Source organism: Oncorhynchus nerka, linkage group LG16 (assembly GCF_034236695.1).
Source record: "Oncorhynchus nerka isolate Pitt River linkage group LG16, Oner_Uvic_2.0, whole genome shotgun sequence".
NCBI classification, from domain to species: Eukaryota; Metazoa; Chordata; class Actinopteri; order Salmoniformes; family Salmonidae; genus Oncorhynchus; species Oncorhynchus nerka.
In genome coordinates, this window is record NC_088411.1 from 4,138,672 (window position 1) to 4,203,847 (window position 65,176).

Here is a 65,176-nt window from a genome sequence, read left to right on the forward strand (position 1 = left end):
TATGGAGCAAAAAAGTACGTTATTTTCTTTAGGAATGTAGTGAAGTAAATGTTTAAAAAAATATCTATAGTAAAGTAAAGTAGACACACCTACAAAGTTAAGTGTGTATTTTAAAGTATTTTTACACCACTGAATGGATCCCCAACCAACTACGGCATCGAAACCACATGAGCGTTACACACTAGGATGCATCACTAGGGCTGTGATCTGCAGGGCCAGAAAAAATAGGGTGTTAAGCTGATAAGAGAGTAGATCACATGATAGGTGATTTTGTGCTGTCCTGATTTCCTGCATTGTGTCAGAGTGGCTGAGCAAGTTAGAAAGGGCAGGTAGGCATTGGGCTCAGGTGTCAAGGGGTCAGCAGAGAAACGGTTGAATGCATTGAGGGGAAAGGAAAGCTCACTGATGTAACCTGGTCCCAGATCTGTTTGTACTGTATATCCAACTCCTATGGTCGTTGTCATGGCATGGTAGGTATTATAAATGATGTCACAAAAGTATTGCTACCAACAGAACGGGGCATACAGCCATCTCATATATGGCACATGGAAATCATAAGAGGGTGGTTTACGGAGATAGGTGGGATGGGCTGCGAGCAGCTGAGGGGTGGTTTACGGAGATAGGTGGGATGGGCTGCGAGCAGCTGAGGGGTGGTTTTAAAAGCTCATGATCTATAATAGTTATGACTGAACATACTATTTATAATATATACTGGATGTTTTTAAGTGCTATCTATCCAGATGTAATGTATATCAAATAACTACACTGAACAAAAATATGAAACGCAACATGTAAAGTATTGGTCCCATGTTTTATGAGCTGAAATAAATGATCCCAGAAATGTTCCATACAGACAAAAAGCTTATTTCTCTCAAATGTTGTCTACAAATGTGTTTACTTCCCTGTTAGTGAGCATTTCTCCTGCCAAGATAAACATGACCGTTGTGGCATGTCAAGAAGCTGATTAAACAGCATGATCATTACACAGGTGCACCTTGTGCTGGTGACAATAAAATACCACTCTAAAAAATGCAGTTTTGTGTCACAATACTATGCCACAGATGTCTCAAGTTTTGAGGGAGAGTGCAATTGGCATGCTGACTGCAAAAATGTCCACTAAAGCTGTTGCCAGATCATTTAATGTCGTGTGGGCGAGCAGTTTGCTGACATCAACGTTGTGAATAGGGTGCTCCGTGGTGGCGGTGGGGTTATGGTATGGGCAGGCATAAATTACAGACAACGAACACAACTGCATTTTATCAATGGCAATTTGAATGCACAGAGATACCCTGATGAGATCCTGAGGCCCATTGTCATGCCATTTATCCACTGCAATCCCCTCATGTTTCAGCATGAGCAATGCGCAGCCCCATGTCGCAAGGATCTCTACACAATTCCTGGAACCTGAAAATGTCCCAGTTCTTCCATGACCTGCATACTCACCAGACATTGAGCATGTTTCGGATGCTCTACATCGACGTGTCTGACAGCGTTATGCAGTTCTCTCCAATATCCATTGAAGAGGAGTGGGACAACATTCCACAGGCCACAATCAACTCTATGCAAAGGAAACATGTCGCGTTGCATGAGGCAAATGGTGGTCACACCAGATACTGACTGGTTTTCTGATCCACGCCCCTAACTTTTTTTTAAGGTGTCTGTGACCAACAGATGCACATCTGTATTCCCAGTCATGTGAAATCCATAGATTAGGACGTAATTCATTTATTTAAATGGGCAAATGTTCTTATATGAACTGTAACTCAGTAAAATCTTTGAAATTGTTGCATGTTGCGTTTATATTTTTGTTCAGTATGTATTTAGCTATATAACTAGTGTTTAAAAAAAGTGTGATGTATGTGAAATGTGTGTAGAATGCATAAAAATAATACAAATTTAAATAAAGATCTGGTTGGGTGAAGCAAGTGGCCTCCTAAGTGTTCTACACATGTCGTGTCAAGTGAAACAAGAGCAGGAGGAGAAGGCAGAACATCATTACAGAACATCTCCGGTGTGGTGTGTTTACCCTATACAACCCTGATCATATCCATGTGTAGAAAATGGGCAATCTGTGCAAGTTATTATTGCAAAAGCTTCAGTTTACAATAGGCAAATTATAACTTGTGAATGTCTCTTTGTTTAAGTTCCTTGGCATACGTTGCCATTGTGATTTATTGTCATTGCATGCACTGTGCTATGTGCTCATAATGGAAACTTGGACAGGTTTCAAATGAAGGAAATATATTCTCAAATGACCTAGTCTGTGTGCATTGCAGGGCCACTGAGTGACCATTTTGAGTTAAATGAGTTATGTTCATTGGCCAATTACTTTTGGATGATTATTTCCATTCTGCAAGTTGAGCTACTACCCCCCCCCCCCACCCACACACAAAAACACTGGACACAGTGGAAACCATTACCACTCAAATTACAGCTAAGCAAGCTGTCTTGAAATGATAAACATCTTGAGCATGCACCCCTGGCTAAAGGGAAGGGAGAGCAGTGGAAAGACAAAAACACAAAAAGTCCCATTGCTCATACTGCAAGAGAGAGAGAGAGAGAGAGAGAGAACATTCAGTGGTTTGCAGAGCCTCATTGTTAATACACTTGCATCCAATTTACACAATTATCAATGAATGTAACAAAAAGGCTCCTCAAATTGTCCCGTGGTCAAATAAGTAGGCCTATGGTTGAATTTCCCCTCATTTCCTTGTATGGCTGATTTATTCAGAATGATCTGTATTTCTGCCTGGAAGCCTACCCCAGGGCACAAAACAGCCTATTGGTAAATCCAATTACTGTGAGAATGGTTTTCAACTCTGTTCAAATAAAAGCAAGCTTGAAAAATCTGGCATGCTCATAAAGTGTGTACACAGTTGTGTGTGTGTGTGTAGGGAGCATTGTCACTAGGCAGTGTCTCAGGATAATGTAATGGGGACCCGGTAACGGGTCATGCTGAGTTCACATTCTACCACCGTATATTACTGTATATATGTGGGCTTGTTTCATTTCAGTGAGTAAAAGCTGGTCTATGAAGATAGAGGCGAGTCAGGTACGACCTGGTTTTACATATTTAGAATAGAGGGGAAGCTGTTGCGCTAGAACTGGTGGGGAAGCTGTGTTACTTATCTCCAGGACAAACAATTGTATAAGGAAGTCACCTGTTCATTTACTTGTGACTTAAAGTAGCCTATGACAGTCAGAGTGACATGCTATATGTGTAAAATCTTACATTGAAGGTCACTATTGGTGGTTGTGAGGAGCTGTTATTGTCAGGAAATCATAATTTCCACTTCCATTTGCACATACAGCATCACAAAAACAGCGGTCATAGACAAGGCAAGAGACCCATTTTTCAACTCATTGGTCATCCCATTAGTTGAGCCAGTGGTGGTGTAGCTATTGGGGGCTGGGCTCAGTAAGACAGACTCAACCGGCATTTTTCTACAAGCGTTCAGCACAAATTCAGCAGTCGGAACAGTGTGCTAGAGCGCTCACATCAACAACACGCGACATCGCGTTCGTTACAAAGAGGAAGAGACGGAGATGTTAAGCACGAAAACTTTTCCAGCTACAAACGATACATTAAAAGAACAGTTCAAGAGGACAGAACACCCACGCCAAACAATTATTTTATAAAGAGTTTACCAAACGGTCAACCTCATCCTGAATTTATGCAGCGAGGCTTTTCATGGTAAGTTGTTTTTTAATGCTGCAATATGTAACTTTTTGGGCGACTTGACAAAATTCACATTAACGTGATATACAGATCTGTCATTCTCATTGAAAGCAAGTCTAAGAAGCGGTAGATGTGTTCTATGTGCTTTATTTCTATGCTTCATGTTTTTAAGATTCGTTTTTGCTATCTTTCGTTTTTGTACACCACCAGCTCAAAACAGCTGAAAATGCAATATTTTTGTTTATGGAAAATATATTTCACAGTGGTTCAGATGGTACAGTGATTCTCTGCACTATAATTGCTTGTTTGGTCACATTAACTGAAATTAGGCGAACTATTAGCATTTTTGCAATCAGGAAATGGTGCAACGATTTCTGAAAAGGGAATCTGTAATTTATACAACGTTGCAGCCTGTGTTATTATAATATGTTGTGTAAATGTACTTTTATAATAGTTTTTTGTTCACAAGAGACTGAGTGTCCCATATGGGAATAGTAGAAATGTTGAAAGAAGGCAGGCGGTGTAGCCTTTTGACACAGGTGTCGGCTGTCATACTTAACTGTCAATTCCTACATGACTTCTTTCAAAAAATAAGCTTCTCTGATAAACATATCTTTATACTGTCAGGCATGTAACATGCATGTCGTGGCATGTTTAACTGACCTATGTCTTTATCCTGATAAATAATGCAGAGCAAGTTGTCAATAACTGGCTCAGGACGGGAATGCATAATGGCAATATTGAGTCGTTTTCATTTTACCGTCCAAACGCATTGTATGCAGCCGGCAATACATTTGTGGACCGTTCGCTAAACATTCTCTGTTCAGCCTGCATCGGCTTTGATTTCCTCCATAACTTTATTTAAATGGCAAGAAAGTTGAAAAAGACTGGGGAAATATGCATACTTTCCTTATGAAACACCACCATGCTAGAATGGCTAAACGCTAATCCCAAACTGTGTGTATCGCGTTCAGCCAATCAGGTTGAAACTCCAACCCAGGGGTTCCGTTTTATTTTTACGCATGCTGTGCAGCGGTAGGTTAGGGGTGAAAAATCCCCCCCCCCCTCCTGGCCATTAAATGGAGTTAAGGAGATAATGGAAGCCTATGCAGCCTGAATGGAGAATGTTTTAGGTACGTATCGGTCCACGAGGGATATGTATGTATGCGTTTGGACGGTAGAATGAAAACGACTCAATATCGCCGCCGGCCTTTGGGCTAGGTTTACAGGAGACGTTGAATATAGCGATTCGCCTTTATGCCCAGGAAGAAGCCATTCAACTTTTCAAGTTGAATAATGTCAAAATACTGTACAGTGCATTCGGACAGTATTCAGACCCCTTGACTTTTTCCACATTCTGCTACGTTACAGCCTTATTCTAAAATGTATAGTTTGTTTCCATCTTATCAATCTACACACAACCACAATTTGGAATTTATGACCAAAATAGTGTTGGTTAAAGCAACAGGTGGATACTGTTTTTTTAGGCTCGTGTTCGGCTGAGTGCTTGTTTGTGTAATTTGCCCCAAAAAAGCATTTCCTCTTGTCTGTATGTGCAGCCTGTCCTCTGACAGGAATCCTCTGTAAACAAAGACAGAGCACTTTGCTAGCTAGGGAAATGGTGCCTTCAGAAAGTATTCACACCCCTTGACCTTTTCCACGTTTTGTTATTAACAGCCTGCATTTAGATTACGTCACTGATTTACACACGATATCCCATAATGTCGAAGTGGAATTCTATTTTTAGATCCTATTTTTAGTCCGTACGTATTTAACCCCTTTATAGCAAGCCAAAATAACTTCAGGAGTAAACACGTGCTGAACAAGTCAGATAATAAGTTGCATGGACTAACTCTGCAATAATCGTGTTTAACATGATTTTTGAATGACTACCCTGTATCTGTACACCGCACATACAATTATCTGTAAGGTCCCTCAGCTGAGCAGTGAATTTCAAGCACAGATTCAATGACAAAGACTAGGGAGGTTTTTCCAATGCTTCGTAAAGAAGGGCACCAATTGATAGATGGAAAAAAAAAAGTAAAATAAAAGCTGATATTGAATATTTTTGAGCGTATTGAAGTTATTGGACTTTGGATGGTGTATAAATACACCCAGTCACTACAAACATACAGGCGTCCTTCCTAACTCAGTTGCCGGAGAGGAAGGAAACCGCTCAGGGATTTCACTGAGGCCAATGGTGATTATAAACCAGTTACAGAGTTAAATGGCTGTGATAGCAGAACTGAGGATGGATCAACAACATTGTAGTTACTCCACAATGCTAACCTAAATGACAGAGGGTAAAGAAGGAAGGCTGTACAGAATATAAATATATTTATATATATATTGCACAATACAAATGTATTGCCAGCTGCATACTATGCAGATGAAGGTTTGCAAAGCTCTTAGACTTACCCAGAAAGACTCACAGCTGTAATTGTTGCCAAAGGTGATTCTAACATGTATTGACTCTGGGGGTTTAATACTTATCTCATCAAAATATATTAGTGTTTTATTTTCCATTTATACAATAACAAATAATACAAATCTTCCACTTTGCATTCGAGTATTTTATGTAGATCGTTGACAAATCCATTTTAATCCCACTTTGTAACACAACAAAATGTGGAAAAAGTCAAGGGGTGTGACTAGTTTCTGATGGCACTGTATGTTGTTAACGTTTGAATTCAAGTCAAGTGCTTACTTTAGCAAACAGCCTGGGGTTATTTGCATAGCAGACTTCTTTAGAGACATTGTAGGCAGAAACAGTGCCTCCTCCAGGTCTTTACCAGGACTGCAATCTCAGCCTTGGGATGCTTTAGGTGTTGTCAAATTACTACATACAACCTTTTGGACATGCAATGATTCATCTGAAATTGTTCCCTTTGCTACAGTGCGAGACACTGGTCTTGTTTAAAATATTTGACCAGGGACTTTGACTGAGAACTCATTTACAGCAACAAGCTGGAGAATAGTTACTGGGGATGGATGAGCCAATTGGAAGCTGGGGATGATCAGTGGTATGAGTGCCAGATTGGGAATTTAGCCAGGACACCAGGGTTAACACCCCTACAATAAGTACCAGAGGTCGACCGATTAATCGGAATGGCCGATTTAATTAGGGCCTATTTCAAGTTTTCATAACAATCGGAAATCGGTATTTTTGGGCGCCAATTTGCCGATTTTTATTAGTTTATTTTATTTGTATTTTTATACCTTTGTTTAACTAGGCAAGTAAGTTAGGAACACATTCTTACTTTCAATGACAGCCTAGGAACGGTGGGTTAACTGCCTCGTTCAGGGGCAGAACGACAGATTTTCACTGTCAGCTCGGGGATCCAATCTCGCAACCTCACAGTTAACTAGTCCATCGCAATAACGACCCGCCTCTCTCTCGTTGCACTCCACAAGGAAGTTGCCAGCTAGCATTAAACTTATCTTATAAAAAACAATCAATCATAATCACTAGTTAACTACACATGGTTGATGAAATTACTAGATATTATCTAGCATGTCCTGCGTTGCATATAATCTGACTGAGCATACAAGTCTCTAAGTATCTGACTGAGCGGTGGTAGGCAGAAGCAGGCTCATAAACATTCATTCAAACAGCACTTTTGTGCGTTTTGCCAGCAGCTCTTCATTGTGTGTCAAGCATTGCGCTGTTTATGACTTCAAGCCTATCAACTCCCGAGATGAGGCTGGTGTAACCGAAGTGAAATGGCTAGCTAGTTAGCGCGCGCTATTAGCGTTTCATTATTTACTTGAGGCTAAATTGATTTTATTGATGTATTATATTAAGTTAAAATAAGTGTTCATTCAGTATTGTTGTAATTGTCATTATTACAAATAAATAAATAAAAATCGTCCGATTTAATCGGTATCGGCTTTTTGGGTCCTCCAATAATCGGTATCGGCGTTGAAAAATCATAATCGGTCGACCTCTAAGTACTTTGTGATCTTTAGTGACCACAGAGAGTCAGGACACCCGTTTCACTTCCCATCCAATAGAAGGCACCCTACAATGTCCCCAGATCACTGCCCTGGGATCTTTTTTAATTTTTTAGACCGGAGTAAAGAGTGCCTTCTACTGGCCCTCCAACACCACTTTCAGTAGAATCTGGTCTTCCATCCAGGGACCGACCAGGACCAACCCTGTTTATCTTCAGAGGCAAGCCAGCAGTAGGATGCAGGGTGGTATGCTGCTGATGGTGTCCTCCCAGCACCTCCCTTCCCACTCTTGCATTGTATTGCTTAGCACAACAATTTACTGCTGTTGGTGCATTTTCATGGATGTGCACTATTTGTTATACATAAGGAAGCAGAGAGCAGGCTTTAGATGTGCTTCTCTGAGACAATCCTCACGCAAAAGAGGCTGCATCTCTTTTAATGAAACGAAAAATGTAATACCTAATCTGGGCTCGAGGACCAAAGGGAATTTAAGACCGGATCTGAAAGAAATGCTGTCATTTTTCTTCTGTTCAATGATCAAGTTCATTTTTGTAACCTGTTATACTGCACTGTATGTAGCATTGGACTTGTTTGGAATAGGGATCAGCACTTCAAGTAGTGAAAAAGGGTGAGGTAGAGGGCTTTGTCAATATTTCAAAGTAGTGTTCGTCTGTGAGCATTTCGCTGTGTCATGGAGGAATTCCCCTTGTGGGACAGAAGGAGCTTGGGGAATATGAGGAAGAGGGTTTGTGTTGTTTATTTTAACCAGGGCCGTGTCCCCTTTCCTGTTCAGTGGATGAACTGCTTGTGTAAGGGATACATTGTTTTTGCCCTTGAAAGATATTGAAACTGAAGGTCAAGTCCCTCTAGATAGGAATACCAGTAGTATGGGGGATGTTTGTTTGTATAACAGGGAAGGTAAAGTGCCATTGTGTTTCTGTGATTACTGTAGTTCATTTCAAATGGCGCATCTTGTAATGTACTTAGACAGGTACTTTTTCCCCATGTCTTCAGGGTCTGTGGGTTGTCTTATGTTTCTCTCCCACTGCTGAATCCACCTCCTGTTTCTCATTGTCATTTCTGATGTTGCATAGTCTCCTTCCCACTCACTTCACCACAGTATGTTAAACCGTTTAAAACAACAACGACATGGGTGGAAAAGTCTTGTTCTTTGTATATTTGGGTTGGGAGAAGTCTATGAAATGACTCAATCGTTTACGAGTAGAGGGAGGGCTGAGCTGAGCACTAACGACTTTATCAGATTGACGAGATCAGAACTTCAGGGAGGCTCGGCCCCTAACCTGAAGGCTAATAAAAAGTTCTGCTAGTGGCTCGCTTCTGTCTCAACATACTGTTGAGATCTTCAGGTCTATTGTGTGTGTGTGTGTGTGCCTACCACCTATCTACTTCTATCGGTCTGTGTTTGTAAAAGATCTGTCAACAGTACCACCTACCTTTTTAGAATGGATCCTTTCCAATGCTTGATGATAGACCACAGATCAGTCTTAGCCCCAGGCTTTAGTGATGTTCTCAGCACTAAGCTCAGTGAACAGCTGGGCCACACAGGTGTCTGAATGGGATAGACGGACAGGGGACCGTCAAAGGGACAGGGGGAACCCACCAGTTCTCAGTCCCTGGGAAAGGTTGAAGGTCTTCTGAGCCAAAATGTTGGTATAAGATCCAGATAAACTGGAGATTATTTTAATAGAAGGCTCAATACTGTACGTCATGTCTCATCTTCAGAGGCAGGAGTTTTTCCTGGTCTGGTCACGATGTGGTTAGGATAAACTAAGGGCCTTGCAAAAAAAAAAAAAAAGTCTGAGTTGTATAGTGTATCCCAATGAACTACTCCTTCGAGCCGGATCATAAACAGGGTCTCTCTGCCTCATGTTGTAAGCAGCTCTCTCAACCTTTGGTTCTCAGTCATCTCCTTGAGTGTCATAGACAGACAACCGGAGTACAAACCCTGATATCTCCCGACCGTATTCAGTCAGTACTCCACCACTGTAACTACATTAACCTCTTTATCTTGCTCCAAAGCTCTCTCTTTCTTTCTTTTACGTATCACAATATTATTTTGGATGATATTATATAGATACTTTGACTCCAAGTGTCCACTTTTTCCCCCTATGTAGCGTTAGCTAGCGCTTGTCGTTTGTACCTGTGCCAAAACTCTTGTATTTTTCATTTTATAGCATGTTGTCCATCTTATTTTTAAATAGTGAGCCAACATGTGTTCAGCACTTTTATTTCCATGACTGATCAAAGCAAATTTTTTTCATGATCATCTCGTCTCTTTGCAGCAGACATACACTGACTGTACAAAACATTAAGGACACCTGCTCTTTCCTTTACAAAGACTGACCAGGTGAATCCAGGTGAAAGCTTTGTTCCCTTATTGATGTCACTTGATAAATCCACTTCAATCAGTGCAGATGAAGGGAAGGCTACCGGTTAAAGAAAGATTTTTAAGCATTGAGACAATTGAGACATTGATTATGTATGCGTGTCATTCAGAAGATGAATGGACAAGACAAAAGATTTAAGTGCCTTTGAACGGGGTATGGTAGTAGGTGCCAGGCGCACCAGTTTGTGTCAAGAACTGCAGCGCTGCTGTGTTTTTCACGCTCAACAGATACCCATGTGTATCAAGAATGGTCCACCACCCATCTTGACACAGCTGTGGCAATCATTGGAGTCAACATGGCCCAGCATCCCTGTGGAATGCTTTTGACACCTTGTAGAGTCCATGCCCTGTGAATTAAGGCTCAGAGGGCAAAAAAATGTTTTGTATACTCTGTGTATAGTGAGCAATATGTATGGTGTATCAAATCTCAGTAAAATCACAGTATCAAATTGCAATAGCCTACATACAGAATCGTGAGAATTGCAATACATATCGTATCGGTACCTAAGTGTCGTGAGGTCCCTGGAAATTCCCAGCCCTAATTATTACACGGACTGTCAGTCACAAGTCTCATGGTCTTTGGTGATTGAATGTCAGTAAAATACTGTTTTTGTGATGGTTCATTGCAGTACTGTTTTGCGGATAGGGCTGTGTTATTACAGAAGGAAGAATGACATTGACTAGGGGGCTAGGATAGAGCTGGGTGATATGGCCAAAAATCCACGTTGTGATGAATTGATGTGATTCTTTAAACTATCCTTTTCCATCAAATGCTAGTTTGACGGTTATAGCCATCATTTGTCCCATTAACAATTACCCATATTAGCAAACTTATTTAATTTCAAAATTCACATATCTATAGTATAGGCTACATATCGTATTGAACGATATCTGCAAAATGCCTGGGATAAGTGGTCGGTGTCGATATTTTTCAGTTTATCGTCCCGGCTCGAGGCTAGGACCCAGGGCGGTTCGTTGGGGACAGTTAGAGAGTCTAGCACCCTGTCTTTGGGTCTGGGCCTTTCTTCTTATATTTTCAAAATCAAAGTAATGAGGTCTGCAGATTTCAATCAAGGAATGTTCATAGGTTAGCCTTGTGTCTGTTCTGGTTACTGTCAATTCAGATGAATAAAATACTCTGGATACAATTTGTAGAGGTTGAAAAATAACATGGTTAAAATGCAATGTCCTTTCTGAGTGCTTTGTGATTGGCCGCGGTAGTTTGTGTGATGAATACATTCACAGCTGGTGTGGGACGGCCCTCGTGGACTATACTCGAATACTCTTGCTGCTTTTCACTTTCCCCTCCCTAAAGTTTCCTGCAGCCGTCAAGGTATTAGCCAGGCATATATGGAACCGGGACGACCCTTCCCCGAGGTTGTTTGTTTGGTTATTTTTAAATACACTTTCTCATTGCTCTTGCCTGATTAGCCTCCCACTAAGATAGAAAGGCAGATGTGTGTGTATATACACACACGCGCACACACACATGCAGGCACACACGCACAATGAAAAGCAGACACTGGTCAGGTGTAGGTGACCCTTTGATAAGCAGAACATAATAGTAGTTGTCCTGTAGGAAGAAGCTGTTTGAGTGATTGGGTGCGATAGGCGAATTGAAGCAGGACGTGTTGTAGGTGGGAGGCAGAGGGTGATGTACGGGGGGGGGGCGGGGGGGGGGGGCTGTTGGAGCAGAGTGGAGGGCTACGTGGGGGGCAGACGTGTCATAGCGTTGCATAACGGCTTAAGCTGAGGGGAACTGGGTCTGAAGTAATTTGTCTGGAGAGGTGGTCTGCCTTTACTGCTGCCACACACACAGTGGGGTGGCCACCTACAGTGGGCTTTAGTTACTGACTACCTCCCTCTAATCTCTGTTCTTTTCATTCACCAAGGAGGGGAGTCGTACACTTGACTCCACATGACCCTTGATTCACAATGTGCAGTGGTCTCATATTCCATTAAAGGGTAATGTAGGGAGTAGGAAAAAACCTACTCCCTACATTTATAGTTATAGTAGTTATAGTTTTAGCATATGGTCATTTTAGAATGTCTATGGAAGTATCTATGCAATTCCGAACACAGTCCTTGTGTCTGACGATGTTCCCTCCGTACCCTCCAGCCACTCTACTATACATTGGAATTTGGAATGGTGTTTTCCTCTTCGTCTGCGTGTTTTCAGGACAGGGGAAATTACTGAGGTTTTGGTTACAATGAGAAGTGATCTCATAGAATTTTTTTTTTTTGACATCATCATCATCATATGTTTCTTCTTGTACAGACTTCACTCTATTCCCTCATGGATAAGCATACTAGTGTTTTCCTGGGCAGATGCCTGTATAATTTCTGTGCCATTCTGTCCATAAACAAATGCTATCTCTTAGACAGAATGACACATTTACATATTCTTACAGTTCAGCCTTGCTCACACAACCTTGACAGTGGCACCTAGTTTGAACTGGTGGTATTGGAGCTGGTAGAAATGGCCCCTAACTGCCTGTCCATGGTCAGATTTAAAAAAAATCCTCCTCCTATTTAAGGGTAGAATTTTGGACGAGGTAACCTGATCCTAGATTGGTGGTTAGCAAGAACCTCTACCTCGACTGTTTACATTACAATCATGGACCAACTGTTGTTTCATCACTTCCTTATTCCACCTCTGTGGCCATTTCCTTAATTCCACCTAGGGTGTGGTCCCATCACTGCTGAAGCCTTGAGCCCGATCCCAGATCTGTCTGTGCTGTATAGCCAACCAACTCCTTGGCACGCGGCTGTGCAATAACAAACCCTTGTGGGGAGTCTGAATCCAACAAGAAAATGCCATTTAAACACCGGAGGATGCAGAACAGTAAAATGGACACAAACTATTTCATCCAACTGGACATTCATAGCTCACTTTGTCTCTCTAGACGTTTAAGGGTGTTTTAAATGATCCCCTTGATCTTAAAAGGGTTTGTAGCCTATGTCTTAATGTTTAGCCTAGTGTGGAACACAGAACACTGAGATGCAAAGTATGATCTGACTCAGTCTGATCTCAGTCCTGGGGGGATTTTTGGTCAAATTTGGATGATAGATTGCTGGTTGTCCTGCCTGCAGATTATAGGACTTAATCTGTCCTTACTTTTTTCTCTCTTTTGCCGTTCCTTACAATCCCAAACTGTCAATCAACAAAGTCTGTTTTTGAAGGGCACTTTCTTGTCACGCATACCCTCACACAAAAGTATGTTCATCCAATCTTTAACTGAGCAGCGTAAACCCTTGACCTAGAACGGAATGGTTGCATATTTAGATGTGTCCTTTCCCTGCCCTCCGGCCATCCAAATACACCCTGAGCCCCAGCACTGAACAGCAGGCTTTTGGGCAGGGTGCTCTTGGCCAGGCTTTTATCATGGAAGTGTGTGGTAGCTTCAATCAGGGTTCAACCCCCCCCAATGACCAATATCCAACAGCTCGCCATGGGGGTCTGACCTGACCTGACCTGGGCCCGGCAGGATGGAACACTATGGCTGCGTCCCACATCCTGGCATTTTAGTCATTCTCAAATTGGATAGGCCTATATTTCGCATGAAAATGTTCTTCTCTCACATAGACTAAAACAATATTAAATAGGTTGTAGTAATGTATGAGAATCGGGACATTATGGACCTGATGTTTGTGGCAAGAACAGCTGAACCCCTGATAAGAATTAGCTATTGTAAAGTTGTACACTTCTCTTTTTTTATTTCTTTCGCTGTACATCACAACCTCAATATCTTATCAGTTACTGGTCATAAATACTATAACCAGGTGATATGTACATTTATGGCTCAGCCAAGGTTTTGTCCTACTCCCTGTTCTCTCTCCTCTGGGATTTCCTTCCCTAGTGGGTGACTCAAATCGTCTTTTCATTTCTGTCTGAAACTGAAGCTGCAAGTTATGTTTTATGCATGCTTTTGTACCAAGGCAGCCGACGGGGTAGAGTGATAGTGAGAGAGAGAATGAGATGAAGGGCGACGGGGGAGAAAGAGAACAGAGATTATTTGTGGAAACAGACATTTATTCACACTAAAGGCACAATTGAGTGCCATATGCACAGCCAATGACTTTGCAAAGCAGAGAATTGACCTAATACTTCCCCTTTTTAGGGCAGGTTTATAAGTCCTTGCAAACACCCTTAGTATGTGACAAAATCAATCAATATACAGGTTAGATATCCAAGCATACCCTCGGATATGAACCTGTAAACCTCTCCCCTCAATAAGAGATTATAACAGATAAGAGATATCAAATAGCTGGAGATCTCTATATCACTTCACTATCCTACACTACTGTTAGATCTGGGATTCGAACTGGTTCACTAGCCCGCCTCTTCAACCCCAAGGTAGCCTGCTATAAAGGCCTGTCGATATTAATGGGTCAGAGGTTAGTTATCGATTGCTGTCTATGAAGGGTCTTGTTCGGCAGATGAATAAGGAAATGGTAATCTGAGAATGATCTCGCTTTCTCTCTCTGCATGGCGTTTAATCCCACTCTCTTTGGCAGCTGGTGGGGCAATAACGTGGATTACTGCTGCCAATCGATCCAGAGTAGGAGGTAAGAGAGGGCTGTCGCAGCTAAGCAACTAGTGGGCTGTGTGTGGGACAACAATCAACCTCCAGGAGTTACTATGATGTTGTCATATCATCTGATATGTCTTGGAAGCATCTCTCTCGCAAACACTGCATACCAAGGGTATTATCCAACACTGGCATTATATTGCCACAGTGATGTTTATGAAGCCAGTTTTAAAGCCTGGATTGGCTTGAGCTGCATTATGTGTGGGAAGCCACAGTCCTCTTAGCAATTCCATCTGTTTATCAACATATTTACTCTGCCTGGCTGAAGGAAAGAATGTAAATAGGCCTCAAAGCATATTACAATATTCCTCTGCTTGTAATTGAAGAATCGAGAGCTTAGCGAACATCTCTGATCCTGCATATATCCAGAATATATATTAAAGACCCAATGCAGTCAAAATTCAGTTTTCATGTGTTTTATAACATATTGTACAACAGGTGAAACTAACTAACACTGTAAAAGTATGAATACACTTGATCAGTGTTATTTCTTGCTAGTTGAAAATACAATCTACACAGTACCTTCTAATCAGCAGGTTCTGCATGGGTGGAGTTTTGTCTTTGCCTGGTGACATCACCAAGTGGTATTTAAGCAATAAGGCACAAGGGGGTGTGGTATATGTCCTGGATACAGCCCTTAGCCGTGGTATATTGGCCATATACCACAAACCCCAGGGGTGCCTTATTGCTATTATAAACTGGTTACCAACATAATTAGAGCAGTAACAAGAAATGTTTTGTCTTACCCGTGGTATATGGTCTGATATACCACGGCTGTCAGCCAATCAGCATTCAGGGCTTGAACCACCCCGTTTTATAAAAGTTCATATAGACCAATAAAAAAGCGAGTTCCAAACCTCTGCCAATGGCAGATTTCTTTTCAGTTGACATATCCCTCCCCACCCATACCATTCCCAGATAGTACCATTCTTGCTTGAGAAATAGCTTCTTTTTTAAAAAAACATTTTAATGGAAAACTACTACAGTAAGTTACTTCATTGTTACCCAAAAATGGTTTGATATTGAGATCAAAATGGCTGCAGTGCATTGGGCCTTGAACCAGTTACCTACTTATGTTATTTCAGCTTTAGTGTCACCACAATTTTAAAAAGTGAAGTCCCCATATTTGGGGACCCTATTAGATTTAAAAAATAAATAAATTCAGTCTGGTATGAGAACGGTAGCCCCAATCTGCAAAAGGAGGGTGTCTGCGGGAAAGCTGAGTATCTTTTCTATTGATTGGTGCCATCAAATCTTTGGTATGACTTACTACCATATATGGGCATATGCATTTATAATGGCAGGCCGAGCCGATGACCTCATTTCAAGATGGATACTACCTACATTCTGGTTAGCGTTGTGAAGCATAAACAAAATAAACAATACGTTGATACACACCAAAAGCTGTGACTCCACAGATCATGGCTATATTGTCTGCCTGTAACCTATCGTTATTGATCACCAGCCCCGAGAGTCAAAATGTTTATTTTACACAATGTTTTCAGCAAACATCTTACAAGGTAAGCTTCGATTTGGTCTGTGTTTGAGCTATAGCTACATGATGGGGGGGGGGGTCAAATGAATCCTTAGGTTGGTAGGAACATATCTAGCTTATTGCCAATGTTATCTGATGATGCATCACTTAATGGCAACATCGAATGTCCACCGAGTTACTTTATTTTATTGAATCAAAAATACAATGTTCCCTGCTTACGCGGTGCAGGTATCCATTTCCCCTGTATGTCCCACGACACCACCACAATGTTTGAGAGAGGTTGTTGTAGAAATGTAGTTTTCATAGTGAACCATAACTTTTCGGCACATCCAGTAATGCAAAAACAGTGCAATTATCACATTCAGACACTTTGGAGAGGTTGAAAGGACACGAATGTACCCTGGAGGTTGATATGGTAGAACATTTATTTTTATATTGAACAAATAGCATTTAGGGATTGAAAATATGTAATAGCATTGGAATTGTCTAATTTACAGACATATACCACTTTGGAGAGATTTAGGGAGACTTGGAAACGTCCCGTGACCTCACCTGACACCACTGACTACAACATCTGCCCATGTGTTAGGTCTATCAATCACATTTTTTTTGCTGATATTATTGTTCACATGTTGTGGAAGCCATCTGATGTGTTTCCAGCTCTGGGAATCAATAATTCACTTTTAGATTTTCAATGAAAGATGACTTTGAAATAAAAACGTTTTTGTGTGTGCTTGATCTTGTGTCTTCTGATCATTTCCTCATAATCTCCCATATGTCTTCTTACATGTCAGAATCATGTAATTACATATGAATAGCAGTTACTTGTGGGTATGTCTATTTTAAGCAGAAATCTACATTTTGCAATTCTGGCTTGAGAAATATATTTTGGCTAAAAAGCTATTTTTCTTTTTGCCATTTTAATGGAAAACTAGTACTTAATTGTTACTCAGAAATGGTTTGATATTGAGATCAAAATGGCTGCAGTGCATTGGGGCTTTAACCAGTTACCTACTTATGTTATTTCAACTTCAGATTCACCACCGTTTTTCAATGTTCCCCTGAAATTAAGTATAAAGATCATTTGAGGAACTACCATTGTTATCGAGCCTTGTTAGGCACTAACTGACCCCATGGGATTAACGATGCCTATGGTTTTTGTGTGAAAATGACACCAGAGTGCACTGGACAGAGGTGGGTAGTAGTGTGTACTTAAGTACATTTCTGGAGGAACTAGTACTTTTCAATTTGCTCTGTGGGCTGTACTTGTACTCAAGTATTTTGACTCCCGTTACATTTTGCCAAATCACTTCAGTTACATGGATTTATATTATTATATCGTCGCTGTCAGATGAAAACCTTGTCACTCTAAATGTTGTGATTTCTTTCTTTTTTTACATGAATCGATACTATAGGTTCCACTTTACGTCTGTAAGAACGTTTCATAACCTCTTGACCTGTTACACCCTGATCTGTTTCACCTGTCTTTGTGCAATGTCTCCGCCCCGCTCCAGGAGTCGCCCATCTTCCCCATTATTCCCAGTGTATTATACCTGTGTTCTCTGTTTGTCTGTTGCCAGTTCGTTTTGTACATCAAGCCTACCAGCGTTTTCCTCCTTGTGACTGTCTGTTTCTATTTCCTGTTTTCACGGTTTTGACCATTGTGCCTGCCCTGAACCTGAGCCTGCCTGCTGTTTTGTACCTTGTCACATCACACTGGATTATTGACCTCTGCCTGCCCTTGACCTGTCGTTTTGCCTGCCCCCTGTTCTTGTAATAAACATTTGTTGCTTCGACACTCTCGGCATCTGGGTCTTCCCTAAAACGTGATTGTACGAACTGGCCATGACTGACCCAACAGACTCAGACCAGCTCCACAATGCTGTCTCCCTGCAAGGAGCCACCATTGGAAGATATGGGGAGTTAATTCAATGCCTTATGGAGGGACTCCATAGCCTGGCAGAACGCCATGACCAGGCATTCGATACTTTGCTGTGGCAATTCCACAGATTCCCTACTGGACAGCGGGTCAAACCCGTAATCTCCCAGCCTACCCCAGTGTCCTGAGAACCCTGCTTACCACCTCCGGAGATTCCGGAACCAGGCTTTTCTCTCCCAGTGCTCCCTCCATTTTAGAGCTGCAGCCTTCTTCGTTCCCCTCGGACCCCTCGAGGATAGCTTACATCATAACGCTGATGTCCGGGAGGGCACTTGCCTGGGCTATGGTGGTGTGGGAGCAACAGTCCGCCGTCTGCCTCAGTCTGGAGGAGTTTGCCGAATAAGTTTGATTCTCTGTTGTTTGAGAGAGAGGCTGCTCCAGCTACATCAAGTCTCCAGTAATGTGGTAGACTACGCAGTGGATTTTCACACGTTGGCGGCTGAGGCCTGGAACCCGGAAGCATTGTTCAACATGTTCCTGCACGGAGTATCGGTGGAAGTGAAGGACAAGCTTACAGCCCGGGAACTACCGACGGGTCTTGACTCGCTCTTTGCCTTGACCATTTCGGATTGATGGGTGACTATGAGAGTGAAGGAAGGAGAGGTTCAATTTCACTCACCCGCCCAAGGCTTTCACCTCGCTTCCGAGACATCCCAGAAGTCCCCGACGGCACCGTTGCCAAGAGAACCCGAGGCTACCCAAGGTCTCCCGAGAGTATCTAAAGTCTGCCAATTCATCTCTTCCTGAGCCGATGCAACTAGGCAGAGCTAGGCTGTCCCCAGCCGAATGGCTATACAGGCTTCACATGAAGAGTTGCCTGTATTGTGGGACTGCTGGTTATTTCGTGGCCACCTGTCCACTAAAAGACCAGGCTCACCGGTAGGAGCGAGTACTCTGGTGAGCCATACAGAGAAGTTTTCGTCTCCCCTTACTCAACCCCCTTTTCATGCCATCTTGCTGTGGGGGAACCAGTCGAAAGGCCCGGGCCACTTATCTTCCGCCGCACCGACCCTATGAATGCAGCATCAATCTTCTCCCAGGCACCACTTCGCCCCGGGGACGACTGTACTCTCTGTCGGGTCCAGAGACCAAGGCTATGGACACCTACATTGAGGACTCCCTAGCTGCAGGGTTCATCCATCCTTCTGCCTCCCCCACCGGCACAGAGTTCTTCTTTGTGGAGAAGGACAAAACCCTGTGCCCGTGCATCGACTACCGGGGCCTCAGCGACATCATGGTGAAGTACCGCTACCACTCATCTCCTCGGCCTTCGTGCCACTCCAGGGGGCCACCGTGTTCTCCAAGCTGGACCTATGGAATGCGGATATGGGAAGGGGGCGAGTGGAAGACTGCCTCAAACACAGCTAGCGGTCACTACAAGTATCTGCTCATGCCATTTCGCCTTACCAACACCCCTGCTGTGTTCCAGGCTCTGGTGAATGATGTTCTCCATGACATGTTGAACCGATTCGTCTACCTCTTGACATCCTCATTTTCTCCTGCTCAGCCCAAGAACACGTGCTCTACGTCCGACAGGTTTTCCAACATCTAGAGAACCAGCTTTTTGTGAATGCAGAGAAGTGCGAATTCCATCGCTCCACCATCCCCTTCCTGGGTTACATCATCACTGCAGGGATTGTACAGATGGATGCCGGGAAGTTGAGAGCTGTGGTGGATTGGCCCCAGCCTACGTCCAGAGTACAACTAATGTTTCCTGGGATTCGCCAACTTCTATCGCCGCTTTATCCGGGGTTACAGCACCCTGGCTTCCCCCCTGTCTGCACTCCCCTCTCCCAAGGTTCCGTTCATATGGTCCCCAGCCGCTGACCGGGCATTCCGGGAGCTCAAACACCCTTTCACCAAACTCCCATCTTGGTTCATCCTGATCCGTTCTGCCAATTCGTGGTGTGGAGGCCGATGCTTCAGATGTCGGAGTGGGGGCTGTTCTGTCCGTGTTCCTCCCAGGACCTCAAGTTATATCCCTGCGCTACCTTCTCCCATCGCCTCAACGCCACAGAGAAACTATGATGTGTGGAATCGTGAGCTTCTCACGGTGCAGATAGCGTTGGAGGGGTGGAAACACTATCTGGGGGGGTGGAACATCCGTTCATTGTGTGGACCGGCCACAAGAACCTGGAATATCTTGGGAGGGGGGCAGATAACCGGATGTTTGTTCCTGACACGGTCCGCTCCTCGGTCCTGGAGTGGGCCCACTCCTCCAGGCTTGCCTGCCCCACGGGCTCCCGTTGGACTCTGACCTTTTTGTGTGACAACGCTTTTGGTGGCCTACCATGGTTACTGACGTCTCCACATTCGTCGTCGCATGCACAATCTGTGCGCAGAACAAAACTCCTCTGCAAGCTCTGGCTGGTCTCCTTCAACCTCTGCCTCTCCCTCACCATCCCTGGTCTCGCATATCCCTGGACTAATGGCAACACCGCCATCCTGACAGTAGTGGACCGGTTTTCCAAAGCCACCCACTTCATTCCTCTCCCCAAACACCTAACCTCTGCCAAAGAGATGGCCCAGCTCATGGTGCAGCACATCTTCCGGATCCATGGACTCCCAGTGGACATGGTCTCCAACCGGGGTACTCCGTTCTCGTCCTGGTTCCGGAAGGCGTTCTGTACACACATTGGGTCGTCGGCCAGCTTGACCTCTGGGTTTAGGGAAGACCCAGATGCAGACTGTGTCGAAGTAACAAAAGTTTATTACTAGAACAGGGGGCAGGCAAAATGACAGGTCCAGGGCAGACGGAGGTCAATAATCCAGTGTGGTGTGACTTGGTACAGTACAGCAGGTAGGCTCAGGTTCAGGGCAGGCAGAATGGTAAAACCTGGGAAAACAGGAACTAGAAACAGACCGGCGCAAGGGGGAAAAACTGGTAGGCTTGACGAACAAAACAAACTGACAACAGACAAACGGAGGACACAGGTATAATACACTGGGGAAGATGGGCGACACCTGGAGTGGGGCGGAGACTAACACAAAGACTGGTGAAACAGATCAGGGTGTGACATAAACCATGGAAAATATTCAAAATAGCTTTGCATCAAAACTTTTGTCCATTTTGTCCAAAACCTGTATTTCCACCACCGCTCAAGCACACGTCTTCACTGCTAAGGAGATTTTTGTTTGTGGGTTCTTAGCCAAATGTGATCAGAACTAAGTTGCACTTTAATTACCTTCTGCTTTTGTAATATTATATATTTCTGGAGTAAGATAAGTATTTCATGGATTAAAATCTGCTGTTGAAATTGTGTTTTGAGCGTGCGTGCAAATGAAATGGCTAGGTAGCTAATTAGCTAGCTAGTTTGCTTTGGTCAAACCATTGTCAGATTCTGGGTTATCTCCTGTTTTTAACTCCCACAATGATCTCTGCTTGTTGGCTAAGTTAACTAGCCACCTTGTCATTGGCAGAAAGAGTGAACAGATTATTCAGATGTGTATGGCAATACAGTGCATTCAGAAAGTATTCAGAACCCTTTTTGTTGTTACGTACCAGCCTTATTCTAAAATGGATCAAATTAATTGTTTTCCTCATCAATCTACACACAATACCCCATAATGACAAATTGAAAACAGGCTTTTAGACATTTTTGCAAATGTATTAAAAATGTAAAACAGAAATGCCTTATTTATATAAGTATTCAGACCCTTTGGTTGAGCTCAGGCGCATCCTGTTTCCATTGACCATCCTTGATGTTTCTACATCTTGATTGGAGTCCACCGGTGGTAAATTCCATTGATTGGACATGATTTGGAAAGGCACACACCTGTCTACAGAAGGTCCGACAATTGACAGTGCATGTCAGAGCAAAAACCAAGTCATGAGGTTGAAGGAATTGTCCGTAGAGCTCCAAGACAGGATTGTGTCGAGATACAGATCTGGGAAAGGTACCAAAAATGTTCTGCAGCATTGAAGGTCCCCAAGAACAGAGTGGCCTCCATCATTCTTAAATGGAAAAAGTTTGGAACCACCAAGACTCTTTCTAGAGCTGGCCACCCAGCCAAACTGAGCAATTGGGAACCCGATGGTCACTCTGACATAGCTCCTCTGTGGAGATGGGAGAACCTTCCGGAAGGACAACCATCTCTGCAGCACTCCACCAATCCACCAGGCTTTTATGGTGACCAGACGGAAACCACTCCTCAGTAAAAAGCACATGACAGCCTGCTTCGAATTTGCCAAAATGCACCTAAAGGACTCTCAGACTATGAGAAACAAGATTCTCTGATGTGATGAAACCAAGATTTGGCCTGAATGCCAAACGTCATGTCGGGAGGACATCCCTACGGTGAAGCATGACGGTGGCAGCATCATACTGTGGGAATATTTTTCCAGGGCAGGGACTGGGAGACCAGTCAGGATCGAGGGAAAGATGAACAGAGCAAAGTACGGAGCGATCCTTGATGAAGATCTGCTCCAGAGCGCTCAGGACCTCCGACTGGGGCGAAGGTTCACCTTCCAACAGGGCAAAGACAACGCAGGAGTGGCTTTGGGACAAATCTCTGAATGTCCTTGAGTGGCCCAGCCAGAGCCCGGACTTGAACCCAATCGAACATCTCTGGAGAGACCTGAAAATAGCTGTGCAGCGATGCTCCCCATCCAACCTGACAGAGCTTGAGAGGATCTGCACAAATACAAGTGTGCCAAGCTTGTAGCGTCATTCCAAAGAAGAATCGAGGCTGTAATCGCTGCCAAAGGTGCTTCAACAAAGTACTGAGTAAAGGGTAGGAATACTTATGTAAATGTACTATTTAATTATTTTTTTTGTCATTATAGGGTATTGTGTTTTAAAAACATAACAAAAAGTCAAGAGGTCTGAATACATTCCGACTGCACTGTAAATAGCTAGTTAGTGATATCATAAGCTGGCTAATCTAGTGCCAACCATGTAGCTAGCTGACTAATGTTAGCTAGATCAACAAGTCAGCCCAGTATAGAATCCTTCCTATTCATTGTTCTCTGTCACTGTGTGTTTAGTGTATGTCATTCTGTTTTAATGACAAGGCCTATAGGCACATCTGTCATGCAGTGAAACATCTCAGTAAGCTTTTTGTAACATATAGCTACTATCGTTTGTTGGTGTATTTTTATTTACAACTTCTAGCAGCACAACTGAGGGGAAGGAGAATGGGCTAGGCAAGAAAAGAAATTACTTTCACATTGGAAGAGAAGGAGGATGAAGGGTAAATCCTAGCTTGGCAGGGAAACTATGATTGTGTTGACTATTGCAATTGATATCTGCACTGTTTGATTATTTATTACTTTCATGATTCTTACCTTGATATTTAATTCCATGCTGAAATCTGTCTGATTTGCATACTAGTAACATGATTCATAGTGAAATTTCAGTATTGATTGTTTGACATCACACTTGGTGTAAATATTTCTAGTACGCATTCACCATCACATGTACTTGAAATTATATTGTAAAATACATTTTTATTAATGCTATTGAAATTGAGAAATGATGCCAATGTCTCAGACCGTTTTACTAGGCATGGGCGGTATACAGAATGCCATACAATACCTTCATAGCAACTCTGTGCCATATTGGGATATTCGGTAATACCGGCACTGAACCCAGGGGGCGCTATTTTCTAACCACACAGCCTCTGTAATCCGAAGGATAGCAATGCTAACAAGTACATGTAAAATCTCGTAGAGAATGCTAACGAGTGCATTGCGAATATTTTATACAGTCTCTGACCTAAACTATTTTCAGGACAAACATCCCAGCTCATAAAGTTAAACAAGTAACCAACATTCTTTTGCTTCAAGCACAAAACAAATATTAGACAGCAAGGCTCTTGATCCAGGAGGGGATTCTCTGCTGTTACCAAACAAAGCTTGATTTGAGATAAGTAGCTACTAAATTAGAAAACAAAATGCACAACTGCAGAGCTGTAATGGATTTCCTCTTCTGAGGAGGAGTAGGAGAGATCGGACCAATGCGCAGCGTGGTACGTATCCATAATGTATTTTAATGAGAAGGAATACAAAATACAAAAAGAACAAGAGAATCCAAATGAAAACCGAAACAGTCCCGACTGGTGCAAACAATGAAACGGAAAATATTCACCCACAAAACACAGGTGGGAAAGTATGATTCTCAATCAGAGACAACGAACGACACCTGACTCTGATTGAGAACCATACCAGGCCAAACACATAAACACAACCTAGAAAAACGAACAGACTGCCCACCCCAACTCACGCCCTGACTATACTAACACAAAGACATAAATAAAGGAACAAGGGTCAGAACGTGACAAGAGCATTTAACACATTTTAGACAGTTAACTTAATAGTTATAGGATATCTAGCTGGAAAACATTTAGTTATGAATTCCATACTGTAACTAGATCACCTGGCTGCACAGCAGTGAGTGACTCACAAGGCTCTGGTCTCTCCTTCATTGGTTGCTTGTAAACAAACACCACATGACTGGGACTACCGGTAAGCTTCAAAATGAAAAGTTGTGACAGGTGAAATGAAGAACGCAATCTTCTTTATCTCCGAACGCATTGCACATATTGACTGCAGGTATTTAGTATGAAACATGTATGCACTCACTGGATAAAAATGCAGTTTTTTAAAAATACAAAAGTAGCTACAAATATTCAAGTTTAGAAATTGTTTTTGACAGTACTGAAAAACTATCCTGTGACTATTTCCAAATACCCCGGTATACTGCCCAAGCCTACCGTTTACCTTTTTTTTTTAAATGAAAGTGCGCACATTGATAGATATTAAGTCAACTTTGAATAAGACTGTACAGCCTATCCGTCCTGGGGGACATCTGCAAGATGATGCTGACAGGCTTAAATAATAAATGCACTAAGTTGTTCTTTTTGTTTGCTGTCACAATTTACCATAAGGTGTACTTTAAACATATATTTTTTTTTTACTAAACTACATTTTTAACGAGTACTTAAGTCGTTTTCTGACCGGATATTTAAGTAGTTTCTTAAGAGGGCTAGATTTACTTTTACTAGAGTAAATTACAATCTAAGTAACAGTACTTTAACTTAAGTACAGATCTTCTACCCACTTCTGGCACTGGAGGCAATGAATTACAGTTGTTCAGTCCTACAAGTGTGTGTGTGTGTGTGTGTGAGATTCAATTAGCATATATACATTGAAAAATAAAGGAGGGAGTGACTCAGTGTGGCGAATGGGGTCAGGGGAATTGATCCTGGCCTGGGTCACATTGAGGAGAGTGCAAGGTATTGAACGTCACAGATAGAAATTCCATGAATGGTGCTGACATGCCAGAGAGGCATGTTGATATCTGAACATTCCTCAACATTATGCCCAGCCCTGGTTAGCACAGCCAGTCAGCCAGAGTGTTGTGGTTGCCATGGCTACTTTCATATATGAATGCTTTCTCCAGCATAAGTTTGCACTGCAAGTTTGTCCTGTGTCGCCCCTTAATACATCCTTCCTTCCTCCATTTCTTTATCAGAGTATTAGAACAGCGGCCCAGTCCAAGAGCCTGCTAGGATGAATTACTGTGATCTGCTGGTAGTCTGATCCGCTTCACAACCAGGCTGCCATGGCTACCAGAGGGCTTTATTTCCCCTTGGAAGCTCTGTGTGCCGGACTTGAGTCTTGAGTTTCACCCGTACTCTGGCTCTCAGAGGAAGACAACAGAGGGGACAGAGGCGCTTTAGAGAGGACTAATGAACATAGTGGAGAGGTGAAGTATTCACTCAGCGCTGTCGTAAATGAGGGAAATTCACAGTTCGTTAAGTGTTCTCTTATGTTTGCATGGAATTCCACTCTGCGTTCCACCATCATTGACACGATGACTCAGATTTTCCTTGGAAAGGTTACTTCCTCCTTACAAAACAAGAGTAGTATTTCTACACACTCATTACTACACTCATGACCCTTCAGGTTTTCCGGCTCAGTGTTGGTACTGTAGTAGTTTTAGCTAAGGTCCTGTGTTCGTGGGTTGTGCTTAGGACTGCTACTGTGACCATATTACCGCCACACCGGCGGTCACGAGTCATTATGGCAGTCAAATTCCACCTGACCATTTAGTTACAGTAATTAGGTCATTAGTAGCCTACCAAACTTGCTAACTGCCTGGTACTCAGCACTCTATTGTCCCTCTAATCACTCTGACATCAATGCAAATGTTATCAAAAATCTAATTCTCTTCATAATCTAGTTCTCTTCATAACAACCCATGAGCTCATGTTGCAGAACATTTCTATAGGCGATGCAATTGCATGAGAAAACAGGGATGGCCTATTAAAAATAGGAAGATCCCCTCCGCTTTCTATAGGCTAGGCCTACTATATTTATCTCTCAACCTTCCTAATATTAAGCACATTGCTTCTCTTTATAACAGGTTGGTATGAAAATGAACCACGGGAATAGCGTCCTCCATTCACTATTTAAGTGCATAGACGCGTATTGTTTTTCACTGCCCCTGTTTCGAGACATTCGCATGATAATGGTCCCTTCCAAATAAAAACAAATGTCACACATATATTATTTAGTATACGCAAAGACTAGATTAAATCAAGAATCGTCTGATGGGTGACAATATTAGCCTCTCACTTGTGAGTGATGTATTTTCCACTAGGAAATTCAAGGCATTATCAAGTTCTTGTCAAATTGTGAATGAGTGACTGGTGCTAATTTCATTTTTCTTTCTGTTTTGTTTCTGTAGTCCATGAGCAGAGAGGGAGTAGAGCCCCAGCAGCGGCAGTGAGTCCATGGGATGCACGGCCGACCTGTTCCGCCTACTTCTCTCAGGCCTCCAGAAGCTGAATACAGGGTGCCATTGAGAGGTGAGCGAGCTGGAGAACCCAATGTGCCTCTGATTTGATATGTGCTTCGCTCAGTTGGTTCTCCTCGAAAGAGATGGCTTTCTGTCTTTCACATACCTTTTTTATTTTGTCCTGTACCTTGAAGTTACACTCTGTGGAAACATTCTCAAATTACTACCGAGATTTATTCTCTGTCAGAGTGTTACTTTAGAGCTTACATCTGCTTTTGTCTTTATGCTCTGTTTTAAGGGTGCTCTCAGATAGTCTTCTAGAAGTCACTGCAGCGCTTGGGCTATTGCGGCTCTACGTGAACCACACTAAGACATTATAAGGATGTTGTTGTACTATATGTTGTAGAATGCATTATGCCCGGTGGGCTTTCAGTAAAGTGCTACCAAGTCAGTGTGTAGTCAAGCTGTTTTGTCCTCTACGTGTGGTTGTTGTTCTCCTAATTCCAGCCGCGCGTGCGAAGTAACCATTTAAATCACTTAACCACACTAGCCTACTTCTCTAGCTACCCCACCTTTAGTCTACACCGTCGGAGCATACAACTGATTAAAACAAAACGTTTTCATTGATTGAGGTCAGATGGAGGATTTGCAGGTCATGGCTGAGGCTGAATGGTGTCCCCACTTAACCACACTAAGTGCTGTACCTCTTAAAATGGAGGAGTAACCCCTAATCTCTTTGGCACACCATACTGTAATCCAGAGTGCGAGTAAGTAAGGTGTCTTCCAAGTGAATACTCTACAGAGTTGCACTGTATACTGAAACTTCTGTACTGTATACCGAAGCTAGTACAAGAAACTGTTCGGTACTAGAATTTCTCTTTAGTTTCGGTACTTCTGTCAAATGTGTCTCATGTCATATGTGGATTGAGAGGTTCGAGTCTTGTCGAGTAATTTGTCTTTATCTTCTTAAGGGAGCAGTAGTAAAATAGCCAGGCTTGCTTGCGAATGCAGCTGACACAGCTCAAGCCATTTTTGACAAGCAAGCGAGAGGAGAGCGAATATACTGACAGCATTTTTCCAGCGAAAACATCATATACCACGTCCGCAGCTGGTTGACAAAACTGCCGCCAGAAGCAAATTATGGTAATATTTTGCTTACCAAAACAACTATGCTAAATGTGTTATATAGCAGTGCAGTGTAAGAGGTTTAGTTGCGAAACATTTTTTTTACACATGACTTTTTGCATTGCAATGTTATTCTACTACCAACTAAATTCAAATTCCTTTTTAGTGACAATGACATGAGCATTATAGTATGATTACAACCCAAAAGTAATTAATCTGTGACTGCAATATATTTAAACTACTTCACTAGCAGTTTGCTAGCAGTCACCACTAGCCAGCCAGCAGCCCTGGGTCATGGCTAGAAGGGATCCAGCTTCTGTCAAATTAATGTCAAAAGTAGAATTTCTTTGTATTTTAGTTACAATTCCTAACCTTAACCTAATTCTCCTAACCTGCTGACGTTAATTTGACAAACACTGCCATGGCCGCAGCCCTGGGTGGAGCATTGCACCCTGGGAGTTGAAATGTACTCTGGGAAAAGTAGTATGCTGTGTAAAATTCATTGGATTTCTATGTTGTGTAGACTATTGCAATATACAAGCTTAGGAAATTAACTTTAAAGTGTTTTTTTGTTATTTTGGAACTAAATGATTAATTTAATATATTACATTATTGAGCTGTAATGAATCAAAGAATCATTACCCAAGAACGCCAAGGTAACCTGCGTAAATTACTACCACTCCGTAGCACTCACGTCTGTAGCCATGAAGTGCTTTGAAAGGCTGGTCATGGCTCACAGCATCATCCCAGAAACCCTAGACCCACTACAATTCGCATACCGCCCAATAGATCCACAGATGACTCAAACTCCATTGCACTTCACACTGCCCTTTCCCACCTGGACAAAAGGAACAGCTACGTGAGAATGCTGTTCATTGACTACAGCTCAGCTTTCAACACCATAGTGCCCTCAAAGATCATCACTAAGCTAAGGACACTGGGACTAAACACCTCCCTCTGCAACTGGATCCTGGACTTCCTGATGGGCTGCCCCCAGGTGGTTAAGGGTAGGCAATAACACATCTGCCATGCTGATCCTCATCACAGGGGCCCCTCAATGGTGCATGCTCAGTCCCCTCCTGTACTCCTTGTTTACCCACAACTGCGTGGCCACGCACGACTCAAACACCATCACGTTTGCCGACGACACAATGGTGGTAGGCCTGATCACTGACAATGATGAGACCGCCTACAGAGAGGTCAGAGACCTGGCAGTGTGGTGGGCAACAATCTCTCCCTCAACTTGAGCAAGACAAAATAACTGATCGTGGACTACAGGAAAAGGGGGGCCGAACACGCCCCCATTCACATCGACAGGGCTGTAGTGGAGCAGGCCGAGAGCTTCCAGAGGGTAGTGCGTACGGCACAGTACATCACTGGGGCCAAGCTTCCTGCTATCCAGGACCTCTATACCAGGCGGTGTCAGAGGAAAGCCCCGAGGAAGGCCCCACCCTAGTCATAGAGTGCTATCTCTCCTACCGCACAGCAAGCGGTACCGGAGCGCTAAGTCTAGGTCCAAAATGCTCATTAACAGCTTCTATCCGCAAGCCATTAGACTAAACAGTTAATCAAATGGCTACCCGGACAATTTGTATTGACCCTCTTTTTTTAAAGCTGCTGTTACTTACTGTTTTATCTATGCATTGTCACGTTACCCCTACCTACATGTACCACCGCTCATTGACTTGGTACCAGTACATATTACATGTACCACCGCTCATTGACTTGGTACCAGTACATATTACATGTACCACCGCTCATTGACTTGGTACCAGTACATATTACATGTACCACCGCTCATTGACTTGGTACCAGTACATATTACATGTACCACCGCTCATTGACTTGGTACCAGTCATGACTTGGTACATGTACCACCGCTCATTGACTTGGTACCAGTACCGTTCATTGATATTACATGTACCACCGCTCATTGACTTGGTACCAGTACATATTACATGTACCACCGTTCATTGACTTGGTACCAGTACATATTACATGTACCACCGCTCATTGACTTGGTACCAGTACATATTACATGTACCACCGTTCATTGACTTGGTACCAGTACATATTACATGTACCACCGCTCATTGACTTGGTACCAGTACATATTACATGTACCACCGCTCATTGACTTGGTACCAGTACATATTACATGTACCACCGCTCATTGACTTGGTACCAGTACATATTACATGTACCACCGCTCATTGACTTGGTACCAGTACATATTACATGTACCACCGCTCATTGACTTGGTACCAGTACATATTACATGTACCACCGTTCATTGACTTGGTACCAGTACATATTACATGTACCACCGCTCATTGACTTGGTACCAGTACATATTACATGTACCACCGCTCATTGACTTGGTACCAGTACATATTACATGTACCACCGCTCATTGACTTGGTACCAGTACATATGTACCACCGCTCATTGATACCAGTACATGTACCACCGCTCATTGACTTGGTACCAGTACATATTACATGTACCACCGCTCATTGACTTGGTACCAGTACATATTACATGTACCACCGCTCATTGACTTGGTACCAGTACATATTACATGTACCACCGCTCATTGACTTGGTACCAGTACATATTACATGTACCACCGCTCATTGACTTGGTACCAGTACATATTACATGTACCACCGCTCATTGACTTGGTACCAGTACATATTACATGTACCACCGCTCATTGACTTGGTACCAGTACATATTACATGTACCACCGCTCATTGACTTGGTACCAGTACATATTACATGTATATATTGTTATTGTGTTTCCTTTTTTTCTGTATTTAATTTTTTAATCGTTTTTTTTCTTTTTTGCAAATATTTTCTTACTTTTTAAAATAGTTATTGGTTCGTTCTACACCTTGTTTTCAGCGCATGTGACACATAACACTTGATTTGATTTAGGTCTAATGAATGTCATATGACCCAATATTATGGTCATAGATTGAATTAACCCTGATATGTATCAAATTAAATTTGAAAACCATTTAGATTTAATTGTACAATGGTTTTGTATGCTCCAAGTCTCAGATATGGTTTTTGCATTTAAACAATGTTTCTGTTACTTAATATGGTGTTTTAATTTTTGAAAGAAATAGAAAATATTCTATTTATTTCAGTAGTTATCGAAATACTTACTTGTAGGTTCCTTCTCGACAATACAATAAGAAATAATAATGATAATAATAATAATGGATAAAGTAATCCTTCTCCCCCCTTAAAAGACCTAGATGCACTATTGTAAAGTGGCTGTTCCACTGGATGTCATAAGGTGAAAGCACCAATTTGTAAGTCGCTCTGGATAAGAGCGTCTGCTAAATGACTTAAATGTAAATGTAAATGGCTCCATAGAATAACATTTTTAGCGTAAGTATAATACAGAAAGGCACAATTTATAGTACAATATTTACACATATATCAGAGAAAGGGGAGGATTGTTTAAATTGTACATTATTAGTAATAGTAAATAAGAGGCTGGTAGGAGCAATTGTGGTGTGTGGATGTGTGCTAAGGTCCAGAGAGTAATTGCAGGTGGCCAGTCCAGTTCAAGTTTTCAGCAGTCTGATAGGAACTAAGTGAGAGAACAGCTCGTGGCTGGGTTGTGTGGGGTCCTTGATGATGTTGCGGGACTTCCTCAGTCACTGTTTCAAGTAGATGTCCTGGAGAGTGGGAACACGGCCCCAGTGATGTACTGGGCCGGATGTAGCAATTCCCGAACATAGAAATGCCCATACCAGGCTGGGATGCAACCAGACAGGATGCTCTCAATGGTGCAGCGGGGTAGTATTTGGAGAGGACCTGGGGTGGAATGCCGAATTTCTTCATCCGCCTTAAGAAGTAGAGACTCATTTGGCCCTATTGACAAAAGTGGTGGTGTTGTTAGTCCATGACAAGTCCTCAGTGATGTGGACGCAGAGGAACTTAAAACTGCGGACTCTCTACTGCAGTCCCGTTGATGTAGATCGGGGCCTTTTCCCTCTTCCGCTTCCTGAAGTCAAAAATCAACTCCTTTTGTTTTGCTGAGGTTGTTGTCCTGGCACAACATTGCCAGTTCACTTACCTCCTTCCTCCCTACAGGCTGACTTGTCGATGTTGGTTATCAGGCCTACAACCGTGGTGTCGTCAGCAAACTTGATGGAGTTGGTCTTGTGCGAAGCCATGCAGGTGTGGGTGAACAGGGAGTACAGCAGAGGACCGAGGACAAACCTCTGAGGGGCCCCTGTACTATTAGAGCTCTTACTAGGAATAGCGATTTACTGACTTTTTTTCATATCCACTAAGGCAACTCCAGTTAATGCCAATGTCTTTTTCAGTGGAAACCAAATAATTGAAGTGCCAAGCGGTAAACATCTGGTTGGGTTTATTTGTTGAAGCATTTGGGATTATTGTATTTTGATGGTACTAGCCTTGGAATCACAACTGAATCATGCTATGTTAACATTCACTCGTTTTAATTTCAAAGCTAAGTAATTGGTGCCATAGAGAGGGATTTTTGGGAGAGTGTTTTGTTAGGCAGTTTTAGCTCCAGCTCCCGCAGGGAGTGATGTCCCCGTGAAGCGAAAGCAGACCATACACTGATGGATGGCCTAGCTTTCTGTTCACCACAGACATGAGCCATTTTTATGAAAATATAATAGGGGAACAGCAAGACGGGTACACTGAGATGGCAGGTCTCTCATTGATGGATGAGCACTACCAGCATCAACTTTAAATATAGATCAGCAAGGGATTTGGGGATGACTAAATGTTTTGGTTTGTCCTAGGTAATAACATAATGTCCCATGTACAGACTGGGGGATTTGAACTGTGAAGGAAGTCATGCTGGAAGTGTTTGTTTAACCGGTTGGATCTCTCCATGCCTCCTTAGCTATGCTATATCCCGGGGTGTTTCTCAATAGCGTGAAGTGGCATCCTCTCCGTGATTTACTTTCCTTCATCCAAAGGGGGAAAAAAATGAACTGGTGAAAAGAATGACCTGGTAGCCATCCACCATATTGCTTTCACCTCTGTAAAACCTCAATCAGCCCTTTGAAGGGTCACTGCTGAGTCATGTTAGGTTGTCTGCCACTCCCTCCTCCCCACTGGCCCATAAAGAGGCTGCTGTGTTAATGGTGGCAGCAGTGGAATCTGGGATGATTTGCTGCTATAGGCACTTTCTCTGTCTGCTGGTGGCCTTGGATGGCTGGGCGACTGGGCTCATGATTGATTATTACCCAGTCTGGACACTCAGGGAGGGGGGGTTCTTGTTGTCCACTCTCCTGCAGACAACTTTAGAGCTCTTTTATAGTACCGGATTGGACCAATCACCGGGGTCATGTTCAGTGGCGTAGCGCAGTTTTGTGACCCACCCAGCAAAATCCGAGCCATGAGGCTAAGAGAAAATGTTGCTATTTTTCCTGCTAGAGATAATAAATTACGTGTTTATACAGTGCCTTCAGAAAGTATTAACACCCCTTGAATTTTTCCACATTTTGTTGTGTTACAGCCTGAATATTTAATTGAGATTTTGTAACTGGCCTGCACACAATACCCCATGTCCAAGGGGAATGATGTTTTTAGAATTTTTTACAAATTCATTCAAAAGGAAAAGCTGAAATGTCTTCAGTCAATAAGTATTCACCCCCTATGTTATGGCAAGCCTAAATAAGTTCACATTTAAAAGAAGAAATTTGAAAATCCCTTTGATCATGGTTATTAATTACACGCTGGATGGTGTATCAATACAACCAGTCACTACAAAGATACAGGCATCCTTCCTAACTCAGTTGCTGGAGAGGAAGGAAACCGCCCAGGGATTTCACCATGAGGCCAATGGTGACTTTAAAACAGAGTTTAATGGTTGTGATATGAGAACTGAGGATGGATCAACAACATTGTAGTTACTCCACAATACTAACCTAAATGGTAGAGTAAAAAGGAAGCCTGTACAGAATACAAATATTCCAAAACATGCATCCTGTTTGCAATAAGGCACTGGCTACACCAGTGGGCACCTTGCTACACACCCCTATCTCACCCTCACTTTGGTGTCTCTCAAGGTGAGTGGAGAGGTCTACCTTTACAACCCCTTGCTGTATGAAGGACACAAGCAGAACACTGGGCAGTGTGGCCCACTTGTAGGCCCTTAGAAATTGTGTGTGCTGTAGCCTACTTCTCTAGTAACTACCCTACTTTAGTCTACTCTGTCACACGGCTTAAAACTGGTTGAAACACCGTTTTTTTCATTGATTGTGGCCAGATGGGGGATTTGCAGGACAGTGCTGAGGCTGGGTGGCATGTCTGTTTGGAGTATAGTATAACTCCTCTGGAAACAAGCAGGCTGGAAACCGGGACTGTCTGGGTGTCAGAGGGTGTTTGGACTCTAGAATTTCACTGTCTGTCGGTTTCATTAGGCGACTGGAACACACTCAGCGACTGATCTGAAGTGGGACCCTGCTATGAACTGTATAGGGTCCTGTTGCTTGGTTGTGGCATGTCCCCTCCCCCTTAGCACTAGACAGATATTATCTTTTGAGGTGAACAGACCATATATCTTTTACACATGCATGCATGGGCACACGCAGATACTGCCAGTTATCTGATTAGTTAGGAAAGTATGTCTGCAGCAACATCAAGGGAGCCATAAAAATGACCCTATATCAGCATGCTGGCCCAGTTTCTTTCTTTCCCTCTTTAGACTGGAGTATGGCAGAATTCCCATACGACTGGCCACTCTCTCTCTCTCGCTCTCTCTCTTCCTATTTTTACTGCCTGACAAAGGCAGAGAGGCACACTATGCTGTGTGGAGCCTATTTGGTCAAAGCCGCACAGGAGAGAAAAGTGGAGAGCGAGTGAGCGCCAGCCAGGGAGAGAGAAAAAGAGGTGGCGTGGGGGAGTTTGTGTGAGAGAGAGGGAGAAGGAGGGGTAGAGAAGGAGGGACCGGAAAGTCCATTCACATTGGTGGCATTTGGCCTGAGCAATGAGCCGCGTTTGGACTCGGAGAGAAGTTTCCCTCAGGAGAAGAGAGTAGAGAGACCGACACAGAGCTACGGGAGGATTGGAACAAATTGAGTGGATATAACTCTTCTGGGAGCTGAACGACTTTGAAGTGGACGAGAGGAGGCCCAGTGCAGAGGCAGCTATGCGGGGGTCAGCTTGGGGTACGTGAGTAGTAGCTCTGTGCTGGGGAACTTTTGGGGCTTTGAATAGGGCACTGGGGAAAAGGAAGTTTGATGGAAAATAGAAACAGTCGAGATGGTTTCCACCAGAAACTGTAGACGTAGAACATTTGTAGACAGTGTGAGCCATGAGGGTTAACTGTTACCCTTGATGCCAGGTGGTGTAATTAACCTCTCCTAGAGTTGAGTGCTTTTTATCTATTAGATTTTTGTTTAGTCACACCTACAATTAGTTTAGTGCACTTATTTTGAGTCAGTTGGGATAAGCGAGTCTGCTAAATTATAACAAATAATGGGATGGAAGTGATCAATCCAATGACCAGAGTCATCTAAAATGGGATAGTAGCCAAGTTAATGTCTTATCTCTACTAAAGATCAGAGGTTCCTGGTCCTGGGGACCCAAAAGGGTGCACATTTCTGTTTTTGCCCGAGCACTACACACCTGATTCAAATCATCAAAGCCTTTTGATGAGTTGATAATTTGAATCAGCTGTGTAGTACTAGGGCAAAAACAGAAATGCAACCTTTGGGTCCCCAGGACCAGGATTGAGAACCAGTGCTATAGATGACTATAGCGTGGGAGAGCGCTCTCTCTCTGCTCACTGAAAACAAAGACCGTGACAGGCAGAGAAAAGTTCTCCGTGTGTGTGTGTGTGTGTGTGTGTGTGTGTGCTGCGTGCGCGCGCGCATACATGGGAGAAGAGGCCTCTCTCTTCCTCACTGGTCTCATCCTTGGCCATGCTCCCTTTAATTTGTTAGGCCACAAATGGAGAGAATGGCATTCAGTATGAGTGTAGGACAGACCTCATTATCCATAGAAGCATGATGACAGTCAGTATGAGTGTAGGACAGACCTCATTATCCATAGAAGCATGATGACATTCAGTATGAGTGTAGGACAGACCTCATTATCCATAGAAGAAGCAGTATGATGACATTCAGTGATCAGTAGTGTAGGACAGACCTCATTATCCATAGAAGCATGATGACATTCAGTATGAGTGTAGGACAGACCTCATTATCCATAGAAGCATGATGACATTCAGTATGAGTGTAGGACAGACCTCATTATCCATAGAAGCATGATGACATTCAGTATGAGTGTAGGACAGACCTCATTATCCATAGAAGCATGATGGCATTCAGTATGAGTGTAGGACAGACCTCATTATCCATAGAAGCATGATGGCATTCAGTATGAGTGTAGGACAGACCTCATTATCCATAGAAGCATGATGACATTCAGTATGAGTGTAGGACAGACCTCATTATCCATAGAAGCATGATGACATTCAGTATGAGTGTAGGACAGACCTCATTATCCATTGAAGCATGATGACAGTCAGGATCATGATGACAACCTAACAATGTGGGATTTAGCACACAGACTGGGGCTGTGAAAAACGGGCCAATTGTCTTGGAAAGGTAGGTTGTCTGTTGGACCAAAGTAGGAATGTCACATTTTTTCCCTCCGTGGTCTACTTTCAATTTTGGACACTGAATCGAGAGGGAAAGAGCGAGGGAGAGTGGATTAGATTAGGAGGGAGATGGAAAGTGGAGGAGGGGATTTCCAGACTGTTTGTTCCCAGCTGCTCATGCATAAGCTCTTGCTCTTCATTATCTCACTTTCTCTCTTCTTTCTCTCCCTCTCCTCTCTTGTTCTAAATCAGAGGCGCTGCTCTCCGTGCCTGAATCCAAACCAGCCAGTAAAACAGCAGACTTTTTTACTGCCCCTGACACATCCCCTCTTGTGCACTATTTTTACACCAAAACCCCTCTGGCTGTGTGTATGTCCAACTGACTCACAAATAGGGATTTACTGCGTCCTCTTGGTTTGTATCAAAGCATGTTTGTGTGACGTTGCATACTAGCCAAGCAGGGTCTGCTGCACCTATATGTTTGTGTCCATGCATTTCTGTGTGTAACACCCATAAATGCAAAGCTTTCATGTTTGGTCTGCCCCTCTGATTAGTGTGGACCATGCCGATACAGCAGATTTCACAGCAGATTTGTCATTCAAACACTTGATTTACGTGAAGTGAATAAGCTAAATGAATGTGCTGCTCTGCTGGGTTGCAGCCTGCATCTATCAGTCCAGTAGTATATAACCCCCTCAGTCCCGTAGTCTATAGCCCCCTGCATCTCTGTCCAGTAGTCTATAGCCCCCTGCATCTCTCAGTCCAGTAGTCTATAACCCCCTGCATCTCTGTCCAGTAGTCTATAACCCCCTGCATCTCTCAGTCCAGTAGTCTATAGCCCCCTACATCTCTCAGTCCAGTAGTCTATAGCCCCCTGCATCTCTCAGTCCAGTAGTCTATAACCCCCTGCATCTCTCAGTCCAGTAGTCTATAACCCCCTGCATCTCGCAGTCCAGTAGTCTATAGCCCCCTGCATCTCTCAGTCCAGTAGTCTATAGCCCCCTGCATCTCTCAGTCCAGTAGTCTATAGCCCCCTGCATCTCTCAGTCCAGTAGTCTATAGCCCCCTGCATCTCTCAGTCCAGTAGTCTATAGCCCCCTGCATCTCTCAGTCCAGTAGTCTATAGCCCCCTGCATCTCAGTCCAGTAGTCTATAGCCCCCTGCATCTCTCAGTACAGTAGTCTATTGCCCCCTGCATCTCTCAGTACAGTAGTCTATTGCCCCCTGCATCTCTCAGTACAGTAGTCTATTGCCCCCTGCATCCCTCAGTCCAGTAGTCTATTGCCCCCCTCAGTCCAGTAGTCTATTGCCCCCCTCAGTCCAGTAGTCTATAGCCCCCCTCAGTCTAGTAGTCTATAACCCCCTGCATCTGCTAAAGACATGTCCATTTTGATTAGTTAAAATGATATCTAATAATGGGTAAGCTGCCATTGCTTTATTGCCCTTTACGGAGCGCCCCCTATAGCCGTGTCATGTGAGCGATGACACGCAGTGGTTGTTGAATCAAGGTGGACTGGTCTGGAGCCCTTCCACCTACCAGTGTTGTTGAACTGAGAAACGAGTCGTTATAGCTGACGTGGCTGCAGATTCCTATTGCTGAGGGAGTGTCTGTCTGCCTGAACAAATACCTCCAGGGCTTTTCCCAGACAGACGCAAACAATCTGCCCAGAGAACGTCTACGACGCTGCAGTCAGCTGAGTTGAATGAGAAACATGGCTCTATTTTGGGGCCGATGTTCTCCACGACGAAACAGCCCTGACTTGATGTCATTGGTTAAACTAGGCCTATGTGAGTCTGTGTGATCTGTCTATCTGGTCTCCTTCAGAGTCTTTGAGGTGCTTAAGGAAAGGGTCCTGCCAAATACGAGTCCGCCCCGCCCGTGTGAAACAAAAACAGGACATGCGGTTTTGGGGGCTATCGAAGCTGTATAGGAGACGAGTTGATTCTTTGAATCTGGTGTGTTTCCTAGGAATGCGCTGATGAACACTAATCCATTACTCTCTAGTCTGGACAGTCTCACCCATAGTTCAGGGATTACAGCTTCAGAAGAAGACAACTGGGCCCCAAACTACTATGGGTGGAATGCATGGACAAGGCATAAGCAGTCAACCTGCTTATCCTCCCAAAATAGTGTGTTCAAGGTTTAGTGTACTTCTGCGAGCACAAATTTGTAAGAGAGTGAATGTGTGTTTTTATGACACTTGCACGTACAGATTTTCATACATCTACAGAATGCGTTGTACTTTACTCTGTATGTAGGCCTACAGTATGTCTGTTTGTCATACAACTGGGCCAACCTTCTGAGTCAATCCATTATGATCCAATACATTAAGTAGAGATCACATTTACAACCTCTCCCCTCTGTGCTAATTAGAATGTAGTAATCACAGTTAACCTCAGTTGTAGGCTTTTTTTGTCTTGGCAGGGTGGCACAGTGCGTGGGCAGAGCCAGCAGTGGCCGTCTGGTGCCAAACTGGCTGGCTTTTTTTAAATAAGGAGCTGGCTGGTTGATAGACATGCCACAGTCCCATTAATCATTTTCCTGATCTTAACGTGTGTGCGCGGATGCATGTCTATTAGGGGTGTAAATGGTACACGTATTTGTACCGAACCACATAGCCGCAGGAAGTAGGGGTGCTGAGGGGTGCCGCAGAAGTCACTCCCCGATGAATCTAAATTAAAACTCCTTAAACATGTTGACACATTTGCACCGAAATCACCCCAGGATTCCTAGGAGTTTACATCCTGACTTCGTAGAGCTCTGACACTCTGCTGTCTCCCACAGGACACACCTGTCCCTGGGACATCCGTGCTGGATGACTCATAGTGATAATGTGTTTAACATGTGCAGCTGGGTGCCAGCAAACACAGAGCGTGACCTCATCGTCACGCGCCTATGGTCCTGTCTACTATTGTCTTTCTTTCCCCGGCAAACGCTGTGCCTTGGGACTGATGATGTCACAGTGTGTGTACTGTGTTGTATCACTGTTTGGATGAGGAGATCCTCTGATTTAGATGAGATCACTGGTTGGTAGGAGTCGGTTGCCACCTCACTGGAGCAGGCTAATTGGGATCCTAATAAATCAAATCACTAATAGTTGTTTACTAACCTGTTCGTGAACAGTAGCTTTTGACTTTTTAATGAGAGATGTCGTTACCAATTGAGTGCCCTACGATGTTAATTCTCTCCCCCTAGTTTGCACGTCGTTGTTTTGAAAGGAGGTTGAAGGGATGTAGGGAGACGGACAGTTGCGTCCCGTCATGAGCATCATGTCAGAGACCATTTCCGATATGAGGCCTGAAGCCAATGTTTGTGCTGCTCTGTCTGTCAGTCTTATTTTTAATCTACTGTATGTCTACCATATGTTAATTTAACTGTAGGAGAACATATTTTCTTTGTATCCATGCAGTTTTTATGCTTTTACCAGGGTCACAAAGTTCAAACATTATTTTCTGTAATGTTGAATATTTTACATCACAACAAAGCATGTCTGTGAACATTTATTTAGGGAATCATGGAGTCATGTATCAATAGAACAATGTTCAGAATGCTGAGCTCTCCTTAACACGACCCTGGATGGTTCGTGTTCGACCCTGGATGCTCCCTCTGATACATATTCCTGCTGTAAAGATTTGTTATTGCTTTGCTACTTTGAAAGTTCCCATGAATTTGACAATGTGTACCCCTGTTTCTCCCTCTGTCCCCCAGATCGTGTGGGTGTCCCACTGAGCAGCAGCCATCATGGCCCTGATTCAGGCTCTGTCCCTCCCTGCTGAGTGCCACCACACCCCCGGCCTCAGCGGAAACCCCCGCCCCCGCCCCTCTGCCCCCCACACACCCACCAACGTCCCCTCCACCTCCAACTCCCAGGAGGCTATGGGCTCCGTCAGCAGCCTTATCGCCCAGCGCCCCGGCCCGGCCCACCTGGTGCGTCACTACCGGCCCGTTGATGTTGTCCCCGAGCCGGGCGCCACCAGGCTCCACAGAACCACGTTGGGCGCCACTTCCTGCCTGGCCTCCTTTGACACATCTCAGGATCCGCTGCTGAGTAGCCTCACTCCGCCTGGCAACAGGAAGCCTTTGATGGTGATTGGCTCCAGTAAGGACAGCGGGACCAATGGGAATTACTCGTATCTGAACCAGGACTATGTGGGAGACTGGAATGACAACACTGTGGTTCATGGAAGCCCTGGGACCGGGATTGACACAGGGGAGGCCAAGGATCGGCAGCTTGGGAGCCTCAACGGGAACGTGGAAGAACCCCCTCCCAAACTGGTCCCTGTGTCAGGGAAGCTGGAGAAGGTGAGTGTGGCCCTGTCCAGGCTATATGGAACAGTCATTCAGTCTCTTTGAAGTAGATCAATCCACTCTCACAATAACACATTTACATTACATTTAAGTCATTTAGCAGACGCTCTTATCCAGAGCGACTTACAAATTGGTGCATTCACCTTAAGACATCCAGTGGAACAGCCACTTTACAATAGTGCATCTAAATCTTTTAAGGGGGGGATGAGAAGGATTACTTTATCCTATCCTAGGTATTCCTGAAAGAGGTGGGGTTTCAGGTGTCTCCGGAAGGTGGTGATTGACTCCGCTGTCCTGGCGTCGTGAGGGAGTTTGTTCCACCATTGGGGGGCCAGAGCAGCGAACAGTTTTGACTGGGCTGCGCGGGAACTGTACTTCCTCAGTGGTAGGGAGGCGAGCAGGCCAGAGGTGGATGAACGCAGTGCCCTTGTTTGGGTGTAGGGCCTGATCAGAGCCTGGAGGTACTGAGGTGCCGTTCCCTCACAGCTCCGTAGGCAAGCACCATGGTCTTGTAGCGGATGCGAGCTTCAACTGGAAGCCAGTGGAGAGAGCGGAGGAGCGGGGTGACGTGAGAGAACTTGGGAAGGTTGAACACCAGACGGGCTGCGGCGTTCTGGATGAGTTGTAGGGGTTTAATGGCACAGGCAGGGAGCCCAGCCAACAGCGAGTTGCAGTAATCCAGACGGGAGATGACAAGTGCCTGGATTAGGACCTGCGCCGCTTCCTGTGTGAGGCAGGGTCTTACTCTGCGGATGTTGTAGAGCATGAACCTACAAGAACGGGCCACCGCCTTGATGTTAGTTGAGAACGACAGGGTGTTGTCCAGGATCACGCCAAGGTTCTTAGCGCTCTGGGAGGAGGACACAATGGAGTTGTCAACCGTGATGGCGAGATCATGGAACGGGCAGTCCTTCCCCGGGAGGAAGAGCAGCTCCGTCTTGCCGAGGTTCAGCTTGAGGTGGTGATCCGTCATCCACACTGATATGTCTGCCAGACATGCAGAGATGCGATTCGCCACCTGGTCATCAGAAGGGGGAAAGGAGAAGATTAATTGTGTGTCGTCTGCATAGCAATGATAGGAGAGACCATGTGAGGTTATGACAGAGCCAAGTGACTTGGTGTATAGCGAGAATAGGAGAGGGCCTAGAACAGAGCCCTGGGGACGCCAGTGGTGAGAGCGCGTGGTGAGGAGACAGATTCTCGCCACGCCACCTGGTAGGAGCGACCTGTCAGGTAGGACGCAATCCAAGCGTGGGCCGCGCCGGAGATGCCCAACTCGGAGAGGGTGGAGAGGAGGATCTGATGGTTCACAGTATCGAAGGCAGCCGATAGGTCTAGAAGGATGAGAGCAGAGGAGAGAGAGTTAGCTTTAGCAGTGCGGAGGGCCTCCGTGATACAGAGAAGAGCAGTCTCAGTTGAATGACTAGTCTTGAAACCTGACTGATTTGGATCAAGAAGGTCATTCTGAGAGAGATAGCGTGAGAGCTGGCCAAGGACGGCACGTTCAAGAGTTTTGGAGAGAAAAGAAAGAAGGGATACTGGTCTGTAGTTGTTGACATCGGAGGGATCGAGTGTAGGTTTTTTCAGAAGGGGTGCAACTCTCGCTCTCTTGAAGACAGAAGGGACGTAGCCAGCGGTCAGGGATGAGTTGATGAGCGAGGTGAGGTAAGGGAGAAAGTCTCCGGAAATGGTCTGGAGAAGAGAGGAGGGAATAGGGTCAAGCGGGCAGGTTGTTGGGCGGCCGGCCGTCACAAGACGCGAGATTTCATCTGGAGAGAGAGGGGAGAAAGAGGTCAGAGCACAGGGTAGGGCAGTGTGAGCAGAACCAGCGGTGTCGTTTGACTTAGCAAACGAGGATCGGATGTCGTCGACCTTCTTTTCAAAATGGTTGACGAAGTCATCTGCAGAGAGGGAGGAGGGGGGGGGAGGAGGAAGATTCAGGAGGGAGGAGAAGGTGGCAAAGAGCTTCCTAGGGTTAGAGGCAGATGCTTGGACTTTAGAGTGGTAGAAAGTGGCTTTAGCAGCAGAGACAGAAGAGGAAAATGTAGAGAGGAGGGAGTGAAAGGATGCCAGGTCCGCAGGGAGGCGAGTTTTCCTCCATTTCCGCTCGGCTGCCCGGAGCCCTGTTCTGTGAGCTCGCAATGAGTCGTCGAGCCACGGAGCAGGAGGGGAGGACCGAGCCGGCCTGGAGGATAGGGGACATAGAGAATCAAGGGATGCAGAAAGGGAGGAGAGGAGGGTTGAGGAGGCAGAATCAGGAGATAGGTTGGAGAAGGTTTGAGCAGAGGGAAGAGATGATAGGATGGAAGAGGAGAGAGTAGCGGGGAGAGAGAGCGAAGATTGGGACGGCGCGATACCATCCGAGTAGGGGCAGTGTGGGAAGTGTTGGATGAGAGCAAGAGGGAAAAGGATACAAGGTAGTGGTCGGAGACTTGGAGGGAGTTGCAGTGAGGTTAGTGGAAGAACAGCATCTAGTAAAGATGAGGTCGAGCGTATTGCCTGCCTTGTGAGTAGAGGGGGAAGGTGAGAGGGTGAGGTCAAAGAGGAGAGGAGTGGAAAGAAGGAGGCAGAGAGGAATGAGTCAAAGGTAGACGTGGGGAGGTTAAAGTCGCCCAGAACTGTGAGAGGTGAGCCGTCCTCAGGAAAGGAGCTTATCAAGGCATCAAGCTCATTGATGAACTCTCCGAGGGAACCTGGAGGGCGATAAATGATAAGGATGTTAAGCTTGAAAGGGCTGGTAACTGTGACAGCATGGAATTCAAAGGAGGCGATAGACAGATGGGTAAGGGGAGAAAGAGAGAATGACCACTTGGGAGAGATGAGGATCCCGGTGCCACCACCCCGCTGACCAGAAGCTCTCGGGGTGTGCGAGAACACGTGGGCGGACGAAGAGAGAGCAGTAGGAGTAGCAGTGTTATCTGTGGTGATCCATGTTTCCGTCAGTGCCAAGAAGTCGAGGGACTGGAGGGAGGCATAGGCTGAGATGAACTCTGCCTTGTTGGCCGCAGATCGGCAGTTCCAGAGGCTACCGGAGACCTGGAACTCCACGTGGGTCGTGCGCGCTGGGACCACCAGATTAGAGTGGCGCGGCCACGCGGTGTGGAGCGTTTGTATGGTCTGTGCAGAGAGGAGAGAACAGGGATAGACAGACACATAGTTGACAGGCTACAGAAGAGGCTACGCTAATGCAAAGGAGATTGGAATGACAAATGGACTACACGTCTCGAATGTTCAGAAAGTTAAGCTTACGTAGCAGGAATCTTATTGACTAAAATAATTCAAATGATACAGTACTGCTGAAGTAGGCTAGCTGGCAGTGGCTGCGTTGTTGTTGTTCTATCTCTCTATAGTGCTGTTTCTTGTATTATGGTCTCTTGTTTCTTTAGAGGTTTCACTTTGTTGTCCTTTTTCTTTTCCTTTTTCTTCTGTCCTTATTTTGTCTTCCTTTCTTCTGTTAACTAGATATTTTTTGTTGTTATTCTTTGTAAGCTAGCTAGCTTCTTCCAGGAGAGTCCCTAGCAACTGCTTAGCAACAAGTAAACAATTCAGCTAGCTAAGATAACTGTACAATTTTATGAAAAATAGTTACTTCTTCAAAAGCCTGTCTTTTTGGTTTGTTCCTTGTTTTGTCTTCTATTGAGTCTTGCAGTTTTCTCTTGATTTTTTCGATGTACTTCACTCTAAAAAAACATTTAAATCTCAATATATACAGGAGCTCATTTTTCAGCAGCTGCTCAATTTGGAATGAATGAAACATTCACTGAATAAACATCATTTACAACCTCTTACCCAACAAACCATTTGGTCTTTCCCTCTCACCTCTCAGAACATGGAGAAAACAGTGATCCGGCCCACTGCCTTCAAACCCGTCGTCCCCAAGAGTCACAACTCCATGCAGTTCCTTTCCCCTCGGCACGACAGGGCCAGTCTATCAGACTGCCAGAACAACCTCAACCTGTTGTCACCTGGTGGCCAGATGGACACCTTGCCGCCCTGCTCAGAGAATCGCAACTCTTACAGCGGCGGGCGCCACACGGGCGGGGGCAGCCAGACCTGCTCCATGTCTGACTCGGGACGGAATTCCCTGACGAGCCTGCCCCCCTATGGCAGCATCCCCTGCAGCCTGGCGCCCGCAGACTACCCGCCTGGCAGTGCCCACCTGGAGCCCACGAAGACCGCACATGGGCACTCCAACTCGGACAGTGGGTGCTCCTCGTCCAGTAAGAGCACAGGGTCGGTGAGCGGACGTGGCCAGCCCCTGTCGGACAGCGGGTCGAGCGAGCGCTCGCCAGCCCCTGTGGAGGGGGGGTACGAGGGGGTAGTGAGGGACCTGGAGGATAAGCTGAGGGAGAGAAACGTGGAGCTGCAGCAGCTCCGAGACAACCTGGACGAGAACGAAGTGGCTATATGCCAGGTACGTGGTGAGGTAGATGGACAAAAGAGCATTGGACACATTATCTTGTCATATATTCTAAAAAGCATGAAGACACCAAGCTCTCTCTCTTTCACACACACCATGTACCATCACACACACAATGACAAATGTCATGACTTATTGGGACACTAAAACCCTTACAATCACCACACACACAATGCCACCTTCACCTACCCAACCCCCGTCTTCCCTCTTTCCCCAGGTTTATGAGGAGAAGCAGAAGCGCTGTGAGCTGGAGCTGGAGGAGTTGCGTCAGAGCTGCGCCACGCGGATGCAGACCCAGTCCCAGAAGGCCCAGCGTGCCCAGCAGGTGCTCCAGCTGCAGGTCTTCCAGCTGCAACAGGAGAAGAAGCTGCTCCAGGAGGACTTCGGCCAGCTGCTGCAGGAGAGGGAGAAGCTGGAGGAGCGCTGTACCTCCTACGAGAAGATTCAGTTAGGGTCCAGGCTGGATGAGACCAAGTGGGAGGTGAGATGGACCGTCACGGTCTGTGGCCCCATTTCAAATCCACCCATACTCTAGTCCCTACCTCCTCTTGTTGAGGAAGTGGCTGAGGGTCTGCCCCAATGCTAGCAGTATGTGTCTACTCAGGTACTCTGGTATAGACAATAAAGACACAGTGAATTTTACACAATCGATGAATGCCACTGTAACTCCTTTTGAGTAATTGTTGTCACAGTCGGACAGGCAATTTAAATGAAATGATTCAGTACAATGGGGGTACTGATAGTGTAGTATAAATGGTACCCTCGGTAATATGCTTCCCCAGGCATGTTTGGCAGGCTAGAGCCTGGCACGGTGTCCCACCGTCATCAATCACATTGTAACAAAGACACCAAGCTCCCTGCTCTCTCGCTAATATATTTCCTCATACACTGAGTGTACAAAACTTAAGGAACACTTTCCTATTATTGAGTTGTACCCCCGTTTGCCCTCAGAACAGCCTCAAAATGTAGGGGCATAGACTCTACAAGGTGTCAAAAGTGTTCCACAGGGATGCTGGCCCATGTTGACTCCAATGCTCCCTACAGTTGTCAAGTTGGCTGGATGTCTTTTGGGTGGTGAACCATTCTTGATTACACGTGGGAAACTATTGTGTGTGAAAAACACAGCAGCGTTGCAGTTCTTGACGCACTCAAATTGGTGCGCCTGGCACCTACTACCATACCCCGTTCCAAAGCACTTAAATCTTCACCCTCTTAATGGCACACATACACAATCAAAGGCTTAAAGATCCTTCTTTTAACCTGTCTCCTCCCATTCATCGACACTTATTTGAAGTGGATTTAACAAGTTACATCAATAAGGGATCATGGCTTTCTCCTGGATTCACCTGGTCAGCCTAAGTCATGGAAAGACTTACTAATGTTTTGTACACTCGGTGTATGAGGGAATATATTCAAATGTTTACACAGTATACAGTGCATTTGGAAATGATTCAGACCCCTTGACTTTTTCCACATTTTGTTACGTTACAGCTTTATTCTAAAATGTTTTTGTATGTTTTTTTTCCTTCATCAATCTACAGACAATACACAATACCCCATAATGACAAAGCAAAAACAGGTTTTTAGAATTTTTTACAAATGTATTATTATTATTTTTTAAAAATATATATGATATTTACATAAGTGTTCAGACCCTGTACTTATTCAGTATTCAGACCCTAGTACTTTGTTGAAGCACCTTTGGCAGCGATTACAGCCTCGAGTCTTCTTGGGTGTGACGCTATTATCTCGGCACACCTGTATTTTGGAAGTTTCTCCCATTCTTCTCTGGTTGGATGGGGAGTGTTGCTGCACAGCTATTTTCAGGTTTCTCCAGAGATGTTCCATCGGATTCAAGTCAGGGCTCTGGCTGGGCCACTAAAGGACATTCAGAGACTTGTCCCGAAGCCACTCCTGCATGGTCTTGGCTGTGTGCTCAAAGTCGTTGTCCTGTTGGAAGGTCAACCTTCGCCCCAGTCTGAGGTCCTGAGCGCTCGAACAGGTTTTCATCAAGGATCTCTCTGTACTTTACTCCGTTCATCTTTCCCTTGATCCTGACGAGTCTCCTAGTCCCTGCCACCGAAAAAACATCCCCACAACATGATGCTGCCACCGCCATGCTTCACCGTAGGGATGGTGCCAGGTTTCTTCCAGACGTGACGCCTGGCATTCAGGCTAAAGAGTGTAATCTTGGTTTCATCAGACCAGAGAATCTTGTTCCTCATGGTATGAGAGTCTTTTAGGTGCCTTTTGGCAAATTTAAAGCAGGCTTTCATGTGCCTTTTACTGAGGAGTGGTTCTGTCTGGCCACTCTACGATAAAGGCCTGATTGTTGGAGTACTGCAGAGATGGCTGTCCTTCTGGAAGGTTCTCCCATCTCCACAGAGGAACTCTGCAGCTTTGTCAGAGTGACCATCGGGTTCTTGGTCACCTCCCTGACTAAGGTCCTTCTCCCCCGATTGCTCAGTTTGGACGGTTTGCCAGCTCGAGGAAGAGTCTTGGTCGGTTACAAACTTCTTCAATTTAAGAATGATGGAGGCCACTGTGCTTTTGGGGACCTTCTATTTAGCAGAAATGTTTTGGTACCCTTCCCCAGATCTGTGCCTTGACATAATCCTGTCCCCGAGCTCTACGGACAATTCCTTCGACCTCATGGCTTGGTTTTTGCTCTGACATGCACTTTCAACTGTGGGACTTTATATAGACAGGTATGTGCCTCTCCAAATTATAACCAATCAATTGATAATTCTAAAAACCTGTTTTCACTTTGTCATTATGGGGTATTGTGTGTATATTGATGAATAATTTATTTTATTGAATATATTTTAGAATAAGGCTGTAAAGTAACAAAATGTGGAAAAAGTCAAGGGGTCTGAATTACTTGTCATATTCCCACATATTTGTGGTGTGTTTCCTCTATATGACACTAGTTTTGTTATTTCCAGGTGTGTCAGAAGTCTGGGGAGATCTCCCTGCTGAAGCAGCAGATGAAAGATGTCCAGGGGGAGCTGGCTCAGCGCATGGGGGAGATCGTCTCTCTGCGTGGACAGCTTCGGGACTCCCTTGGCGAGCTCACCACCAGCCAGGGCCTGCTGCAAGAGGCCAACACTGCCGGCCACACGCGCACCATGGAACTGGAGGTGTGCCAGAACGAGCTGCAGCGCCGCAAGAGTGAGGCCCAGCTCCTCCGCCAGAAGGTGGGCCGACTGGAGGAGGAGACCGCCCGCCTCCGTGCTTCCGCCACCAATCAGACAAGCCTCCAGAGCCCTGCCCACAATGGTGGTGGAGGCAGGCAGTGCCAGGCCTTCCCAGAGGGGGAGGAGCCACACTTGTTGACCTATGAGAGTGACGAGGCCAGGGCCTATGAGAGTGAGGCCCTCCAGAGCCTCCGGCTGCAGATGGACGGTCTGAGGGCGGAGTTAGTCACAGAACGCCAGCGGGGGGAGGAGCAGGCGTGTAGCTTTGAGGAGGAGCACAGGGTCTGGCAGGAGGAAAAGGACAAGGTGATCCAGTATCAGAAGCAGCTGCAGCAGAACTACGTGGGGATGTACCGGAGGAACCGGGCGCTGGAGCGAATGCTGCGCAAGCTCAGTCTAGAACTGGAGACCCGGGACGAGCTGGAGGAGCAGGATGAAGGCAGTGGCAACGAGATCAACTTTGACGAGATCACCGCTACTGAGATCTGACACCACCACTTTTTCTCTCTGTCTCCTCCTCCATCTCCCTATCAGCCATATACAACTGATCCCCTAGGAGCATCTATAGGAATCCAGATAGCCTCTATAATGACTTAGTAGGTCAGGATCCTTCCTTATGGTTCCTTCAGGGTCTCTACAGTATGTAGTAGTCTGTCTATAGTTGGTCTACTCTCCGTATGTTCCTGCTTTTCCACGCCGTCTCACGGTCTCATTAGTATGTTTGACTCCCGCTGGCTAATGTCGATACACACACACACACACACATACACGAAAGAATGCACACACACACTTCTGTCTCTCACAGACATGGTGAGTTGATGTGGTTGAATGAGAGTTCACTAACCGGGAGAGTGATTTTGAAGTCTGTTGAGTCTCGTACAGCTTGGAGGGAATACATCCAGTTTTTTAAAGTTTTTTAGCTATTCCTAGAATTACTCGCTGAACATCATGTAAACACATAGGGGGGCTCGGCGCTCTTCCTAGGAATTTGTGCTTCCTCGTCATTCACTGTGGGTGGTCTTGTGTTCTTGGTAGGCAGAGCTTGATAACACTAGTGTTCTTCAGCATGTTCTCAGATACTACAGGTTCAATGCAGATACTTCAGGTTCAATGGCAAAAAAAGGGAAACGCTTCAATGTTACCAAAAGCCTCCTCATTCCATGTGACACATTTATCTAAATATGGACCTTAGTGGTCTTGAATTTCTATACAGTATCTCTAGCTAGAAAATGAGACACTGTGGAAATTCTAGGTAAAAGTCGCTAAAGCACACTCAGATATGCTTTCTATTATTGTGAAGAGAATCGACTTTACCTTTGATCTCCCTTCACCGACATACAAAAGCACGGATGGATGAATCTCTATGGATCTTTGTGTTTCTCTGGCAATATTTGTACGCTGCACTGGCTGTTTGTGAAGGTGCTTTTTCTACAGGCTGTGAGAGAAGACATGCACTAAGTGAGCGACGTTTCGGGCTCTATTCAATCCACATTGCGGAAGTTCCGCGTTAGAGGAATTTAAATTTAAAGACAATGTTCCCGCGTTAGCATTCACAGTAACCACTGTATATGTCGGAGCAATCTCTACCGCTTCAGTGACACAGATTTAATAGAGCCCGTCGTCTTTTAAAAAGTTAAATTAGACTGACCATGATAGGACTTATCTTTTCATCAACTTCTGTATAAAAAAAACACACCCATTCACGAGAGGATGACACTTAAATGTCCCTTATCGCTGTTAACCCTTCATTGTAGATATCCTTAATACTGACATCGTATATGGTGAAATATAATAGATTTCTTAGAGATATAATCTATTTCAAAATAAACAGAGCCACTGTGAATAGACCAAAGCAATGTCACATGTCCTGTTGGTTCCTTACAGTACCATGTCTGCATATTGGTGTATGTGTGAATGCTACTCATGGTTCTACAGTACAATTTTTTACATTAAATGTATATTTTCATGCTGTAAATGTCTTGTACCAACTGACTATGTTTTTAATAAAACGAACGATAAAACGAATAGCTGCTTTTCAAATGGATTACTGATGGTTGGCTCTAAACTTCATTTTATGACAAACTGTTACATAATTACAACGGTTTGGTTAAATTATCATAAAGCATGGTTGATTCTATTAAGTCAGACAAGGAACATCAAGCCACAGAAGTCAAAAATGATCAGATACTCTTTTATTTTATGATGTTAAGCCCTGTTTATACACGCACATTGTGGTAACATGTCACTCCTCCTTTATCTAGATTGTATCGCCTGTGTAGACACTTCTCTTGACACCAAGAATTTGAGAAACTTCGAGCATGTTTACAACGGATATCAACATGTTCATGACTGACAAGTGGATGTGATCTAAGCCTGCCATCTTCTGGTCCCTAGCAGCACTCCCACCCACCTCTCCACACTGGCTCAGACAAACAACCATGAGTTCACTTCACAGGGGTCCTGAAAGGCAGTCGGATACAGTTTGCATAAATTAGCTGGTGTGTTAATGATTTAAGTATAATTCTAAGAAATCTCTATATATAGATGTGTATATTTATTTTGCATAATTTTCGAAAGTGTCTGTGATGATAAATAAAATAACATAACTAATGTAAAAGGAAGAATTGTGTGAACTGGTCTACTATTGGCTCGGAGTGGCTTGATGCTTTAGGACAGCACACAAGTCACTGTCTGCTGATTCCCATGGCGGCAGGTCTCTTCCTCCCCTCGTTTGATTGGTCAGATCCTCCTGGGTCCCCATAGAGGGAACAGAAGTTTCCTATTAGCCCACATAATTCCTTCAGACCTTCACTTTTCACTATAGCCTGTGGAGCTTCTGTTTGTGTTGCTCAATAGGCTTTAGGTCTTGGAACTCCAAACCAAACCCCATTTTTCTGTGAAGTGTCACGAACCGACTCAAAGCCCGTAACAAAGGGAGACAACGTGGAGATAAGGAGTAACAAAATATATATTTATTAACTAAAGCAACTAAGTAAAATATACAATGGTGTGTGTAATCAGTAATCAGTAGTGTAAGTGAGTGTTTTGCATGCATGAATGTGATAATGCAGGGTGTTGAAAGGTGCCAATGCAAACAAACAAAAAGTCACCAAGAACCACAACACAATCTACAAAGGTGTCTGCATGGAGAGAGTCTCCTCCATGAATGTGGAAGAGGTCTATTTATCCTGGGAGACACCTGGCCCAGGTGTTTCCCATGTAGCTGACGACCCTCCCAACTCCGCCCACCGGCATCCTAATAAGGAAACAAGAACAAAGACAGAATACGGCAGACAAGAGTGGGAGGGTCGTCACATTCCCCCCCATAAAACCGGGGACCAACAAGGACCCCGGAACAACATACCGGCCTCCCGCGTCCCAAATTGACACAGGCCCCTGCGTCCCAAATTGACACAGGCCTCTGCGTCCCAAATTGACGAGGGGTTATGTGTTCACACCTCCACCTGCACCAACCAACCTCCTCCTCCCCAGACCTCAGCAACCTTTGTGCATAGGAAGCAATATTTTAAGAGGAAATAAGAACACAAGACCAGGAGGGAACAGACAGGAAAGATAGAACATGACAACCCGAAACAATGGTCAGTCACGTAAACATTCAGGAACATGGCACAAAAGACAACCAGCTACAAGCTCCAACGAAAAGAACATCAGGGTCCTTCTTAATTTTTACAACTCACAACGATTCATAGTCACTTCCAGCGATTCATAGTCACTTCCAACGATTCATAGATTTCACGTGCCCTACTCGTCAGTGGCACCTGCCAATAGCCTTTTAACAGGTCAAATTTGCTCACAAACTTAGCTGCACCGACTTGATCAACACAGTCCTCCATCCGAGGAAGAGGAAATTAATCTGGCTTTGTGACACTGTTTACCTTACGGTAGTCCGTACAAAAACGGTTTGTTCCATCCGGTTTCCTGATCAAGATACAGGGAGAAGCCCAACTGGAGAAAGAAGGCTCTGCTATCTTACTCTCCAGCATGTACTTGACCTCAGCATCCAGACAACGTAGTTTCTCTGAAGAAACTCTATAGAACCGCTGACGAATGGGGTCAGCACCTCCAATGTCAATATCATGTTCTATTAAGTTTGTATGTGTAGGTGTATCAGAAAACAAACCTGGAAATCTCTGAATCAGACCAACCATCTCTTTCCGCCCATCAACAGGTAGGTGAGTGAGAAGACTGTCTAAAATATCCAGTGTTTCTGAATTTTTCAATCTACCCTGCAATATACAATCGTCAGGACCAGGAACATCTTCCTCCTCATGCACAGATCTAGCACGACAAGAACCCAAGGAAACAACGGTATCAGCCAAAAGAACAGGTTTACCGTCCTCTGTAGAATCCCACTGTTCAGTCTCAGAGGAACGTGCATAATAGGGTTTTAACAGATTTACATGGCACAGCTGGTGTGCTTTCCTCCGTTCTGGAGTGGCAACTAGATAATTTTGCTCAGTGTACTGGCGCACCACTGTATATGGACCTTGAAACTTGGCTTGAAAAGGAGAACTAACAATTGGCAGCAGAGCAAGAACCTGGTCACCTGGACTAAAGTGACGAGGCTCAGTTCCGCCCACCGGCATCCTAATAAGGAAACAAGAACAAAGACAGAATACGGCAGACAAGAGTGGGAGGGTCGTCACAGAAGGGAGTCAGTCTTTAGTCAGGGACTACATCATTAGTGGGTAAATTATCTTTAATATTGCAGATACATTGTGGCTTCCATCAATGTAATTGTCTGCATCATTTCCAATACCCCATATTTTTGGGGTAAATATATAAAGTACCAGTCAACAGTTTGGACACACCTACTCATTCCAGGGTTTTTCTTTATTTTTACTATTTTCTACATTGTAAAATAATAGTGAAGACATCAAAACTATGAAATAACACATATGGAATCATGTAGTAACCAAAAAAGTGTTAAACAGATTCTTCAAAGTAGACACCCTTTGCCTTGATGACAGCTTTGCACACACTTTGCATTCTCTCAACCAGCTTCATGAGGTAGTCACCTGGAATGTATTTCAATTAACATGTGTGCCTTGTTAAAAGTGAATTTGTGGAATTTCTTTCAACAATGCGTTTGAGCCAATCAGTTGTGTTGTGACAAGGTAGAGGTGGTATACGGAAGATAACCTTATTTGGTAAAAGACCAAGTCCATATTATGGCAAGAACAGCTCAAATAGGCAAAGCAGCACTACAGTCCATAATTACTTTAAGACATGAAGGTCAGTCAATCTGGAAAATTTCAAGAACTTTCAAAGTTTCTTCAAGTGCAATCACAAAAACCACCAAGCGCTATGATGAAACTGGCTCTCATGAGGACCGCCACAGGAAAGGAAGGCCCAGAGTTACCTCTGCTGCAGAGGATAAGTTCATTCGAGTTACCCGCCTCAGAAATTGCATCCCAAATAAATGCTTCAGAGTTCAAGTAACAGATACATCTAAACATCAACTGTTCAGAGGAGACTGTGTGAATCAGTTCTTCATGGTTGAATTGCTGCAAAGAAACCACTACTAAAGGACACCAATAAGAAGAAGAGAGTTGCTTGGGCCAGGAAACACGATCAATGGACATTAGACCGGTGGAAATCTGTCCTTTGGTCTGATGAGTCCAAATTTGCGATTTTTGGTTCAGATTTTTTTGGGGGGGGTGGCAAAATGGCGCCATAGAGAGAACACTGTGTTTCAGCGAGCTCCCGTGGCATTCGTAAATTTATATTTTTACATTAATCTCCTAGCTTGAAAAAGTGGTAGAATTGGCTAAATACATTATCCTACAATGAGTCTTGACGGCTATTTCTCAAAAATCTCCGACAACATGCCCAACAGAACTTCCCTTTTAAATGGTCTCCCTCAGGTTTTATGTATCTGGGTATATTTGTAACTCCTAAATTCCAGCAAATGTACAAAGCCAATTTGTTCCCTTGTTTGATACAATAAGACAGGATCTGGAGCGCTGGAACTCTCTCCCGATTTCTTGGTTGGGTAGAATATCCCTCTTGAAAATGAACATTTTACCTAGACTACTTTACCCAATCCAAATGATTCCAGTATTACTCTCCAATAAGGTAATAAAGGATGTAAATGGATGGCTAAGTTCCTTTATATGGAGTAAACGCAAGCCAAGACTTAAGATGGCAATATTGCAGCTGCCAAGTTCTATGGGTGGCTTGGATCTGCCCAATATCAGGTTCTATCAGTGGTGTGCCCACCTATGTTATATTTCTGACTGGATCACAAACGATGACTCCTCTATTTGGTTAGACATTGAGACTTCTCTTTCAAAATACCCCTTACAGGATCTTTTATTTTTCAGAAGTTTCAAGTCTGTAGAAGATCACTGCAATAATCCCATTACACTTAACACACTCAACGTATGGAGGTCAGTTCAACGCTTCCTGGGAAGGTCCAAACTTACCTATGCTCTTACCCCAATTCTTAACAACCCAGATTTTGGTCCAGGATTGCTGGATGCTGGCTTTCACTTTTGGCTTAATAAGGGCATACGCAGACTAAATGACTTATTTGCTGATAAGATTTTATTGTCATTTGAGCAGATGGTTGAGAAATATCGACTCCCAAAGCAGGACTTTTTCCGCTTCCTACAAGTAAGACATTATATTCTGAAGAGCACCACCTTAATTGGTAACCCTGATACAGTGCCTTGCGAAAGTATTCGGCCCCCTTGAACTTTGCGACCTTTTGCCACATTTCAGGCTTCAAACATAAAGATATAAAACTGTATTTTTTTGTGAAGAATCAACAACAAGTGGGACACAATCATGAAGTGGAACGACATTTATTGGATATTTCAAACTTTTTTAACAAATCAAAAACTGAAAAATTGGGCGTGCAAAATTATTCAGCCCCCTTAAGTTAATACTTTGTAGCGCCACCTTTGCTGCGATTACAGCTGTAAGTCGCTTGGGGTATGTCTCTATCAGTTTTGCACATCGAGAGACTGACATTTTTTCCCATTCCCAAAAGGTCGCAAAGTTCAAGGGGGCCGAATACTTTCGCAAGGCACTGTATGTCTGTCATTGAAAGAATGCTTTTTTTTTCCCACAAAGGAAAATGTCTGTAAGTCTGTTTTATGATGTTGTAAGGTCCTTTTCTGCTGTCAACACACAGAGGGTGAAACAAGTGTGAGAGAGAGAATTGTCTGTTACTACTGGCGAAGAGATGTGGGAGGACATTTGGAGATATGCAAAAAAAATATCTATATGTAATCGCACTAGAGCAATCCAATTAAGAATAATACACAGATTGCATATATCCCCAAATCACAGACATGCTTTTAGCCCCACTTCCACTTCCCCTCAGTGTCATGCAAAACTGATACAGGCACCCTAAACACATTGTTTATGGTCATGTACCAAAATACAAAGATACTGGTCTGGTGTTCTGCAAGAAATTTAAAAGATCCTAGGGGTTGATCTAGAATTGGACCCAGTTTCTTTACTGTTAGGTCTCCCTAGTAGGCATGTTACTTCTGTGGGTAAAAGGAGGCTTTACAACATCCTGACCTTCGCAGCGAGGAAAAACATCCTCTTACAGTGGATTAGTGATAAGGTTCCTTCTATTAAAGATTGGCATAAGATACTATTTGAATGGGTGCCTTTGGAATATTACATTCTAAAACAGATCAGTTCTACAAAATGTGGGAACCTTATTTAAATGACCTAGAACCTAAGGTATCAGCTATTATGCTACAAGGATTCTCTTAGAATGGTGGTGATCTATGTATTTCAGAATTACACTGTACGTTCCATGTGTGGAACCTAACTTCTTGGTTTAAACTGAGCTTTTTTGTTTAATTTCTGTTTGTAAATTTGTTTAAAATGCATGTATTGAGAGACGCAATGATGGGGATGGGGTGAGAGAAGCGCCGAGCGGGAAGAGGAAAATGGTGTGTGTATGTATGTGTGTGTGTGTGTGTGTGTGTGTGTGTGTGTGTGTGTGTGTGTGTGTGTGTGTGTGTGTGTGTGTGTGTGTGTGTGTGTGTGTGTGTGTGTGTGTGTATGGTACATGCATGCATGCAGCCCCAACTCGAAAAACATCCTAGATACATCATGCTGAACTGAGTTTGCCAAGCACTACGGTATTGATGTTAAAACAGAAGAGATGTTGGTGGCCAGAAACTTTCATGCCCAGAAAAGAGAGGCTGGACGTCCTCCCAAAGATATGCTTGCTGTGCATAACCTCCTGGATGATGATATGTTTCCTTCTCTCGAGGAAATCATTTGGGTTGCCCTCTCAGTTCCAGTGAGCAGCTGCTCCTGTGAAATATCCTTTAGTGCACTGTGCCGGCTGCACTCCTGGTTGTGTAAGACAATGGGTCAGAAAAGGCTTGCAAGTCTTGCAGTCATGTCCATTGCGGGTGAAGTGCTTGGGTCACTAAGCCACAATAGTGTTATTGACCACTTTGCCACCTTTAAAAATAGGAGATACACTTTGATGCATCCAACCACAAAATAACCATCAAAAGGGAGAAGCAGGAGGAGCAGTTCTGTAATATAGGTTGTAATATTTGTTTGGGATCTTACTTTTTTTAATGAGATTTATAATTATTTTTCTGTTTTTTACATTTTATTTAGCTCATTAGTTGAATTTAGTTTTACGTGCATGATACTGTTTAAATATTAGATCGGTGTCTACCTCAAACTATGAGACATGTATACTTTTAGCCAACCTTGACCAAAAATAACTAACCTTATTTTTATGTATTTTTAGCGTAACAACAGGTGTAAAATCTATGATGAAAAGATATATATATTTTTTTAATCCTGGGGGAGTATGCCCAGACCCCCCTAAAAGAGGCTTAGCCCCCTATCCATGAATCTCTAGTGATGTCCCTGGCTCAAGGTCATCGGCCACAGATAAAATGAGGTCAAATCACGTTATGTCTACAGTCACTTTAATTGGACTGATCATGTCAACATCATACTTTCTCAATCTTAGCTAGCAAGCTAACAAGCAGTTATCATCATGAATCACATCTACAATCTACTGGCAAATCCCTTTCAATCCTTGTCATATGAAGATAAAGTATAGATAAAATGTATCGGTGCTCATCGGCCATAAACATTACACAACTAGTCGGAAATTGCAAATTCAACAACTAGTGGTTTGGAACGATTCAGTGGCTAACTGCAAGCATCTCAAAGCAATCACTATTGTGCTTCCCCTGCCTGCTATTCAGTGGAGGGGGTGTGTGGTCCAAGTCTGGGTTTAAACATGTCTGAAAGGGTCTCTTTTCCATGTTTAAAAGGACAAACATTCACATGAAACATCATGGGCCAGAAAAGGTTGAATAGATTGGCCATGCTGTCAATCCAACCCAGCATGACTTCTGCCGCCTTCAAAACAACTGGAAACGCGGAACTCGGAAATCTCAGACTTAAGTGAGTTCAAGACACCTGTGAACTCATAAAAACAAGCTCAGACTGGGAAAATACGTTTTGAATGGTCATTCAACTCGGAGTTCCAAGTCGGGAACTTGGCCTCTTTCCAGAGCTCCGATCTGAAGATCACTAACGTCATGATTCAACCTTGTCGTCATGATTCAGTTGTTTTGAAAGCACCATTAATCCAGAGAATGACAGTTTGCCCACAAGGACAGCCGTGCCACATTTGAGTGAGCACAGCACAGTCTAAGAATATGTCTTGTATACCGCTGCATAAATTATGTAATAAGCAAGGGAGATATGCATACAGTAGCTAATAAAGTAATACTAAGTGTATGTTGTGTAGCAGTAAGCTGTTAGTAGCCCATGTGTCTCCCCCAAAGAATTTGGTACCTCCTTATCAGAACTCAGCCTACCTTTCTGACTTGGTGGTGCACATGTAGCCGATAGCCTGTTTTGGAGAAACATCATAATCGAATATATTAACAGCTTTCATTATCTGCATCTACTGTATGTCCCCGTTATTTTTCCTACGGTTCTGACTTGGTGGGGGGGGGGAATACTGTAAGAACAGCCCATGTTCTGAATTATGTTGCTGTACACTTCAAAAGTGCTGAACAAATACTTCAATTGACTACTCGCTCATTAATGTCTTAATCGAAATTACGGCTTGCCTCTTATCAGCTCATTGTTCCCCCTTAGTTTGTACATCTCAATTGTTATTTCTTAAATACAGTGCATTCGAAAAGTATTCAGGCCCCTTCACTTTTTCCACATTTTGTTTTACATTACAGATTTCTTGTTAAGTTGATTAAATAAGACATAATACCCCATAATGACAATGTGAAAACAGAAACAGGAATTGTCCGTAGGATTCTGTCGAGGCACAGGTCTGGGGAATGGTACAAAAACATCCCCAAAGAACACAGTGGCCTCCATCCTTCTTAAATGGAGGAAGTTTGGAACCACCAAGACTCTTCCTAGAGCTGGCCACCCAGCCAAACTAAGCAATCGGGGAGAAGGGCCTTGGTCAGGGGGTGACCAAGAACCCGATGCTCACTCTGACTGACAGAGCTCCAGAGTTCCTCTGTGGAGATGGGAGAAACTTCCAGAAGGACAACCATCTCTGCAGCACTCCACCAATCAGTTATATGAGAAACAAGGTTCTCTGGTCTGATGAAACTAAGTTTGAACTCTTTGCCTGAATGCCAAACGTCGGGTCTGGAGGAAACCAGGCTCCAATCATCACCTGATCAACACCACAGTGAAGCATGGTGGTGGCAGCATCATGCTGTGGGGATGTTTTTCAGCAGCAGGGACTGGAAGACTAGTCAGGATTGAGGGAAAGATGAACGGAGCAAAGTACAGAGATATCCTTGATGAAAACCTGTTCCAGAGCGCTCAGGACCTCAGACTGGTGTGAAGGTTCACCTTCCAACAGGACAATGACCCTATACACACAGCCAAGACAACGCAGGAGTGGCTTCGGGACATGTCTCTGAATGTCCTTGAGTGGCCCAGCCAGAGCCCGGACTTGAATCCCGATCTAACATATCTGGAGAGACCTGAAAATAGCTGTGCAGCGGCGCTCCCCATCCAACCTTACAGAGCTTGAGAGGATCTGCAGAGAATGGGAGAAATTCCCCAAATACAAATGTGCTAAGCTTGTAGCGTCATACCCAAGAAGACTAGAGGCTGTAATCGCTGCCAAAGGTGCTTCAACAAAGTATTAAGTACATTTTATATTTCCGTTTTTATGTTTTATACATATGCAAAAAATTAAAAAAAAAAGGTTTTGCTTCGTCATTATGGGGTATTGTGCGTAGATTGATGACGGGGAGTTACATGCATGAGGTTGACTGTGCCTTTAAACAGCTTGGACAATTCCAGAAATGATGCTTGACATCATGGGAAACTCAAACAAAAATCCGTCAAGACCTCAGAAAAAAAATGTAGACCTCCACAAGTCTGGTTCATCCTTGGGAGCAATTTCCAAACGCCTGAAGGTAAAACGTTCATCTGTACAAACAATAGTACGCAAGTATAAACACCATGGGACCACGCAGCCATCATACCGCTCAAGAAGGAGACTCGTTCTGTCTCCTAGAGATGAACGTACTTTGGTGCAAAAAGTGCAAATCAATCCCAAAACAACAGCAAAGGACCTTGTATAAGATGCTGGAGGGAAAAGGTACAAAAGTATCTATATCCAAGGTAAAACGAGTCCTATGTCGACATAACCTGAAAGGCCGCTCAGCAAGGAAGAAGCCACTGCTCCAAAACTGCCATAAAAAAGCCAGACTACGGTTTGCAACTGCACATGGGGACAAAGATTAAACTTTTTGGAGAAATGTCTTCTGGTCTGATGAAACAAAAATAGAATTGTTTGGCCATAATGACCATGTTATGTTTGGAGGAAAAAGGGGGAGGCTTGCAAGCCGAAGAACACCATCCCAATCGTGAAGCACGGGGTGGCAGCATCATGTTGTGGGGATGCTTTGCTGTGGGAGGGACTGGTGCACTTCACAAAATAGATGACATCATGAGGAGGGAAAATTAGGTGGATATATTGAAGCAACATCTCAAGATATCAGTCAGGAAGTTAAATATTGGTCGCAAATGGGTCTTCCAAATGGACAATGACCCCAAGCATACTTCCAAAGTTGTGGCAAAATGGCTTAAGGACAACAAAGTCAAGGTATTGGAGTGGCCATCACAAAGACCTGACCTAAATTCTATAGAAAATGTTTGGGCAGAACTGAAAAAGCGTGTGCGAGCAAGGAGGCCTACAAACCTGACTCAGTTACACCAGCTCTGTCAGGAGGAATGGGCCAAAATTCACCCAACTTATTGTGGGAAGCTTGTGGAAGGCTACCTGAAATGTTTGACCCAAGTTAAACAATTTAAAGGCAATGCTACCAAATACTAATTGAGTGTATGTAAACTTCTGACCCACTGGGAATGTGATGAAAGAAATAAAAGCTGAAATAAATAATTCTCTCTACTATTATTCTGACATTTCACATTCTTAAAATAAAGTAGTGATTCTAACTGACCTAAAACAGGGAAGGGAATTTTTACCTGGATTAAATGTCAGGAACTGTGAAAAACTGAGTTTACATGTATTTGGCTAAGGTGTATGTAAACTTCCGACTTCAACTGTATAATATCAATAATATCACAATACTTAGCATTGTATAGTCAAGCATTTTATAGTCCCTTTACCTACAAATATTGTATGACAGTATAGGCTCAGAAATATAAACAGGGTGGACAATAGAATGAGTCAAAATTCACCCAAGGCTGAAAAATGGTCAAAGAACGTTGGTTGAGCTGGAACACTAGCGCGGGGCCATAGCAAATGAATTGAAACGAACCTTCGCAGAGCCTCTTCTGACTGGAGTGATGCTTAGAATTCCATTTCTCCAAAATGGCACAAAAAAATTTATCCCCTGACATCATTAGAAATAATAGATTATCCTGAATTAAATGGTGTTGAACTTCAAAACATAAAAATACATCAATTTTGAGTTATTTGGCGAAATACAGACATTGACGTTATGTTGGGGAAATAGGGATGTCTAAAAAGCTCAGTCTTTTATGTAACCAGCTTACCATTTGCCTTTTTTGTGTTGTACATTTTGTGGTTTGACTAGCAATAACTTCACTTTTCATGTTTCACAGGTCTAATTCTCATGCATGGCAGGCAGGCAGCACACTCTGAAAACGAACTGCTCAGCAAAGCAAAAAACCTCGTATTAGGCCTGTGTTGCTTTTAGGAGAGCAAAAAACAAAAAGAAAAATAGTAGTTATTGAGCCCCAGCCAAAACAGATCTTCTGAGATTTAATTAGTGGTCTCATGCTTGAATGAATAGGATATATATATATATATCTTTAAATTAACGAGTAACCATTTTAGAAAATCATGGGACATGTAGTCTTTGGTTGTTTGTTATTTATGTCAATCATATTGCCGCTATAGCCTATAACTGATGCTTCGTTGTCTTTAACTGCAATCTATGGGAAATATTTAGCAATTAAAAGTGATTAATTCACATAAAGACATTAGTAAGGCAGCTGTGAAATAAAGTGTATTTTTTACTTATGTATTCCTGTGATCATTCTCAAACCTGCCCCACCTATCCCGGCCAATTGCGGGACTTTCACATAGAGGTTACTAGGTCACCCAATTCAAACCACATTTAAAAATAAAACATTCTGCCTTGCAATAATAAATATAATAAAATAACTAATAACAACAGCAAAATACTTACATAGTCATTTTTTAAATCAAGACCTATCACAATGCTATTACTATAATGGTATTTACTAACATAATATTATTACTAAAATAGTTTCTAAAAGTGTTTTAGGTTACCCTATCCAAGAATTAGGGTTAAGGCTAAAATAGGTTATACCTATTGTTGGGGCTAAATAGGTTTAGGGTTTAAGGCAACAAAAAAAACAGTATGGGTTTATTGCTCTCTTGCTCTTTCCTGTGGCCTGCTGTGGGTACTACATGACTCAATCGCGACACTTGTCGGCTCATAATCTGAGGTAGCAACTGCGATAGATCTACAAATCAATGAGCTAAACATAGTTAGTTTGCAACTCAATGAACCTGCGCAGCATTCGTTCAATTCGATGCCTACAAACGAACAGATTTCGACGCATACCAATTTAATCAGCAGCCATTTAGAAACAACAAATCGTCAAAATAAAAAGGTAATTTCTTTAGTGAATCGGCAATTTCTTGAAAAAGAGAACAGGGACATGCTTTTCGTTTAGGTTTACACAATTTTCTGAAAACAAATATGGTTAACCATGACCAGAAAATGTTTCGGTTGAATCATCACTACCGCCGCGGTTCATTAAAACGTGTACTATAAGGCGACCTATGTACATGCTCACCAAGGAATCGACCTTGTTTAATAATGAGTTACCTGAGGAAAGCCTACTAGTTTTACGTGGGCAGGTCGCATTGGCGAAACAGGGGCTGTGACCCAGAACTTGGGCGGTGATTAGGAACGGTGCCCAACATAACTAATATGATCTGGCAGGGGGAAAAATCTCCTTCAAATAAGGCCTGTTCTTTCGCGATTACTTCAGAATTACGGAAAGCAGCTCGGCCATACGGTAATATTACGAAACTGGACTCCACGGCGGATGCAATGGACTAGTTTTTAGTTGAAAAGAAGCGTTTTTAAAAATGTCATGTGTCCAGCCTAATATAAACATTGTCGCAGTGGAACAGTGAAATTGTCTTGACAACATTTGGATAAAGGCTGCCCCCCACTGGCAATAAACTGAACAAGCTATTTAAAGAACATTACTCGCTCTCTTCTCATGGTCCCATGTTTTCTTTATAGTTGTAAATCCACTGTGCAAGAAACTCGATGGGGTCCATGGGGCGATACTCGGCCACCTCAGCTAATCCTTCTACGTACATGTTCCCATACCCCTTTTCAAGTATTCTGAGTCCATTTTCTTTTATGGAAGAGGATACCATAGTATATGAACACAATAGCTACACATGTCTTGCAGCTAAGACAAGTGGTAACAAATATGTTCTACTTTTTTCTGGTTTGTATTGGTCAAACAACAAACTTTATGAGGATGGCCACATTTTAGCTCAAGCGTTCAGCAACCCTACCTATGAACAATAAAACAAGGTTTTCCATTTTAAAATGTTCCTATTAGTTTGTAAATACGTTGTAAACAATGTCCCTTGACACAAAATAGGATTGTTTACTTAAATGTTACTATTTTATAATAGGATAAACTACCTCGAAATAGCTAGAAGTGTTTGGATGGTTCATGCTCAACTGAATGCATTGCATCATGTTGACTCGTGCCTTCATTTTTCAGTCAGGCATGTCTTCATTAGAAAGCATGGATGCCAGCAGCTACTGCCAGTGCTGGGCATAACACTCTACTTGAGTCTGACTGTGTACACAGGCACAGTTATCCTCCCTGGAAAGTGAGGGTCCCCTTGTGAAGAATGTAGATTTTTTAAAAACCTTTAATTAAATAGTTGAGTCAGTTAAGAACAAATGATTCTCTACAATGACAGTCTACCGGGGAACAGTGGGTTACCTGCCTTGTTCAGGGGCAGAACAGCAGATTTGTACCTTGTCAGCTCAGCGATTCGATCCAGGAACCTCTCGGTTACTGGCCCAACGCTCTAACCACTAGGATACCTGCCGCCCCAAGATAGAATACGGGGGAAAACAAGAGGTAGGGAAAAGACAGGAGAAGCTGCTCCATAAAATGAACATTAATTTTTCACATTAATATAAAACACCACCCCATCTGGTGACTTTCTATGAACAGGGCATTAATTGGATAAACCTTAAGTAAGGCCGCGGTTGGATGGAAGATTCCACAAGGAGTTAAAAAAAAATGTTCTACCAGAAAATGTTGATTCCCTCCCTCTCTTTTCTCTCTTCTGGATGGTCTTAAAGGCCGGTTCACATGACCCCCACCCCCTTTCACCCGAGAGTGTGTGTGAGTGTGTATGTTGTCTTTGCCTTATATAGAGGAGTGTTGTGGCTCCAGTAAAGCCTCTCACATTCCCTCTTTCCTTCTTAGCTTTGTGCGTAGAAGGATGCATCAGCCTCACTGCTCTACCTGTTATCTATAATAGTTGTCTCTCTATTTAGGCTTTTTAGCCTACTCAGACCGCATACCACAATGAACGGGCCAGGAACAGATTGTACGATGCTGAGCACTATAGGTCATTCATGTTTACCTCCGAGTCTGTGGGAGAAGGACATCCAGGTGAATAGACAGGTCTAGTATGGATACAGTCATTTCCATGTAAAAGGACCCATGAGCATCAATGTGTAAAGATTAGAGAAGCATATCGAATGTGGTGTTAAATGAAAGCTAAGAGTTCATATTTTTGGTAAATGGCATAGATACGTTTTCCATCCTAAAAATTAGGAATAAGCAAAGGCATATTCTGGTCACACAGATGGAAAAGGTTTAAAAAAAAAAAATCTGTAGAATATTGACTTGCGCCAGTTTGCTACAGCAGGACAATGATCCTGCAGCAACAGGAAATGTTATTATGTGGATTATCATTTTTGTTGTGGTTGATCCATTTTTTGTTGGGGCAAATCAAGTCTGAAATGTCAAAGTGGAAATTACAAACTTTTCAAAACTCAAATGCTCTCCATGTTTTATTTTCCTGATGTGCAGGAAAGTTCTCAGCAACAAAAGAGTGATCAAATTAAGATCCTACATCTGTAATAGAAAAAGTCT

General features: G+C 43.7%; 1 protein-coding gene across 4 annotated transcripts; it reads left to right on the plus strand.

Annotated features, from left to right (window-relative positions):
- Positions 1-3,264: 3,264 nt before the first annotated feature.
- LOC115143928 (leucine zipper putative tumor suppressor 2 homolog) lies at positions 3,265-50,497 on the plus strand. 4 transcript variants are annotated; one of them, XM_029684400.2, is made up of 6 exons: positions 3,265-3,694; positions 26,760-26,880; positions 40,256-40,849; positions 44,682-45,269; positions 45,493-45,756; positions 48,221-50,497. In XM_029684400.2, the coding sequence occupies exons 3-6, from the start codon at positions 40,289-40,291 to the stop codon at positions 48,959-48,961; spliced, it is 2,154 nt and encodes a 717-aa protein (XP_029540260.1). In that variant the 5' UTR covers positions 3,265-3,694; positions 26,760-26,880; positions 40,256-40,288; the 3' UTR covers positions 48,962-50,497. The 4 variants fall into 4 exon arrangements, with proteins under 4 accessions (XP_029540260.1, XP_064858433.1, XP_029540261.1 ...); XM_065002361.1 differs by lacking the exon at positions 3,265-3,694 and adding an exon at positions 4,743-4,812; XM_029684401.2 differs by lacking the exon at positions 3,265-3,694 and adding an exon at positions 25,556-25,775.
- The last annotated feature ends 14,679 nt before the right edge of the window (positions 50,498-65,176 follow it).

Excerpts from the sequence above, each read along its gene's own strand:
- LOC115143928 (XM_029684400.2), top strand. The coding sequence starts at position 40,289 with ATGGCCCTGATTCAGGCTCTGTCCCTCCCTGCTGAGTGCCACCACACC. Across the intron at positions 45,270-45,492 it reads ACGAAGTGGCTATATGCCAG|GTTTATGAGGAGAAGCAGAA; the intron begins GTACGTGGTGAG and ends CTCTTTCCCCAG. Across the intron at positions 45,757-48,220 it reads TGGATGAGACCAAGTGGGAG|GTGTGTCAGAAGTCTGGGGA; the intron begins GTGAGATGGACC and ends TGTTATTTCCAG.